Source organism: Chinchilla lanigera, unplaced genomic scaffold, assembly GCF_000276665.1.
Source record: "Chinchilla lanigera isolate Chin_1 unplaced genomic scaffold, ChiLan1.0 scaffold00028, whole genome shotgun sequence".
NCBI lineage: Eukaryota > Metazoa > Chordata > Mammalia > Rodentia > Chinchillidae > Chinchilla > Chinchilla lanigera.
The window spans coordinates 22519998-22590955 of NW_004955429.1; the positions used below are offsets into that span (position 1 = coordinate 22519998).

Below are 70958 nucleotides of genomic sequence, written 5' to 3' on the forward strand. Positions count from 1 at the left end.
TCTTGAGTCCACATCAAGACCTGAAACCCTCTGCATCCTGGAGACGCTGCTTCCAATAGGTCCCACCCCAGCCCCGTCAGAGGGGCGCGTCGGTGTTCCACCTGGGGCCCCTCCCTGCGTGCTGCTCCCACCGCACAGACTCCCGAGGGAGGGAGCTCTGGTGTGGTGGCCTTCACTCTGGGGCTTCCAACGGCTGCTGCAAAGGGCAGTGCGTGCTGCCCTGAGGACACGGAAGCAGGCTCCTAGAACTTACAACACGCTGCCCTGAATGTGTGAGTGTAATGACCTAGCAAGCAAGCAAGAAAAAGACTTGTTTACCCTGAGTTTTTCTGTTAGGATAAAGGAAGAAATGTGTGCTCTTTTCTGAAACTGTTGTCTGTCCTCTCAGCTGCGCTCCACCTGCTGGTTTCCCTGAGAAAGGAATGGAGCCCATTCTGAGCGAGATCGAGGGTGCTCGTGCAGAGCGGGTCTGGAAAGGAGGGCTGCAGCGGATCTGCAGCATGTCCGTGTGCAACGTGGATATTTCACAGGTTGCGGTGACCCCTCAGAACCTGACTCAGAGTGTAGCTCCTTCTACAAGCTCTGGATCCTTCCCGGTGTCCATGTCTTATTCACTGTTTTCACAATTATATGGGAAATGGATGATTATTTTTATTTTGGTTTTTTTTTTGTTTTTTTGGTTGTTCTCCGGTACCAGGAACCGAACTCACGACCTTGCGCTTGCCAGGCAGGCGCTTTTGCTGCTGAGCTAAATCTCCAGCCCTGGATGATTATTTTTAAATGTCTGGAAAATAGATTCATCCATAAGGAAAAAGCAAAGCAGCCAGGACTAAGCAGTGCTAGCAGTGTAGTGCCTCTCCTCTGGGTTTTCTAGCTGTATTTGTGTAGAAGAACATCGTGCCGTGCATTTAATTTGGCCAACTCTTTTCCCATCTAAGGTTGTACTGTGAGCATTTCGCCATATGGAGTGGTAGGACTGGTCACAGGCCGTCTTGCGGTGCTCCTTCCTCAGTCCTGGAGCCTCTTGTGAGCCAGGCGCTGGCGCAGGGTTTGGGGCTGAGGTAGCAGCAAGAGAGCCAGCCCCAGCCCCCTGGGACTGATGGTTGGAGCAGGTGGGCCGAGGTCAGACCAAAGCTGAGGTGTGTGGCAGCGCGTCTCCAGCGGCCCCACACGGTAGGTGGTGGCGGCAGCGAGGGGTGGCAAGTCTTCCCCGGGAAGTCGGGGCACAGCAGAACCCCGTGCGATGGGTGCGGAAGGAGGAAACGGGAGTTACAGCGCGGTGACTGGGTGTCAGGAGTTTATTCCGTGAGCAGCCAGGCCGGCGTCCAGCGACAACCAAGATCTGGACCCGGAAGTTCTGGTTGTTTCCTTCTTTTCTTTTCTCTTCTTGCTGTTGCTAGTGATGCAGTGAGCATCCTTCAGCACACCCCTGTGGGGGCCCTGGTGACCTTGGCAGAAAGGGGGGACGGGGTCACGTGGCGTGAACACTTGCAGGGATCTTAATAGACGTGTATTACTGAGTTACCTCTCCAGAGGTGTCCCCAAGAATAACGTAGGACCTGACCCATTCTGTCCACCTGCACGATAGCGATGGCCATAACGGTAACACCGCTCTCCACATTTTACAGGTTTTTTATTCACTAAGTTCTCACAGCCACCCCAGGGAGGTGGGCACCATGAGCCCTTCACAGATGGCTGGAGGAGCCGCCACGAGCGTAACAGACAAGGTCACCGACACCCAGCAGCAGGAAGGGGCGGGGCTTAGCGGCAGCCTGAGGCCGCATCCCTTCCACCCCCAGACTGCGGTCAATTATATATTTTGTTTTCAATTTGAACAGTAAGTCTCCATACTTTTAATCTTTCTTCTTTCTTGCCGTTTTGGAATTGCGTATTTGTGCTTTGTGATGAAGTACGTGGAGCCCTTGGTGTAACGTGTGATGTGTGTGTGTGTGCAGTTGTGCATGTGGGTGCAAGAAACCTGAGTGTGTATGTGTTTGCAGGCGTGTACACGCCTGTGAGTATCTCTGTGTGCCGTGGGGACTGTAAACTGCGGGTGCGAACCTGTGGGGAGCGGATATGTGTATCTGTGTAATGTGTTTGCGTGTGTGTGTGCGTGCATTGCCCATTTATGGGCGAGTGAACTCCTTTCTGTCTTGGTGGTTTCTTCCCCTGTAGAATGCAAACACTGGGCTCTGCCTAGTTTGGGGTTTGGTGGTGGCCCACAGGACAGGCACTGAGAGAGGACTCCCAGAGCTCCCCGGGAGCCCGGCTGTGGCCAAGCGCGTGGTGGCCTGCGGGGCTGCAGGGTGTGTCCATGCCCCCATCTGCATGGGTGCCCAGCGTCTGCTGTGTGGTCTCCTCCTGGCGCAGTGAGAGTCGAGGTACATCCGAGGCTGGGGGCTCACTTACCTCTGCCAGCCTCTGTAGGGCTCAGGAGGAGGGGTGAGCTCGTTCTGTGCAGGGCAGAGCTGCAGCCCCTCGGCCTGCGGCAGGAGCCTCGGTCCAGCTCACTGCTTGCTTCTCTGCCAGCAGTGGCTGCTCTCGTCCTCGTGGGCCAGATGCTTCCCTGCTGAAGACTTAGCGTCCACTTGGATGTCAGCAAACGCAGCCAAGGACAGAACAGGACGTAGAAGCCACAGAGTGGACCCGCACATCCACTCTCGGGAAGGGCTCCGTCCCGTCCATGACCCCTCAGCACCGAGCGCTGCCTGGCTCCTCGGCCGGGCTGGGAGGGGTGTGGCGCCTGCTGGCCTCCTGAAGCGCCCCTCCTGGGGGGCGATGCCCAGACAGCTTGCTGGCCAGGCCATCGAGGGCCACTCGGATGGCGCGTGTAGACGCCGTGGGGACTGGCCTGCTGGGGGAGGCCACAGGAAGAGGCTCAGCAGCTCCATGTCAGCTGGGGAGGGGCCGCGGGAAACAGCTCTGAACAAGAAGTACAGTAGTAAATGGAGTGAATCTTTTTATTTTACCAGAACCAGATGTATAAAAGTACCAGGAAAGAAGGAGCCAAAGGTTAGAAAAACAGACTACTGCCATCAGGAACAATGAAGTTTTATTGTCGTGCTCGTCAATGGCATGGAGTTTCCCAGTTATAGTGCTGTGGGAGGCACACGTGGGGTGCTGGAGGGCGGATGCGCCTCCTGCTGGGGATGGAGAACCACCGAGAAAGCCCGCGGACCCCAGGACGAGTGCAGCAGGGGCAGAGGCCACAGCTTCCCTGAGCGTCCGTCTGGGCACCTGCGCCCCTCCGCGTGGGCCATCTCCGGCCCGGGCTCTCCACCCTCAGCCCCGTCTCATCCGTGCCCAGCAAGCACCCCAGCATCCTCTGGAGCCTGGAGGGGGACCGCCAGGGGCGCACGCCCAGCCTCTGTGCTCACTTCCTGCCTCTGCTTACAGCACTGGGGCAGAAAATCAGACGCAGCGCGCCGGGCCGGGCGTGCACATGCTATGTGCACAATGCACACGACCCAGGTGTGACCAGAGATCATCTCAGCCTCCGTGCAAAGCCCTCCGGGGCTCACTTGCCTCCCTCACCGCGGGAAAAGCAGAGGAGCACCTGTGGCTCTCGGTGCCACATGGTGCGGCACTGTCCCGCTCCACACCGGACACTCCTCCACCAGGCAGCCGCGCGCCCACCCACAGCCCCGCGTGTGCCGCTCCCCGTGCCCCAAAGGCCATCTCCAGGCTGTGGTGTTTCTCTCCTTTGTCAAGTGTTGCCTCCCCAGGGACCCTCGCTGAGAGCCCAGTTTTGAGTAAGGGCAACCTCTCCCCAGCGCACTCCCTGCATTCTTACTGCTTCAATATTTCTTCTTTCTCGCGTTGCTGTACGATAGTTAGTGTATTTTTTATTGTCTCCACTGCCCACACTGTCCGAGAAGACGTTGTTCTGATCACTGCGTAACTCTGATGCTGAGAACAATGCTTACTTGTGGAACATTCGCATGACAGGTGGATTTTCTGTGCAGGGCATTTCCAACAGTAGCTTGGTATTTCCTTCCACCCCCATCCTGCTGTCTGGCCATGCTTAGGTAATGTAATCTTCTTTAATATTCATGAGTCAAACTGAATTTAATAGGCAGAGGCTATAGAAATGTTAATTATCCCTCCAGATCACACACACTGTTTGTAATAGTCTGTTTCTCCACTACCCGCCATTCATCTCAGACATCTTTGTGTGTCACTTCCCACCGGCTGCTCCAGCCCCTGGCAGTGGCCAGACCCCACTAGTTTCAACAGGTGCAACCTGACACCATCACCACGGCCCCAGACCCTACCTCTGGCTTCCTGATCTGTGATTCACAGTTATGTCTGTGCTCACAGCAGGAAACGCTTACCGGTTACACTTGACAACTTGGGAGTGCGGGCTCTTCGTGCTGGTGGGTCTATCCTCAACAACAGGAAGGGCTGGTGGGTAAAATCCTCTTCCTTTCTCCCACAGCAGACAGTCCTGAGGTACCACTCGTAAACTCCTTAGAAAGGAGCGTGGGTGGCCTGTAGTGGTCCAGTAGCAAGTGGCCGGTGCTGGGCGGCGGTGCTGGAGTTCTCAGGCTGTCACCCGTGGTGGCCTGCGGGGAGGTGCAGCGGGAAGCTGAAGCACTGGGTTGTGTGGTGGCCGGGGCATCTGATGAGCGCAGAGACAACAGCAGTGAAGCAGGCGTGGAGTCGGCTGCAGGTTTTTATCAGACAGGCCCAGGACAGCCAGCTGTCCACTCAGGGCATACTGTGGAAGCCAGTGGGCCTCTATGGAAGGATTTAAATGAACCCTACCACCTGCAGTCCTTAGGGAAGTGTGCTGAAAGTCAGACCCATGATCTATTTGGGAGATTAGCCAACTGTCTTGGCTACTTTTTTCTCGTTGCTGAGACAAAATACCTGATGCCCAAAATGAAGGAAGAAAAGGTTTGTTTAGCTCACAGTTTGTGGAGGTTTCAGCCCATAAACAGCTGTATCCAAGGCAGGGAGGCACAGGGCCCACTGTTTAAGGTGGCAGAAGACAGAAAAAGCAACAAGAGCAAAAGGGGGGCAAACCTCTTTTCCTCCCTTACATCTTATGCAGGCTGCCCGCCCTCACCATCTCGGTGCTCTCCTCTTCCACAAGCTCAGGATGTTTGCAAAGTGAGGACCCTGGCTCTCTGCTGAGTCACTTAGTTAAACTCCTAAACTTCTCAAGTTGACACAGTGAACAACATTCTAGAGTGGTAAGGGCGTGTCCTCTACACCCCGGGATGTAGAACTGCTGAGTTACTGGGTTTTCTAGACTTCAAGTTGATACAATGTGTCAACCATAACACCAACCCACAAACAATACTAAATACACAGCTCTAACCTGTACCCTGCATCACATTCAGAGCGCTGATAGGGAAAGAGTAGGACCACGAGGACTGGGATGAGGACGTTTGGGAAAATAAGCCCTAAATCCTTGAACCCTGTGTCCCAAGCTCCTATTTGCTGAAAGAGAACAACTGCAAGGACCTTGTCTGAGGCAACTCACTTGAAAGGCAACATTTATATTTCCTTTTCAAGTTTCACCTCACTCTTCTCCTCTAGGATGATAATTATGGATAGGTCTCAGCTTCACCCAGGTGTGGAAGTACTCCTCTTTCCAGGAAAAGAAATGGAAAAAGCGTCCCAGAAGATGCTTCCTTCACAAAAGCAGTGTGGAATGCGTTGGTGGTGGGGTGGAGATAGCAAGGTAGAGATGTTGACATTTTTGAGGGGCTTTGTGGTGGGCTTTTGAGGGACAGATGCTCTGCTGGGGTTCCTGCTGTTGTAGGCATGCTATGACTCTGGAGTGACAAGGGGAAGGGAATACAAATACACTTATGGTCAGCGAGGCCAGAGTGGCTAGCAGGGGTACTGAAATTCCAGCCACATGGACAGCCGGCCAGGCAGTTGTGTGGGATGTGGCGATCAGATACCGCAAGCCTTCGCAAAGTCTGTAGGTCCGAACTTGTTCACAGATGCAGAGCCCAAGGATGGAACACGAGGATAGACAGGTACTTCTGAGACAGGTGATTGTACCATGTGCTGATAAATACTCCACTAACTCCTTGCCCTTCAGTGTGTACAATGGAAACTTCCCTACTCTCTCCCATGAGGACCTTTAGCCAGAGTAACTACCACTGGGGAAAGGGATACTCAACCTCTTCCGTGACTACTAGGCATGGGAGTTGGGTGATTCTGACACCAGGGAAGCAGAAAGGCCACTGTGATTCTCCAGGTAGAGGAGATTATGGAGACACTAGATGGAGTCCTGGCCTCAGGCTGACTTCACACCCAGTGCATTTGGGTGCTCGCCCTGTGTAACTTCCCCAGCCCTGACGGTACACGGTGGTGCCTCAGTTCATGAACTTGTTCTATAATTTTGGAAAAGATGGTCAGGTTTGTATTCATGTGGGAAAGACGACCACAGTCACATTTTCATCCAGTGCAGAGTTTGAACACACAAACAAAACTTTGCCAAAGACTTCTGTTTGCAAACCAAATTGATTTCAAACAAAAGCGTTCGTCACCGGAGGTACCACTGAGATTGAGATAGCTGCTCTCAATATGCAGCAGCCCCTCACCTTGGTAGAGGGGCCGTGTGGAAGCCTTTGCCCTTGTGTAAATTAGAAACATCTCAAGAGGAATTTCAAAAGTTCACGCCAACATTAAAGTCATAAAAGAGGGCTGGGGACGTGGCTCAATAGTAGAGTCTTGCCTAGCATACACAGCCCTGAGTTCAGTCCAGCACTACAAAAACAAAATATGTACATAGAAATAAAGACTTCAAATGCGTGGGGATTAGTCCCCCTTATTGCTCACCGAGAGACGTAAGAACTAGGTGGCTCGTGGCAGACGGCAATGAGCCAGTGCAAGTGCTGACTGTGTGGCACCCCAGCCAGGCTGTGCTTGGTGGGTGCGTGAACACGGCCTCTGGCACTTGACAAGTCAGTCTTTTATCTGCTGTGCAGGTCTTTTGTTCAGTGTCACCAGTGAGGATGATCAAAATCAGAGCTCAAAGGTGTTGACTCCACCTTTCTGACACAGTCTAGGCCTAAGAGACCTTGAGCATCTGGGCATTCCACAGACAGCTCTTGCTGCTCTACTGCACTGGTGACATCCTGCTAATGGGACCTGCTGAGCAGGAAGTGACAGGCACTCTACATGCCCTAGCAAGACACACATGTGCTAAACGGTGCCAGGTAAACAAATATTCAGGACACTGTCGGATGTTACGGGCTGTGGGCTGGGCTACGCTGAAACATTTACTGTACAATGGCGGACATGTTGAAATGTAACCAGAGAAGAAGGGGGGACTGGGCTGGTGGGCAAGTTGCTGAACTGCTTTGGACTTGAAGGCAGCTACATTACACTTGAAATTTCACTCTACTCCATTTACTGGGTATCCTCGAAGGCCGCCAAGAAGGACTGAGCACTCGAGAAAGCTCAGCTTCACTATGTGTGTCCCCGTCTTTTGGAGAATCGGACCCAGAAGATCTGACGCTGTTGGAAATAGCTGGGTGAGTAAGGGTGCTGCTCAGAGCTCCAGCAGGAAAGACAGCACATCTCAAGCAGAGACAGGTTCTCCTTTCTCACCTATTGTTATTTCTTTTCCCACGGAGCCCACCAGGCCAGCCCTCTCCTGACCTGCTGAGTTGTCTTGTGGGTAAAGTCACTGACAGGCCATAAACTTGGTTCCTGGCCCATAGGGCAAGCCCAAGTCCCTGTGGAGACCCAGGGTGCCTGGCATTTCAGACACAGCCCTGCAGGCCAGAGGGACCGTCTGGTGGCTACTGTTGACCAAGTAACCTCTGACAGTGGAGACTACAGTACCAAGAGCTTCCCATACCTCACCCAGAGATACCCGTAATGCCCTTGCTGATGTGGGGCTCTCATGCCCTTGGGTCCTGGGACAGGAGAGTAGCAGAGCTCAGTCCTCCCCCGAAGTACAAGGACAGCTTCCTGAACCACCGATCAAGTGTGATCTCTTAGACCTGAGCCCTCCAGGTCATGGCTGGCTCTTCTAGTATGACAGCTGATGCCTGAGTATATGCTTCTGGGAAAGCGCTCGCCACGCTGGCCAGTGCGAGGTAAACAATGTCACAAGACCCACTAGTGCTAGAAGGTGGGGAGCTCAGTCTCAGCCTGCTTAGAGAGACGGGGTGGGAGCAGGTAAGTGATCCACCCAGAGACAAAGCAACAGCCACAGCCGTCCTCTCACGCTCACGTAAGCCCGACTTAAGTTGCAATTGTTGTGTTATTATTATTATTATTTAGCTCTGCACATGCTACAGGTTCCCGACTGACTACAGAGCGCCTGCCAGCTAACCTCAGCTGTCAGCTGGAGCGGGTGAAGTCACTCCTGGAGGGGTGATGGGATCGTGGCACACGGTGCTCCTCACCGGATTAACCCGCCAGTGTCCACAGCCGCGCGGGCTGTTAGGAGGCGTGCCTGTCAGAGCAGGCGGGGCTCCTGCGGGTGGCTCTGGGTGGTTATTTGCACTCTGCAGTCCCCTGCTCTGCTTCCCGGCGTCCTGCAAGCAGCTTTGCTCTCAGTGCCCTTCCGTCAGTGCTTCTCTCTTGGAGCTGGAAGGCCACGGCGAAACCTCTTAAACTGTGAGCCGAAAGCAAACCTCTCCTTTAAATTGTGGGCATCCGGGAAATTGCCCCAGGAAGGGGAACCATGACCAATACAAGGGTCTTACATTTAGGCCAAACAGGACTGTGATGTATCAAGTTTCTTGTTTAAGAACTGTAACCCAAGCTGGGCTGCCTCTCAGCTACTTAGGAAGCTGAAGCAGGAGGACTGCAAGTTCAAGGCCAGCCTGAGCAATTTGATGAGACCTTGTCTCAAAAATGGGGCCGGGAGCTACAGGGATGTGGCTCAGTGGCGGAGCACTTGCTCAGTGTGCACGAGGCCCTGGGTTCCGAGTCCAGTGTCACAAAAAAAATACAAATAAAAAGAGTTTGCAGCCTGCCTGTCTTGACACTTTGCCCACCTTGCTTGCCCCCAGAAGTAGAAGCTGGGCCAGCAGTGGTGGATAGTGTTTCTGGAGGGCTCCAGTGCAGTCTGTGGACCCCGGGAAGGAGTGCCTGGGAGAGGGAGGTGGACGAGTCAGGCCTGCTATGAGCCAAGCCTGACGGAGGAGATGCTGGCCCAGGGTTCACGGCAGTGCTGACCCCACCTTCCCCACCCGCTCCCAGCCGGCAAGGGCAGCCAACCCCAGCTCTGCTCTCCAGAATCCGCCCCATGCCACTTGGCCTGAACAAATGCAGCCCACCCGCACCCAAGCCGGGCGGGGAAAGCGCTGCTCCTTTAGTGTCTCGCTGGAGACCGAGACCGGATGTGCTGACCGAAAGTATTGTAATAACTCGGAGGGAAGATCCATACTGCAAACCACCTTCCTTAGTGTGGCTTTACAAGAACCACTTATTCCCCGAGAGCCGCAGCCTCTTCATCAGGTTCATTGTCTCCGGAGCAGCCTGAGCCCACCCACGGAGGAACTGGGAATTTTTCACTCTCCTCTCGCAGCACGGCAGGAAGGAATGGGTCAGTGCCGCCTGGTCATGACTGATTGGGGCAGTGGCTTGGGGATGTCTGAATACTCCCTATACCTGGTGACAGGAAGCAGCACAGAGAGGCGTGTACTCTCTCGGGGCTGGCAAAAGTCACCCCATGTCCTCAGGCGCTTGAGCCTAGGCTGGGGTTGGACTCCTGGGAAGGCAGAGCAGGAAGGGTTTCCGCCTGCAGGGGCCACAGTCAGTAACGTAGGAGAGTGGAACTGCCACGGCCCTAGAAAAACAGGTAACAGGTAGTATAGACCTGTCCCTGAGAACAAAGGACACGCAGAGCTCACGGCCTTCACGCCAGGCACCGCCCCGTTCCCAGGGTTCTGCAGACTCCTGAGATCAGCAGCGCTGTTTCCGTACTGCAGGTGAGGAGCCAAGCCCAGATGGATTCAGTCACTTGCTCCGGATCCCACAGCTGAAAACTGGCAGCTGCAGATCCAGCCCTGACCCGGGTCTTCTTCCTGCCCTGGCCGGGGCACTGTGGAGGGAGGAAGGAGGAAGGTTACTTCACCCCTGACTTGCAGGGAGGCGGATGAGATGGCTCTGGGCAGAGTTCCCCGAGAGACGCAGTGCAGAGCCCTCCTCTGACAGGGCTGCGGCTGCGGAAAGAAGCCAGCACCCAGCCGCTCACTGGCCCGTCACTGTGACTGCACCTCAGCCGCTTGGAGAAGGGAGGGAGGCAGGTGGGGCCCCTGAGGCCGGTGTTGCCGGGGCTGAGGGCGAGGTGACTGGGACGCAGCTGCCGTCTGCAACGTGTGTTTTTTTCCTGGATCTGGGGATATTCTAGAGTGTTCATCAGAGACCAAGGCAGATTTGACTGCCCTTATGAATTAAAATTCATAATTCACAAGCCAGTCATTTCAATCACACATCCAAAATTGAACATTTCCTTTACAGCCCAAACACAAAAGAATAGTCTTCATTAAATTTTCCATTATGCCTGAAAACAGCACTTCAGGGAAGGTTGTGCACTGTCACAAGTACAGAACACCTGACTTTCGGCTCCACAGTAGGTGTTCTGGCTGTGCCTAGATGTCCCCGAAGCCTCATGCGGTCCTGGGTGGGGCTCTTCAGAGGAGGCTGGATCCAGAGTGTGTGACGCTGGGATTAAGGGCGTGTGATTCCTAAGTCAGTCCTCTGATTGGTTTGGCATAGTTCTGGGTGTGGATAATGGGAAGGCAGCACCCTAGATGTGAGTGGCACCCCCTCTGAGGCGACGCAGCCTGGACAGAATATAAGGGACAGAAACAGGGCTGCTGTTGTCGCTGGCTGCCTCACCCATCATGAGCTCTTTCTCCTCTGCAATGCCCTCCTGCCTCGGAGACAGCTGACTATGGACTGAACCTCTACAAACTGTGAGCTGCAAAAAATGTTTTCTGCTTTAACTTTGGGTGTCAGGATTTTGTCTCAGTGATGAGAAAAGCAACCAAGATAGTAGGTTGAATCATTTTTCCAGACATCCAGGAAGAGCTAAATATGTCTATTCTCTTAATACCGCTTGCGGCTCTTTTATATCAGATGGCAACCAGCCCTCTTTGCATGCGTCTCTTTTTCTCGAATGAGGAGGCAACTTGGAAAAAACACACAGCATAACTTTCAACAAGTCTTGCTTCGATGTTTCCCCTACAGACATTTCAGTTGTCTCAGGGAGAAAAGCTTCCGATCTTTTAGAGGGATAGGCTTGTCCTCTTATGCTCTGCAAAGGATCCCCACAATGCCAGGCAAAGCAACCCAGAGGCGTGGAGGAGTGAGACCCGCTGTTTCCTGGGCTAAGCCTCCGTCCAGCAGGGTCTCAGAAGCAGCCAGGGGGTGAGAAGCCGCTTAGGTACTGCTGAGGCTTGTGGGGGATGGGCACCAAGTATCACGGGACAGAGAGGGGCCAAGCACGGACAGGCACATCACAGAGAATCACATTCAGCAGATAAATGTTTTTAAAAGTTCTCAGCAGAAGATGTGTTTTGAATTTTCATACTCATAGTAGCCCCAAAATAGAGACACCTGAATGCCCATCAACTGCTGTACACCCAAATGAGGCATATCTATGCAGTGGAATATTATTCAGCCTTAAGCAGGAATCAAGTGTTGATACATGCTACCATGTGGCTGAATCTCAAAAATATTACAGAAAGGAAAGGAGCCAGGCACCAAAGAGCTTCTGCTTGTGACTCCATCTGTAGGAAACGTCCCAGAGGTAAATCCAGAGAGATCGAAGCGGAGGGTGAGTGGTGCTCGCCTTGGACAGGGTGGTATGGGGTAGGGGGTGGCGGCTGAGCAGCATGAGATGCTTCTTGGGGGTGCTGAACACGTTCTAATTAGACTGTGATGGTGGTTGTACAACTCTGTGAACACACTAAACACCCCTGACTGGCATACGTCAGCCAGGTACACGGTGAGTATGCGATTTTTACCGCAATGAAACGACTTGTTAAGTAAGAAAAAAGAAAAGGAACCGGTGTTTGAGATGGGCTTTGGAGGCCGGGCTGCACATCCACAGCGGCCTGGTGCCTTTGCCGTGAAACCTGCGCTTCGGTGAGAACTGGGTGGTGGTGACCCGGAGGCCAGGCCGCCTCCCGCCCAGGTAGCGGGAATCGAGGTGCTGCGGTTGCGGTGCGGCGACAGTGCTGAAGCTTGGGATGCCACAGAGCTTTTGAAGAAGTGACCAGCCTTTCCCTTCTCCCTCCTCCTCCACAAGCTGCCAGCACCATCCTCCTCAGGCGCAGGTCACAGCAGGGTGCCCTTCCCAGCGCCTGGCCTCCCCACAGCCTGCAGGCTCCTGTAGCTGGGGTGGCGGCGAACGACCAACTCTCTTTCTCAAATGCAGCAGGCGTTTTCTCCATGTGCTATATCCGTGCTCATCCCTGGGCCTAGAAAGTCTTCTCTGGCTAAACAATAATCAGGTCTGGGATCTTAAACAAAATTAGCTTCCCATGACGGTGACCCTAGTTCTCCGGTGGGGACTTGGTCACGCTTTTTTTGTCCAGCCCACAGCACTTGTCTGGTGCCTCTGCTATGGGGTTTGCTTCTTTTTGTTTCTTAGTGTTTGCTCCTGTTCCTTGGACTAAAATGTAGGCCTCCTAATGGCGGGAGTAGTTGTTCACACCCTTTGATATTTATCGGGTGGGGCTGTGCACAAGCTGCAGACTCATTGTGGGGACACACATTTAAGGGACCTTCCTTTAGAAGTTTACAGTCCGTGCTATCAACACGGACGGTAGGAGATTTTATCCTAAACATAACAAAAGCTCGTACAAACCGGTAAGAGAAGAGAAGATACCCCTCCAGAAAATAAAGGAAATTTCAGGCGCAACTGGTGAGAGTATCTGTTTTCACCACTTTTCTGGGGGACCGTTTGACAAAGCACATTAAAAATACAACATACACTTGTATTCAGTGATCACACGCAGGAGCCTCGCTCAAGGAAGCAGTCGGAGAGGTGCACAAGGCCAAGTTCAGTGCCGCTAGCGCCAGAGGGATTCCTAATATTAAAAAGTGGAAATGGCGCATCCATAGGATGGAATATTTAACAAAAATTAAGATCATGTTTTCAAAAAGTACTAGTGGCACAGAAAAAAATCGAGGATAAAGTACAGAAAGAGCAGAATACACACGAACAACTCCCACTCAATTCCAATGTATCTGAGGTGGTATTTTAGGTTACTTTTATTTCATTTCTTAAAATTTTCAGTTACGGTTATGTATTTATTTTAAAATTAGGGGAAATGCTGGGGATATAACACATTGGTAGTGTTAGCATGCACAAAGTCCTGGGTTTGGTGGCTAGCACTGAAAAAAAATAAGTAAAATTAGAAAGATCTAAGTTTGTTAAAGAATAATTCTAAGCCTAAAAGAAAGCTAAGGCGGATATGAAAAGGGGTAGGGCTGGGCAGCAGTAAGTGGGCACCTGTATTCTGTTCTCTGTCTCAGTGGTGGCCATGGCCAGTTGATAGGCTGGAGGACTGACACAATGGTCAGTAACAACACTTAATATCACCCATCCAAATAGCTATGGTCAAAGACAGAGACTGACAAGTTTCTTAAAGCCTGGGCAAAGTGTTTTTAAAAATGACATCCAATGAACAGAACTGCTTGGAAACTATTCACAGAGGAAATGAAATAGACCAACCTACTCTGAAGGCTTTTAAAATTATTGTGCTTAAGAGCTAAAAAGAATCTGAAAGATCAGAAATATCACCAGTGGAGAAAATAAGGCTCAGAAGTATTTATCCACTTACCGAAAGTCCAGTGATATCACGGGTTGAACTGCACCCAAATTCATACGTCCAAGTCCTAACTTCCAGTGCCCCAGAGCACGACCTTATTTGGAGATTGTCACTGCCGATGTAATCAGTGAAGATGAGGTCACTCAGATGGCCCCAGTCCAAGGGGCTGGCTGAGCAGGGCTGGTGTCCGCCTAAGCAAGGGAAGTTGGACGCAGAGGGGCACAGGGGAGAGTGCCGCGGGAACACGCAGCTGGGAAGGCTCACAAGCCAAGCAGCACATCAGGGAGCCACGGCACTGGGAGAGCCTCAGAAGGGCCACCGCCGTGACACCTTGTTTGGGACTTGTGGGATCCACACCTGTGAGACAGCACATTTCTGTTGCTTGAGCTTCCTGGCCTGCGGCTTCGCCTGGCTGCCCTGGCCCATGGGTGCAGGCGGGAAGCAGAACCAGAACCTAGGGGTGCTAACTCTGCCCAGCACCCAGGCACGGGAGCACCCTGCAGGTGGCTCAGAGGGCTTTCTGGGTACATGGACTTTGCACTCTGTCTGCTGGAGGTATTTGCGATTCTCAGGACCAGGACAGAACCTACTCTGCGTTCCCCCAAGGTCAACCTGGAACTTGGTTGGAACTGGAGGCAATTTGACCCCTGGATTACACGCGTGGGTAGAAATGGGTCCTAAGTCCTCTTGCCTGAGCATGAGGCCTGCAGGGTGGCAGAACCTGGGGCTACAGGCTGCAGGTTTACAGGACCCATGCTGCCTGTGAGTGTACAATTTGCTATAGCAACTGACACGGCAATTCCGTGACCAGCCCCTCGTCCCAGGCACTTGGCTTCCTTCTCACATTCCCCCTCTGGGCCCAGCTGTCTGAGGCAGGAATGCTGGGTCCTGGACTTTTAATTCCCTCCAGATGGTGTGTTGAGTCCTGTTACAGCTTAGGCAAACCAAAGAGATGTGAGGGATGGTGCAGCTTGATAAAGCGGGTGTGAGCCAAGACCAAGCCTGGGAGGACAGGCAGTGACCATCCAGCCATCCACGGGCAACTCGCCTCCTGCGAAACAGGGAGACGAGGACAAAGTCAGAAGCCAAGGCACCGGCCCCGTGCACAGAGACTGGAGGTTTCTTGCCCTGTCCATCCATCGAATCCTGCTCTGTGTCATAACCATCTTTTAAGCAACTAGCTGGGAGGTCAGAGCAGTTTATGAGGTTTGTGCCTAAAAGTTACGTTGGGATGTTAACTTTTTAGGATGAAACTAAACCAAACCACACTGCAGGGCTCATTCGTTTTCTTTTGTTGTGCTTGGCTTTGTTTTGTGTACTGGGGACGGGAACTCAGGGCCTCATGCCTGGCACACAAGTGTCCTACTATCGAGCTACAACCCCAGCCCCATTTCTTTACCTTGAAGATAGGGAGGGAGATGAAGGCTGTGTGTAGAGCTAGAACTCTCAGATTTCCAGGTTCTGGGTTGTCCCCGACATGACCCTGTCCCCACCCAGGCTGCCTCCTCTGCAGGGAGGATTCCTCCTTGGAAGGCTTTGGAACATGTAGCCCAGTCCTTAACCCAAGGCTGAGTCACTCTAAGAACCACCTCCGGGACCCAGCCAGGACTCAGATCAACTGTCTTCAGACCCAGAGGGCCTTTGAAATGCAGTGTTTCTGCAGAGCAGCTTTGAAAGCAAAATGACTCCTCTGGAAGCCGCTGCCCTCAGATGTATGAGGCAAAAAAACCAAACCAAAAAAACAACGGCTTTCAAACTCCACTGTTTTGTACATCGTTTGTGGTTTTATAGTCCTTTAATCCTTCTTCCCCCGTGCACTCCTACAACTATTCAAAGATCTGGGCATCAGCCGTGCCAGCACACAGTTGCACTTCTAAGCAGCAAACTTGTAAAACCAGGCCCTGGACCAGAGCCATGAGCTCTTTGTAACATCTCCCAGAGCAGAGGGTGACATGATAGACTGAACCAGGTCCAAGTAACCATTACTGTGTTTTGTGTCAAAGAGCTGCTTTGTTAAAGCCCTACGACTCTAAATCAGGCCAGCGGAAGGTTGTTTTCCTTGCGGTCTCCATACCCACGTCGACATAACCCAGCCCCGTGCTGCACCCCGGCTGCCCAGCATCTTGTGGGCGGTCAAGCCAGCAGCTGGGCTCTCACAGGCCGGGGGACAGCGCCACACAGGGAGGGGCTGTGACTGTACAGAGACTGAAGCGAGTGTCCTCCAGCACCCTGCAGCTTGGGCACCGAGACTGGGCCCAGGGCGTTCACTAGGTTCACCCAGCCCTCCCCCAGACCCTCAGTACCCAGCACCGCTGGCAAGAGGTTTTTGAAGTTTGGTTTTTGTTTATCAAAATCTCCATTTCAAAGGAAGATGCTGGCTTGCCGGGCTGTCTTCTGAGAGGCGGCGGCAGGAGGCCCAGCTTCTCCGCCCCTCACGCTGGTGGTGGGAACTAGGTGGAAGAGGGGACTTTGCGAAATGGTCCAGCGAACGTCCAGCCACACGGAGTCCTTGGCCCGCGCCCTTAACATCTGAATTTGTACTAGTGATAGGGACTCAGTAGCTGCTTCTTGATTATGGGATAATGTTGATGTGAAGTAACATAAGCACTCATCCTGGTCCCCGGGGTGTCTGCCAGGACGGCTACCTTCTCCTGGGAACTTCAGCCCCGGGCACATCCTACTTTGGGGAATTCCTCGGGGGCTCAGGCTGGTGAAATGAGCAGAAGCCGGGAGACGCAAATTGCTGTCATTAGGGCGCGTGTGACACACAACCAGCCCCACACTCCTCCCTCGTGAGCAGAGCCAAGTGTGGGAGATAATGATCTAATCAAAGGAAACTCGTAGACAGTAACACTGTGCAGACACAAACAGACAGAAAGGCTGTGCTGTCGTCTTCTTTCTCCGTCCCCTAAAGAAAATAAAACCCACGTGGGAAATCTAAGCTAGACTTCCAAGTAGTTTGCATTCAAATTAAGGCTGAAAATCTAATGCTTTTGGGGTCTGGTATTGAAAAATGTATAATGTTCTGAAGTCAGGATGTTTATCATTCATTTTATCCCTCATTTCCCCCAGGAGAATCGGATCATTCTCTGTTGCAAAGCGTCCTGGTGACTCCGCCAGAGAAGAAAAGTGGTTAAAACAACAGGTGGCCTGCGGGATTTGCCTGTAACTAAATACTCCGGGAGGCAGGAGCTAGCTTGCAATTTGACCAGAATGGAAGCTCCAGTTTGACTGCACCCATCTTCCACCTTTCTTCATTTCTTAGAACCTTCCTTTGGGTTCTGCTTTCTTCTCTTCTTGCTTTCCTTTTAGCCTTCACTTGAAAGCAGTTTCTTTCAGAACCCTTAAAAAAAGGAAAACATGCAAATATGTGGTTGCTTCTGGAGTATTCTCCAAGCCTGGCTCCAGGGAGTCCCAGCCAGTCCCTGGTCCCCAGGAATATAAGTACTGAGACCAGGCAGGACCAGGTCTGCCATCTTGAAGTATCAGGACCTGCCCTAGGGTACCACACAGGTCAAAGAGTCAACCTGAATGCTTCAAGTGGGTGTGGCTTACTCTGTGTTAATAATGTAAGTGTCCTTTAATGACACCAAGGAGGAGGAAGTGGGGGACAAGGAAAGAGGGTGAAGGAGCCCCTGTTCCATTACAGTTGGTTGAGCAGACTGGAGGGACATGGACAGTCTCACACTTGGCCCTCTGTCTTGGAGGAGCTGCAGCAAGCAGTCTCTTTCCCTCCCCTACACTGTATGCAAACTATTCGCCCCAGGGGCAGGTGTAGCACTCACACCCATCATCCCAGCAATGGACTATGGATCAGTCAAAAATCTAGAAGCCCGCCCCATGACTGCATGAGGATTTGGAGGGACATTCAGACACAAACCTCTGGACATCCAGACACCCCCTCAATATGACTTTCTGTTGATGCCACGCTATTAGAGGGACAAATTTCATAGCCGAGAGGAGCTGATGGGATAAAGAACATGGACTTTGTAGCCAGGCCGGATTTGATTTCCAGCTCAGTCACTTACTGGTAGACAAATTCTCTCTCTGTCTATGTCTGACTGTCTCTCTCTCTCCACTGACAAGCCATGGAGTGCAGGGGTCCAGGTGGCAGCTTGGTCCTTCTGGCTGTGCAGAAGAAAGGATGGACAGGCCTCTGGACTGGATGCCCAGGGCTCCCAGAACTCTCAGGAATCAGGGGTCTGTAAGTGCAGAGGAAGCATCAGCATTTCATGTGGATAGTTACAGAAAAACCAGCTTCATTTGGGGCTGGGACCCAGAGAGCCTCCCCCTTCCCACCCTTCTGGCCCCAGGTAATTATCACCCTCAGTTCCCAGCTGAGGCAGCGGGGGCATAGGGAGACCAGGGAATTTCACTAGGTTGAATTTCACTAGGTTGGCTGGTGAGGATGGAATTCAGACTTGCTGGTGAAAGGGGCAAAGAGGGAGTCCCAAGCACAGAAAGTGGCCCTGGCATTGCCCTGCAGATACTGCTCCAAGAATTTCGGTGTGCAAGCCCCATAGACAAGGGGGAAGCACACACTCAGGCAGCCCCACATTCAAAGGGTCCATGGTGGAACCTTATGGCTGCTCATTAACCTGCTTGCTTTCCTCACCTGTAAAGCAGGAGAACAGTTGCTGCCTTCCTTCAGGGATACTGCAAACACAGAAAGAGCTCATCACCAGCACAGTGCCTGTCTCTGAGAGATACATCAGATGAACGTCCTGGAGTCTGCTCACACAAACCTAGACGGTATGGCGTGCACAAGTGGTGTACTCGTCACGGGGACACATACCCACAACTTGAAGGAGGAGAGGTGTTTTTGCCTCGAGGTTGCAGAGGGTTCAGTCCATGGTTGGCCGGCTCCAAGGCACAGACGGCACGGTAGATGGCACAGCGGATGAAAGCTGCGCAACCCAGGCAGCCAAGAATCAAAGAAAGAGTACGAGCAAGAACAAGAGCAAGGGACACACCCCCAAAGGCACAGGGCCGGTGAGCACCCTCCAAGGCACTCTCGCCTCCTGGGCCCTGGGAGGGGACCCTCAGCTCTCAGTCCTTCCATTCCTGCCCTCCTGGCTCACCGGGCCAGAGTCTGGGATGAGAGAAACAATCTCACTGGGTGTAGAGCAAGGCTTGTATCCTTACTCCTGTCTCTAATGTCACTAACTCACTGAAATTTGTTCCACTGGCCCAGTGTGCAAATGTGTGCCCCCACCCACGAGAGGCTCACGACTGGCTACTGAAGCCCTGAAACACTCCTCCAAGCCGCCCGAGAGTGGAAGACCCACCGCTGTCCCAGTGGCCTTGTTTTCACAGGGCAAATACTCCATCCTCTGTGAACAGCCTGTTGGCCTGGAGATCAGGCGAGCAGAAGTCCAGTGCCATTTAGGGGCCGGGCGAGGGGTGACTTCCTGTTCACACACCTCACGCTTAGTGTTCTGCAGAGAACTCGGCACTAAATTGCGGAAGGGGCCGGCCTACCGCAGCTCCTACATCAGGATGAAAAACCTCGCAGATTCAAAGAGTACCAGTGGGCTCCCCATTCTCGCAAGCCTGCCCCTGTGTCCCTGCAGCGGCACAAAAGCGGACAGTAGAGCCTGCTCAACTGCTCGTCACCTTGACCTCCTTCCACCTGCCCTGCTCCACCCTGATGAGTACTTCTGCCTGCGCAGTCAAGGCCCTGCCGTGGCTAGAGGTCACTGAATTCATCGTGCTACACGAGGGCTTCGCTGATGTTTTAGAATTTCTAGGGTGACCTTACTCCCTGTATTTGTTTTTCACAACTCTTCTACTTCTCCCCCTGTTGTTTAGAGGAGCAAGAGCTAGGCTGAAATCAAGAGCTCACAGTGCCAAGACACAGAGGGGCTGCGAGGCACAGATGCACAGAGGAAAGCTTCCAGGTGCCAGCGCCTCCCGCCCAGGGGCTGGCACTGGAGCAGGTGCCTGGGATCCTGGGGTTAGCCCAGGTGGCCCTGTGCATGCACCAGGCCTGCCGGACTCATGGCTCAGGGCTGGCCTGGTGGCCTCCTCGGCTTCTGCTCTACTGGAGAGGTGGGTGCTCACTTTCACCTGGGGGAAGGAGAATAGTGGGAGTGCGGGTGACCTCACCTGGGTGCTGTGGAATAAAGGACACGTGTCCACGGTGAGGCTGGCCCAGTAAGATTCCCCAGCTGCACCGTGCCCCACAGAGCTCGTTCTGACCGTGAGCTCCGCTTCTTCCCCTCCAGCCCTGGAGGGCAGGAGGACCCCATGTGCTCTCTTCCTCCAGTTCTGCAGATGATGAGTCCAGGCCTGAAGGCCAGGGGAGGGGCTGCCTCCCTCCAGCTGCCCGTGACTCAGGTCCAGAGCGACTCCCCACATCCACCCTCACCCCACCTCGCAGGACCCCTGGGAGCTAGAGGGGCTGGTCAGGGCGAGATTACTACCCTGCCCTGCAAGGAGAAATTGAAGTAAATGTTGTGAGGATTGCCCAACATCAGAGCACTAGAAGGAGAGGCCCGAACAGAAACAGACGTTTCTGATTCTAACTCTAAAAGGTTTACATGCAAATCGGAGAGTTTAAGTTGTACCTGTTTTTTCAGTCTTGCTGTAAATGATAGGCCTATTTGGAAGATGTTCATGGTGACTCCTAAGTCCCTTCTACTCTGTCTGCTTGATAGACTTTCCTTTGTCCATCCCTGAGGGGAGAGCCTCTGGGTGGAGCTAGTGCTGCTGACTCTGGAAGGCAAGCCCTTCCCAGGACCTGGGCCGTTCTCAGGGCCTTCTGCCCATCTGTCCGTACCGCGGCACTCCTACCGCCACCGGCACCAGCATCTCCTTCCCTCTGCACACGCGTGGGACAAACAAGGCAGACTTCAATTAGCCACCAAGGTCACCCGGGGGGAGCCAGAGATGTTTCGGTCAAACCCAGGGGTTCTGCTCCACGGTCTCAGCACTGACCCCCTGGCTTGCCCGCCTGCTTCTGAGCACTGCCTGCCCCTCCTTCCGCTAAGTCTGTGAGGGGAGAGGGAAGGATCGGAGTTTGCAGACACGAAGCCCTGAGCCCGTGACACCACCATTAGATTATCCTCCTTGGAGCTGCAGCTGCTTTGGGAGGCTCAAATTTCCAGACTAATTTTCAGGAAGCTGCACCTAGATGTTTAGCGTAAGCCAAGACAGGAAGAAATATTCAGGAGTAAACCCCCTAGACCGATCTCTTAAATTTTAATGTGCACACAAATTCCCTGGAGACAGCGTAGAGATCCAGGGTGAGACTCCACAGGTCCGGGTGGGGCCTGGATTCCGCATTTCCAGCCAGCTCCAGGGTAAGGCAGACCTGTCTGGTCTGTGGCCCTACCATCAGTAGTAAAGCTCTAGGTTTCCAGCTACGCTCCTGGGGGCTCCTGAAGGTGTCCCAGGGGCAGGACTGCAGGGCCCTGGGAAGGGTTCTGAGTGAGATTACCGTTGACAAAAAGGCTTTTTCCTGCTTTGGAAAAGAAAGTTTGACAACCACAGCCCTAAATAAAATGTCCAGTACATTTGGAGATACTTACTCGTGTGTGTGGTAAGACATTTCTGTCCCCAGAGAGAAAAAACATTTTCTATATACTTTGCTGACTCAGGGGAATCAAAAGCTATATTTGGACAGCTGGCCTCACATTGACCTCCTGCTACCTAATAGAAGATGCTGGTGGTGCTCTGCTTCTCTGCTCAGAAATAATTATATTTACATTCCCTCTCTCTCTCCCTCGCGCTCCCTCTCCCTTTCTCTCTCTCCCTCGTGCTCCCTCTCTCTCTCTCTCTCTCTCTCTCTCTCCCTCTCCCTTTCTCTCTCTCTCTCCCCCTCCCCCTCTTTCCCTCTCTCCCTGTCTCTCTCTCATAGGAGAAAAGGATACCTGCTTCTGGAATTCATCAGCTCCAGCTGTTTACTTCTATTTGAGGCCAGAAATGTATTTTTCCTCCTGTGTCTAATTTTCTTACGGGAGGAAGGGGGAAAGAAGGCTTCCAAGATTGCAATCGTGAAATTGTTACCTTCACAGGAAAAATCGGTCTATTTGTCCAGAATGTTAAGTGAAAGCTCACCACCAGACCAGAGGAAACAAGATACTGGGGTACTGGACTGGAAGGAGCTGGATATAAATCCAGTGTTCTGGAAGAAAAGAGCTCTGTGATGAAATATGTTAGGGAAATGCCGTGTTAAGCAAGCCTCTCTCCTGAGGGATTTCTTAGTCTGTTAGGAGGAATTACAGCTCTGACTCCCCAAGGGCAATTACACTCAGCAGTGCTTCTCAGACTTCCCTGATAGCACACAGAGTGTCCTTCTCACGGATGTTTTGAGGGACACTTGGATTCTGTGGACCCCAGCCCCTAGGAGGAATTGATCAAGCCTCAGCTCTAGGCTGCCTCGTGCAAGCCCTAAATCTGGGAAAGCACTATCCCTTCCTGGGCTAGCTCAAACAGCAAGATCTTCCATCTCTGGAATTACAATTCCAGAACATTCCAGAAAGACGAACTCTGGACCGGCTCTGGGAGTCTGGGGCTAAGGCTGAGTGAGAGGGCGGCTCCACCCGTGCGGTGCTGAGCGACCCTCCCCACAGTCCCCTCACGCATGCTGGGACTCGGTCTCACTCTCCTTGTGACTCCAGGGAGGCTCACAAGCGCCACCCACAAATCTGTGCCCCACTGACCGTGGGAGCATTTTCGGGGAGGAGGCACCCCGTTAGAGGACGTGCAGAGCTTCCAGAGATCAGGGAGAGGTGCGGCGAGCCTCTGCTTGCGGGGAGAAAGCAAGGAAGAAGAGGGCTTGCCGGGAAGGGAAGTCTGCGGCGTCCCACTCAGACAGGCAAGGGCTTGCTGCCTCTGCTCCGCTGCAGCTCCCTTGAGCCTCAGTTCGCTCCTTTCCCAAAGGAAGTTGATGTTCTCAGGCCCCTCCGGGTCGGGCAGTCAAGGCTTCCAGCATGGTTGCCCCCAGCGTGGCGCTGGCCGCTAGCTTTTAAAACTGTGATCATTATGTGTTTGCTTGACCATTTATTAGAAAAACATGTGAACTAGCACCTGAAGGTCCCGCTTTCCCAGATGCCCTCGCTGTGACGGAGGCTCAGGCAGAAGACCCAGGCGCCCCAGCTGCAAACAGGGGAGCAGAAGTGGCAGGTGAAGGAAGCCTGAAGTGCAGGCTCTCAGGACAGTTCCAACTTCTCGGACGCAAGCCTCCCGCCGCGGGGTGGCGCTAGTACGGGCTGGAGGGTGTAGCTGGGTGTCCTGGAGTGATGGACCGAGGACAGACATGAGTCTGCAGATGAAAAGAACATGACAGGAGTGTGCAGTGCCTTGCTCTCCCAGTTTGGCTTCCGCCTCTTTGGATTTCAAGAATTGCATTTAATTTACTGGATGGGATTATCTTAATTCATACTGCTTTCAAGAACACTTCTGGAAAAAGCTGTATTTAAACTGAAATGTAGGAGAGAACACCTTCTCTTACCTCAAAATAGGTCTCCCTTTGACCCCTCGGTGCTGCAGATTAATGTGACATGAGACTCCGTGTCTCCAGCACCTACGCTTAAATAATGTAAAGCTTTCTATCTTCTGACTCTGGCTCCAGCCTGGTTTAGGCAAGAGGGCTGTGCTCATTTATCTCTCTGCTACAGGGAATAAGAATAGTTCCCAGGGTTTAGTGAGGATTCGTCACATGTCACAATTTGACATTTACTAATTCACTTAACCCTACGATCCAAGGATTGCTGTTCTGTCTATTTTGCTGATGAGGAGAACAAGGCCCAGAGAAGTTAAATTATGCTCCAGGTTGCAAAGCCATTAAATTGCAGAGCTAGGATTTCAACTCTTAACCACTACTCTGCCTCCCTAGGGGTAAGGTTCAGGGCCTTTATATAAACTTTCTGGTCATACATCCAAAAAGGAAAAGGGGAAATGCTAGACATTCAGATTTCCGCAGTCAGTAATTTGCAGTATGAACAGGGGTGACCACAAAGTTTCCTCTAAAATATCATGGGAATCTGGTGGACTTCCAGGGGCACAGGCTGGGCATGTAACTGCTGGCCCAGGAAAACGAGGCCTGGGCACCTGCAGGGAGAGGGCAAGAGAGGTGGGCAATGAGAAGCCCGCTCAAGCTTTTCCCCAGCTTAGACCCAGGAAAGAGGGAGCCAGTCGAGCCCTGAGGGGCATCCAGGGAACCCACGAGTGGGTACTGGGGGCATGGTGGGAAGCTGGTGTGACTAGCTGCTTATCTACCTCAGGGCAGACGAGCGACCCATTTTGCGCAAAATTGTAAATGCCCTGCAGGGCCCTTGGACCCCAATCCAGGCAGGTGGAAATGCTGGTGTCTGGGTGGCAGTGCATTTGGGTGGGTTGGTGTGGCCACCTGTCCCCTGGGGCCCACGTAGCACTGGGTCAGAGGGTCATGAGGGGGCTAGGGACTGTCCTCTGCGACCACGGGAGCTGTCAGGGCCAAGCAAGGAGCAGCTCACTCATGGGGCCTGGTCTCCGCCCTGCCCTCTGCCCTGGCTCTGCGAGAACTACCGGTGAGGCCCACAGCCTCTGCCTGGCAGCCCCTGCCCTCTGAATCCGGGCCCACCAGGCGGCGGCTGGCGACATCTCCAGCCTTCACCCCTAAACCTGTTGACTGCTGCCCCACTCCCGCCTCAGTGATGCCGACACCCTTCAGGTTAGCCTTGATCTCTCCCTTTCACACCCCACACCTGGTCTGTTGGCGCATTCTTGAAGTTTCCGTGGGAAACCTGCTCCTTGATCTAAGGCTCGTGTTTAGTGCAGGCCCCAGCTCGGTCTGTGGGGTGCTGGGGCCTTCTGACATCTCCCTGCACCTGAGCTTGCTGCCACCCACCATCTGGCCACCCTGCTATCTGGCAGCAGAGGGGGCCTGTGACCGTGCCCACCCTCCTCCTCCTCCGCCCAGGCTGTCTCTCCAAGGCCTGCTTACTCCGTGATGTCAGCTCTCACTGGCCTCTCGCTTCCCACCAGCCCGACCTGGCACGGTCCTGTCCGGGAGACCTTGCGCCTCCCCTAGGAGCCTGGTCCTCCTGAATGTCTGAATGGCTTCCTTCCTCTCCTCCCAGTTCCTGTTCAAACTGCCACCTTCGAGCTGAGGTCTGCTTGGCCCCACATCCTCACAGGTTCTCTTTCTCTTCGTTAATTCCCTTCCCCCCAACAATCCCTAAGCCGGAGTTCCTCCCGTGTCTGACCCCCGGGTGCATGTGCACACACACACGCACACACACACATCAGTAGTAGCAGCAGCAGCAGGCGTTCATGGCTACCCTGAGCCACAGCTTTGCAGCGCTCAGAGCAGAGGGGTGAAGAACATGAGAAACACTAGTCTCCTGTCACAGAGACCTTCAGAAACCCAGGGAAGCCAGGAGCTACCCCAGAAAGGGGCGCTGTTCTCCCAGTAGGCAGGGAAGGAGGGCAGTTGGGACTCTGCCAACCCCAGAATGGTAGGCAGTTGACAGTTGGAAAAACCAAGGCAAGAAGGGCAGAGAAGCACCTTTGCCCTTATCAGAGAAGAGCAGATAGATACCCCGGTGTCCCTGGGGCCCCACTAGACCATGAGGCCCTGGAGGGCAGGGCTGGGCCTGGCCCCCACCTTCCCCGCCAGGGCCCAGCTCAGAAGCCTGCAGGCAGATGCATTACTAGAAGCTTGTTAGGCTGCGTAGACAGCCTCAGGACACCCTTCCAGCATTTAAGCTAAACCCCGCAAGGGTGCCTGAGTGGCAGCGGTGGACCCCCTAAACCTGCTCTATCGCTGAGGTTTCTTGGGATCTGACAGTCCACCTGAGGGAAGGCAGCAGCTGCAAGGATATTTGCCTGGCTGCTCCACCCATTCTGGGTAACCTGCAGGACACACTCTGGAAATCAGAAGAACGGTGGTGCCCTCCTACCCCTGAGAGAAAGAACTAAGCTGCTGCAAGCCAAGTGGAAGGAAGGGAGCTTGGAAATTCAGAGTGAGCAGAATCATTTCCTTCCGTCCTCCTGCTCTCTCAGGGAATGGATTTGCTTCATTCTTCCACATCCCCTTTCAGGGATCCCTGAATTCTCTCCCCCACCAAAGAAACCCCCTCCCCTTCACCAGGGCTTCTCTCCTGCTGGTTTGCAGCTTTGAGGATAGGACTCATATTCTGCGCTTTGAGGTCCTTTCCACTGGGGTGCTTGGCTTGATGCCTTTGTGAGGTAACAAAACCATATCCTGCCAGGGTCTGTCAGGTGTCCTTTCCTTCTGCCCCCAGGCTTCCCCTCAGGGGAGACCAAGCTACCAAGGAAGCCTCGCCAAGCTTGGAATCCCAGAGACCTCCCCACAGGGGCGAAGGTGCCATCACGCTAGACACCTGCTCAACTTGCTGGTCCCCGGAAATCTCAGCTGCACTGCTACAAACAAGGTGGGAAAGACTGTCCATCTTCACTGCGATTTAAGATGATAGGTTTCTGGCTTTGTGCACTTGGATAAGGTTAACTTCATTCCTACAAGGAAGAAGAAATATCCCCACTCTGGGAAACAGAAGTTTGGTGGGAAAGCATGCAGCTTTGGAAGTGCTGCAAGCAGTTCGATTTGCACAGCCCCTCTCTCCCAGGCTGTGTATTTCTGTGCCTGATAATATGTTTGTTACACCTCGTCTCTGCCAGGGACACATACAGTAAATTGTCGGCTCCAACCACGTAATCTCCTAACCATAAGGTTCTAACATCTGTTGGCCAGTTGTTGCGTGGTTGGATCATTAACAAGGCTTCTAATTTTACTCTTTGAGTTTAACATAAAAAGTTTTAATGAGTATATGTAATTCATACTTTCCAACTTCAGAGAGTCCTGAAAGAGAAACCTATGTTTTTATAACCCAGGTCTCTGAAGTCAACAGTTTTATTTTTAAATCCCGTTTCCTCCCTCACGCCCCTGACACAAATGCATTATAAAGCTGACCAATGGGACATGCCTGCTGCCTCCCGTGCCGGGAAGCGCATCGCTGTGTTGGTCTCGGTTTTAGTGAGGAGTCCTCTAAGGCCTGCGCTCAGAGGATATGTCCTATGTGATCATTCTTCCCTCTGAGGTTAGGCTGATGTTGGGAACCCGTCTGCCCATTTATAAAAACAAATCGAAAACCAGCACAAGGAAGGCAAGTGCTGAGTCATGCTGGGAGAATTTGGTTTGAAAACTTGCTTCCATTCCCTTGCCTGTTTTTACTGAAATGATTTAGTAATGCTTTGCTCCTGCCAACTCCGTTCACCTTTGTAGCCTCCTTCCTTGGATGTACCCTCTACCTCTGCCTAGGAAGAGACAGCATTTGACTAAGTGCAAGTTCAGGCTGACCTCTTTCCTCAGAGACATGCCTCGAGACATATATTCTGGAGTGTTCTGTAGGAATCAATCCAACAGGCCTAGAACATTCGTGACTGAGAAAGCACCTCCTTCACAATTCTTTGCTGTAGCTGTGTTTACCATTAACCAAATCATGGAGAATTTCAAAGGGATTCCTGGTATCATCTCCACCTCCGCTTGATGATGCCTTTAAAGGACTCATGGACTCCAGCTGCAGTTCTGTCCAGGTTTTGCAGACACTCGTCCCTTCCTGCCCTTCCTGCTGAGTGCGTTCCACCTGTCTTCACCCGGAATGCTGAGCCCACAGTGCCCACAGTGAATGACCAGACTCAACCAGCCGCCCCTGTTGCCTGTGACAGGAGAATCGGGGGGACAGGCTCCTTCCAATTCTCTCAAGTTCAGAACCAAGAAGACAATGCAGTGTTTTCTGAGAAATGCCCTGTCTGCAATGTGGGGGGAAGAGATGGGGGAAGACAGGAGCAGGAGGCCAAAGTTAAGGTGAGGTGGATAAGGTTAACTTCATTCCTACAAGACAGATAAGGTTTCTTATCTTTCAGATAAGATAAGGTTCTCTGTGTGTTAGTCAGTTTTATGTTACTGTAACAAAGTATCTGAGATGAAAACCAACTTTTAAGAAGGAGAGGCTTATTCCGGTTCCCAGCTTCAGTCCATGGTCAGGCAGACCCATTGCTTTCCAGCCTGTGGCCAGGCAGCACATCACAGTGGGGAGGACATGCAGAACAAAAGCCATTTACCTCATGACCAGGAGGAAACAGAAGGAGGAAGACGCAGAGCGTCGGGTCTTTGGGGGCACAGCACCAGTGACCTAGACCGTCCACTGGGCCTCATCTCTTAAAGTTTCCACTTCCCATTGGCCTTGCGACCAAAGAAAGGAAACAGGACTGTTTTTGGTCAGAGCTGGGATGGAACCCAGGGCTTTGAGTGTGTAGCAAGAGCTGTACCACTGAGCTATCTCCCAAGAAACAAGCCTGCAGTAACCATGCAAGGCACCGTCCTGACAGAAAGAGAAGACACCGGGTCAACACTGGAGAAGGAGGAAGGGGACAGAAAGGCAAGGAAAGGGGAGGAATAGATGGGGGAGACAGGAGCAGGAGGCACGGAGAGGCCACACTGAGGGTCCTGGCCCTTCTGGACAACCGGAAAGGAAGGCGCTGCTCCTGTCTCTGCAGACGTCAGGTGATGCAGCAAACTCTAGGTGACTTGGATCATTTCAGTTCTTTCCCTTCCCAAGCGTGTCTCATGTTCCTGCCCCTGACAGGGCCATTTCCTCAGGAAGCATCCTGTCTCCACCTAAGGAAACACCTGCGACACATGGTTCCTCGGGAGGCAGCGAGGCTGGCCACGCCTACTACACAAGGGTGCAAAGCCATGTCCTTGGAACAGCTCGCTTCTGTGTTGCTACTGCTGGGGGCGGAAGCCAGGGTCTTGGGCATACGAGGCATGTGCTCTACCACCGAGCCGCACCCCAGCTCCACAGTTCACACTGCCAGCTGCGCACGTATTTGACACCAGCACGGTCCCTGCTGCAGCTCCTCTGGCACACTGCCTGCCTCCCTGGGGAGAAGTGGAGCCAAGCTGAGGCCGTATGGGTACTGTGTGTGTGCTGCACCAGGCACTCGCCCAGGCTACCTCTGGGTGGAGGCGGCTGACCCCTTCCTGCTCAGCTTGGGTAGCAGGGCTTCCCAGAGGCAGGCAGTGCCGGTCACTCAGGTTGGGCCTCCCTACCAAGCTAGAGAAGAGCACCCCTCACTCTGAATGCCCACACTGGCTTTCTGAATTCCTCCAAGGGTGGTGTGGACAGGCAAGTGATGGAATAAGAAGGAAAGACACAGCAAGGGGGAGAGTTCTCTGCAGCTAGATAAGGCGCCAGCACCTCAGCCTCTGTCAAGGTCAGCCTCAGCAAGTCAAGGTCAACCCTGCCAACTTCCCCCGGCCTCAGCCTCTAGGACTGCTTAGCTCTCATGGTATCACCAGCCACATAGCTCCCCCACAGCACGGGGAGGTTGGCCTTTTTTCCTCTCCTTCATTCCCCAGATTTGATCTGTCACTGCGCACTGCTGAATTTACCTTTAACATTTTCGTCCAGGATAGCAGCCAACAGCCATGTGTGGCCTGCACTTAGGAGATACTGAGAGACAGAGAGAGACAGAGAGACAGAGACAGACAGAGAGACAGAGACAGAGAGAGAGGTGTTGCTAATTCCCTCCCATTGCCACTCTCAGTTCACGCCACAGTTTTTCTGTTTTTCTGGCCTGCGCTGATGTAGCTGCTTCCTAAATCTTTCCCTGCCCTTGACTCTTCATCTCCAACATTGCCAGGGATCCAAAAAACAAAACCAAAAAACACCAAACAGATTCTGACACTTTAGTATTCAAGCAAAGTCCGCACGCTGGCCTTGAGTCCAGGGCTTGCCCTTCCCGTCTCCCAGGCAGAGTTAATCCCTCCTGTGCCACAACGTTCAAATGGCCCCACACCCTGTCTTACTGTCCTGAAGCTTCCAGACTCTGAGCTCCTTGCTGGGCACATGGGAAGGTTCAAGAACTGCCACTCAAGGGCTGCACACCCTGGAGGGTCAGCCTTGGAGGACAGAAAAGGAAGGCTACATCCTCTGAACTTGAGAACTCATTTCTACAGGCCAGTCAGGTCTGCCCAGGGCAGGGGCAAGCAACCCTGGCTATGTCTGAGTTGCCTAGTGGCATGGTTTGAATCAAACCTGTCCTCCAAAGGCTCATGTGTTCAGAAGTGGGGCTTTGGTGAGGTGATTAAGTGTCTGGCTGCTAACCTCACCAACGGACCATCTCCCTGAGTTCACAGCTGAACAGCCGCTGGAGGTAGGGCCTGGCTGGAGGAACTAGGTTAGTGGGAGAGAACCTCTAAGGGTGCATCCTGTCCCCAGCCCCTCCCCGTCCTCTGGCGCCTCCTTACCCGCTCTTGCTTAGTTGGCTACCATGAGGTCAGCGGCTGTCTTCCATCACGCTCTGCCACCTCCGTGCTTCTGCCTTGAAACATAGGCCATGGACTGAACCTTCGGGAACTGTGCGCCAAAACAAACTTTTTTCTTTAAATTACGTATTTTGGCTCAGCAACAAAAGTGACTAATACTGCAGCCTACAGGCCAATTAAGTCTGAGTCTCTGGGGTGTGGGACTGAGTGCTGGGAGAAGCCATGAACAGCCGGGTGGGGCTTCCAGCCTGGGGCAGTGTGCAGAGCCTGCTTGCTTGCCAAAGCCTCACATCTTACGCATTTGGGGGCTGCCATAGATCTCCGACGACTGTGCACGGTATGTCTGTGTAAAATTAATGTCCTGCTGGATCAAAGGTGGCAGGGACAGAGAGACCAGTTGTGCAGGCGGCAGCTAGGAAACCCGGACTCCAAACCTGTCTGTATGAACAAGGTTGGGAAACACCTAATCCTCCTTTACATTTTTTCAGCAGCCTGAGCAGCAAGGGAAAGCCCAGGGCCAGGCTGTGGGAACGGACCCGACTGTGTCGTCTGGCAGCATATTTTCACGGAGGGCGCCACATCAGGTCTCAGTGTCCCGGCTGGATCGGGTGGGGCGCTCTTTCTTCACCTCACCCCAGCCCAGACCCAGGATGTGCACATAACCTGGACTTGGGCCACGACACACACCCATGACCAGCATCCCCAGGTCTTCCCAGGACTTTCTGGGTAACTGGAGAAGCCCTCTCCCCTCTGCGAAGTGGTGTGATGGAAGGCTAGGCTGGCTTTGGGCAGTCAGCGTCGACCTCATCTCCACATGCGGAGTTTGCTGGATGAATAACTGAGCAAAGTCCTCATGCTTGGCATGGGGTAGGTGCTGTCACTGGAAATCTATGCTGAGCAGTATACTGTCCTTCTTAGGAAGTGTGCAGCAAAGAGATACCTCTACATCTGGCCATAGAAAAGTGACGCCACTGCCTTAAAAGATGCCCAAACCTGCAACTAGGAAGAGTCCAGATAAACAAGTGTAACGGCATTGGCCGGGGCAGGAGGAGAGTGATGCTGAGGTCAGGACAAAGGACCAGAAGGCAAAGCTCAACAGCAGGAGCAGTGTCTCACGGGAGTAAGAAGGAAGCCTTGGTCAGGAAAAGGGGACACTGAGCCAGGGGCAGCAAAGACATACTTTTCTTTGACTTTTTAAATTGTGCATTGCATGTGGCTTCTGGGGTTGGTGGCTTAGGTCTGGGGCTAACTCTGAAAGTTCCTCTTCAAAATCTCTGTTGTTAGCTGTGTGTGGTGGTTCACACTTGTAACCCAGCACTCTAGGAGGCTGAGGCAGGAGGATTGCAAATTTGAACCCAGTCTGGACAATTTAGCAACTTAGTGAGACCCTGTCTCAAAATTTTAAAGAACATTAAAAAGGGCCAGGAATGTAGCTCAGTGCAAAGGACCTGGATTCAATCCCCAATACTGAAAAACAAAAAATTCACTCTGCTATGCCAAAATTAACATTCCTTTTCTCTCCTCTCCCCATCTGTAGAATTAATGTGGGACTTCACATAAATCCAATTATCTGGTTACCAGTACTTTTTGCTATTAGCATGAGCCAAGTCAACATTGGGCCACAAAGATGCAAACGTTGTCTCCTCAAAGAGCTCTTTGTCTTATAGATGGATATTTAAATGGCAACTATAACAAATGACCCCAGCAATGTGCTATTTAACGTTTAAATAGATACATAGAGAAAACACAGAAATTTCAGAGTCATCACAAACATGGGAAATGCTGTAGAAAATTACTTAGGAAAGCTCAGCACTGTACACAAAAACCCTGAAGGTCTACTTTCCAGAACCCACAGGAAGAGAACATTATAAAGTTCCCAGATCCAAAATGTGAAGCACTCCCATTGTGTGGTGCATCATCTTACAGGTATTAAGGGAGGTCGTGATGGAAGGTCAGAGTGCGGTTCACACCCTCTTCCCTGCCCTCTCTGGGCCGTGCAGGGTTCGAGCGCCTGGATGGGGCCCTCCAGCAGGAAGGTGATGGACCAAAGACTTCCTCAGACAGCGAGGCTAGGGACAGCAGGAGACAGGGTGAGGAGGGGGCGCCTCCAGGGGCTCAGGGAGACGGAAGCCTCTCTGGCCCAGCCCGGCCTTCATCCCCATGATCTCCTCCCCGAGACACTGCCTACTTGGAGAGCAGGACTTCCGAAGCCTGTGCAGACCAGTCTGTGGCTACCGGAGAGGGTGCCCCTGTTGCAGAGGCTGGAGGGTACCGGGTACATCTATTCAATAGACTCTTGGGTTTGAATCCATGACCAAGGACTCAGCAGCAAGTTATTTAACCTCACAGTGCCTCAGTTTCTTCTTCTGTAGAGTGGGCATAATAAAGCACCTACCTCCAGGGATGCCCTGAGTTAAGGGAGTGGCTGCCTGAAAAGAGCTTAGCCTGGTCGTCCATACACATTAGGTGCTACCCAAGTTCAGTGCAGTAACTTTCACACCTCTGCTGGACAGGGACCACCTTCTTCTCGTGTGATGGGCGCAAGGCAGCCACCCGTTGAAAGCCAGAGTGAACACACGCCTGGCTGTGACAACCGCTCTGGACCCTGGCCAACGTGGGTGATTCCCTTCGTGTTTATGAAGAAGCACTGGATACCAACACGAAGTGGTTAAGCAAACCCAGATTGCTGTCGCGGACTTTGATGGAGAAAGGATTAACTCACTTCCAAGTGCCTTGGCTTCGGACCAACAGTATTTGCTTAGCGGAGAACTGCCTTTCAACACAGCTCAGTGAGAAAGACCAGGCTGAGCACTGGGGAGGCGCGGGGGATCAGCAGGGACACAGCACATAGACTGGCTCAGTTCTAGGGGTTTCTTGCTTGGTTGGCCCCATAGTGGAGTCAGAGAGAGACTGGGGGTTCCCTTTGTGCTGAAGAGAGCACCACCTATGTAATCAGGCGCATGATCAGCAAGTGAGGGTGCCCCTAGGCTGCAGTCACCCTCACCTGCTTCCTTCTCCCAGTTAGCAGTGATTATTGTGACTGAAATACTTCTCCAGGTCCCCAACAATTTAAGTGCACATGTGTTCAGAAACATTCTGGTGCCGGAGCCCAAGCTTATGAAGAAGCTTATGTGCTTCTTTGCACATGTAAAGCCAGAGTATGTGGACTGGACGATACTTGCAGCAGGATCTGATGATGTAACTGCCTGCCCCGTCTGGCCGGACTTGCCTGTGAGATGTCTGTTGAGAGCCCGGTCCCAGGCGCTTACAACGGGACAGACTGCTTCGCGGGTCCACCAGAACCCTGGCAGACAGCGGACACTGCAGGCTGCAGGGACCTTGATGGTGCAGCCTCCACCGCCCCGCAGAGCCAAGAGTGAGGGGCAAGACTGCATATCCAGTTCCGTTCCTGTCGTATCTCTCCTCAGCTTTAAGAGGACAGTAGAACAGGAGGCTTTCATTTTTAGGAGAGATATAGGAGCCACTGTTAAGAAAATGAAACAGCCTGGATTTACTACCAGTATTCACGGAGGGCTTTCTGTGGGTCTGAATAACGTTAAGAGTGGGAAACCCAAAGATGAAGCAGCCTTAGCGACCTCTGGGCACTGGTAAATAACCCCAGGCATTATGAGGGGGCGGCCGGGAGCTGAAGCGCCATCACGCTTGTGGAGTGGCTGCCAAGGGGCCCGGCTTCCCCCCAGAGACGTCGGATGAGAGTGGAATTGTCCCCCACCCGCAGTAGGAGAACAAGGACCCAGAAAGGGGAGTCAGCTCCCAGGTAACATAGATAAGGACTGGCAGAGCTGGAATTCAGAACCAGGTCTGCCTGGGTGTCTCCTGCGCCACGACTCTTCCCCAGGGCCATTCAGGCTTTAGAGGGTAATGCGCTCCAGGACCAGGCGAGAAGCTCTCTGTCTGAGGAAGCCTTGCAAAGCCCCAGAGAAAGGCGAGCTGTGAAACGAACGAAGACTTCTTGTTTCTGATTTCTTTCCCTTCATGCCCCATCTCCTAGGCCAACGATGGCGAACCTTTCCGCGCTTTCCGTGATACAAACAGCGTGCTGCGGCATGCGTGCCACAGGTTCACCACCACTGGCCTAGGCCATGGGTGGCCCTCGGAGAAGGCACAGATTCGAAGAGGGTCTTGCTCCTGCCCACACCACAGCTGATGGTCTGCCCTGGGCGTGAAGGGAGGATGCTGGGCAGGTGAGGGGCCAGAGAAGCTGCGTAAACAGACCTTCCTCCAGCCCAGAAAGAAAGCCCTACAGGAAGCAGACGGTGGCCTGCCTGCTGAACAGGCAGCGTGGAGATTTCTAGGCCCTGGGCATACACCAGTTCAGGTGAGTCTTTGTGATCAAGAAAATGAGCAAAGTGACAAGGGCTTCTTTGCAGCTTTGACAAATGACCCTTGAGGAATAGGGATCTGACCATAACGAATTCCACTCTTACTGCTCTGCTCCATACGGCAGAGCTGCCATCATCCTGGCCAGAGACATCTCTAGCTTGGGTGCTAAAATGTGTCAAGGGCTTTTAATGGGCTCTTGACTGTGTTTTCCAGGCGCGGGCCATGGAGGAGCACTTAGCTAATTGGTTGCCTGGGCCCCTCAATTAGAAAAGTGCATTTCCTGTCGAAGAGCTATGTGCATCCAGGGAAAAGGGATGATGCAGGCTGCTCTCACGGTAGGCAAACGCGACCTACGATGCAGGGCAGTGGTACAGGTTGGGTGGCTCCACGGGAAAACCAGTCAAAAAAAAAAGCCCCAAGAAGGTGGCACCGACATTCACTGTCCTGAGCTTGGTTTGGCTTCTCCCAAGTAGCAACTGAAAAAAAAAAAAAAAAAAAACAATAAACAAGCAAACAGCTACCAGCACATACAGCTACTAAGTACGACACATCTTTAGAATGCAACTCAGAAAACACTGGCTCTTATCCCGTGAAAGACTCCAGTGAGATCTGTGACACTGACGAAACATCTGCTCTGACATACAAAGGTGAGGGGCCAGAAGGAAGAGAAAAAGTGGCACGTGAGATCTGTGCTTACAATGTCATAGGGCAGACCCCCCAGAAGGGTCTTCTTTGGTACTATCTGTGAAATGAATCAGCGGTGTGTTTCCACCAGCTTTCCCCTCCAGTATTAATAACAGCACCATTCCTACCTGAAATGGCTTTTATAATTGTGTAATTACACACCTCATTTATCCAATTGTTAAGCCAAGAGACTGATTAAATATTAACAACTGCTTGCTTCTCCCGGTGTCATTAGTTGGAACACAACCCTGTAATCTCAGGTAACACATGATGGTAATTATCCTTCACATTCACACGTAGCTGCAAGCCCCAAGCAGTCAATCCAGATAAGACCGCCTGTAGGAAATCATTGCCCTTAAACCCTGGTTTATCTCCTCTGTCCGGAGCAAGGTGCATTTCAGACCAGCTCAGGGTTTTTAAGAGTGAACCTGCTGTCGCTGGGTAACGGCTGGGCATTGAGGTGGGGCCAGCATAATAAACAGCTCAATCCCCGCGTACAGCCCTCTCCACTCATAAATCCGACTGGCTGCAGAAGTTATGACGGGACTTTTCCTCAAAGCACCAAGATGGAGCATCTGGCTTAGGTGAAGCATCCCTCATTTTAGAAAACAGTGCTGAGCCTAGCAGTTTCCATTCTTATTCCTGCTGAGCTGGGTGCTGGCAGGAAGTGGGTGTTCACAGGCCAGGTAGCCTCTGGCTCTGGGGCTTGGGCCTGGGCCAACCCCTAGGGGGACCGGGCAGTGACAGGCCCATCCTCCTGAACTGGCTTTCCCACTTCAGGCCGTCTCAACTTCTTCCCAGCCCGAGACCCTCATCTCTACCCGCGTTCTCTCTCTCACATCCTCTGACTCACTGCATCCACTCTTACCTGCCCCGGACGCCTTGCACACTCTCCTTCCGCTGACGTCCAGCTCGGGTCTCCAGGCCCTTGCCCAGTGGCTCCTCTCTGGGGAGTAATGACCTGTGCTGGGGAATTTGGAACAGAACGGATCAGGTTCAGGAAGAGGCTCAGGCCAAAAGGGGCTGAAAGAGGAGGGAGCCACTCTGTTTGGAGATGATGAATCTGGAAACATGAACCCAAGACCAGGCCAGGAGCCTCCCCGTCCCCGATCCCCAGAGCAGGCGTCCTCCTGACTGAGTGGGTGATCAGTGAGTCCTGGGCAGAGAGCTCGCCGCGGGGCCACCGTGGACGTGGACTGGCATCTGTGGACACTGGAAAGTTCCCACAACACAGCTCCAACGTGGTGGGATGATGGCTGGGCCTGTTCAGACCCAGGCGGCCCACATCTGGAGGCATCCTGTGCCCCCACAGGCGGTACCTCACTGGTGCAAGCGAGGCGCTAAAGCACAGCTGGAAGACGGCTGCCATCAGAAGGATAGGGCATCAAAAACATGTTTTTATGGGTACAAAAGTATGCTGCCATGCTTTGCTTGGCTACTGATGAGACAGCATTAATGAGGAAGAATTAGTTCATTATTATCATATTGCATGGGGAAAAAGCCCTCCACTACTTGCTGAACTTTGGAGAAATGTCCAGAAGGGTTTGGGCTCACCTTAAAGATTTACTAATACGTTGGCAAATGTTGATGTGAGGACCAAAAGGAGCAAAGGAGAGGAGCAGATTGTGCAGAGCTGATTCTCTTTAAAAAGCCTGGGGGTGGGGGCTGGATGCCAGAGAACGAGCAGGGGAGCCGCAGGATCCTTAGGGCTTCATTTCAAGGACTTCTGGTACACCTACGTCTGCTCCCTTTGGAAACTAAGGATGACAAAAGATGTTGGCCTCTGTATCACATATCAAAGACCTATTTTAGGTAGAAGAGGGAAATGAGAGAAAGAACAAAAAGAACAAAACCAAACCAGTCTCCTTAGGAAAAACCACATCTGTGCAGCAAATTTGAGGTTTACATTTATTGCTCAGCAGGGAAGAGCTGTTTAAATCCTCCAAAGCAAACAGACTGGCACCAAGCCTTCTGGGAAGACCAGGCAGTTTTCTTTTGACAACTCATTTGCTGGATCCTAATTATACTGTAGGTTTGGGTTGTTGTCATTGTTTGTTTATTTAATATCAAAGTCAGGGGGCAAGTCGGTTGGAACAGGATTATACAACATTCAATCCACCCAGGTCAGAAACTCAGGACATTCAAGTTTGTGTGCACCATCTGGAGAATCCTTAGAGCTACCTTTAAAAATAAGGTGCCTCCATCAAGGGCCCTTGCTGGCTGAATTCTGCTGACAGTGGTATTTAAGATCTGCTCTTACATTTCATCAGCCCAGTGGCTCCTCCTCTGATGTTCAAGAATCCAGAGATTTCACTTTGCTGTTCCACAGCTTCTTAGCTCTCTACCTTTTTTGACCACCACGGCATCAAACTTGTGCCAATCAGCAAGGTCTCCAGACCAGTCTGGGCTTCTGATGCTGAGTAGGCTTGGTACCGGGGCCCTGCCTCTGTGGATTTATCATCTCCCTGCCTATCATACCACTGCACCTAGAGCATGCTTCCTGAAGCTGGCAGTAGGCATGCAATGCCCAGAGGCACCAAGCCCCCAGAGACCTGACAAGCTTGCCTGAGCCCTGCCTGAAAAATGTGGCTCATCTTCGCACTGTGGTGAGGGAAACAGCGACCTTAATTGGTTCTGACTTCAGCATTCAGATCATCGTTTTCCCTGGAGGTGTGCATCATAGGGAACAATATTACTGAAGCCAAGTCCTTTCCAAATGACAGAAATTAATCAAATTCCATGATCATTCGTAATGGGAAAAGAGAAGGGAGCATTTGAACATTTAATTACAATATTTTGTAATTGTTAAATCACCAGTGACATTACAAAATGCTCTCGGTGAGCAGATGCACAATGTATTTCTACATGAGAAGGCGGCCATGCTCAGCAAAAAAGGAAGCAATCATAGGCGCCTCTACTCCTCCTTCATCTTCCCCCAAAGGGACCAATTCAGATAGATAATTTGACTAGGTTGTTTTTAATTACATTGTAAACATTTAAAAAAATCTGGGATAAAGGTGAACATAAGTCAGTTGGTAATAAAAATGCAGGCTCCAATTCTTCTTGGATGACAGATGAAATGAGTTTAATATATTCTTGCTCTGCAGAAAGCAGAAACATTGAAAATGGCAAACAACTGAATTCAATTAGCAGACCTTGTTTAAAATGACTTGGAGACGTGCAGGGCGAGGAACTCGTGTTACCCACCCACTGCGGCACTGGGGAGGCACCGAGGCTCCTGGCTGGTAGCACTTGGTTGGAGGAGCGGTGTGGCTCAGTCTCTCTGCTTTCCATGCAGTGTATCTGGCAGGCAGATCCCTGAAGAGAGTTGACTGCTAATGTTTTCAATCCCTCACCTTACACAAGCGCTTAATTCATCAGAAAGATATAAAAGCAGAGAAAACACATTCAGTGTTGAAAGATGTACTACTAACTGCATCGCTTTCAAATGCAAGTAAATCCCAACAGTAGAACACAATTCCAAAATTTCTCCCACTAATAAATCAATCAGCAATTGTCGGTGGGTCCTGTGCAGGGCTTCCCCCACCTGAAGAGTTGGCCCCTGTGTGACACCCGGCCTGGGCTAACCTGGAGTTTGGAAAATGGAGTATCTGTTTGTTTTGCAGGTGAGGCTTTTGCTGTGGCATTCAAGGGATGTGTTTTCCATCCCTTTGCATGGCCATGATTTTTATAGCCCTGGAAATACATAAATAGCGAGGTTCACACGTCATTGATTTGACCAGCTAGTAGGAAGAGCAGAAAACTGACCTGAGCAGGAACCACATTGTTATCTGCATACCTGGTCCTCCCTTTGCTTAAGTCATTGGTAACTGTGTTTCCTGAAGGAAACGTCCAAGTTGGCCCTGGAGGCTCAAAAGTATGATTTACTTAGGTGATCAGAACACTTAGGAGTTTCCTTGACCTTAACAGTGGGAAGATTCCAGCAAAGACCTTCAGTATTTGTGTGGAACCTGCACTTAATTTATGAGAACTGAACTCAGGTGCTCAAAGGGTGAGGGAGTAGCCAAGCCAGGCCACCACACTTCAGTGACACAGGCCACACTCTATTCAGTGGGAGGGACTGGACAGGGGGTCTGCCCAGCTCCCTGCGGGGGAGTTTCTCCCGCTGTCACATCCAGCAGGAGGCGTTCAGAGATCCTCACCTCTCTTCAGGTCTGTGCCCTCAGCTCAGCGGAGGATGAGAAGTGGGGCTCTTAGCGAGAAATGGGGGAGTCAGTGCTGGTACAGTGGGAGGCAGAGTAACTGTTTCACTGACTGGGGGCCTATGCCAGTCAGTGTCATGGCCTTTGTTTCTGGGAAGGGGTCAGGTCAGCATAAGTAAATGTGAGTAACACCTTCATAAGGACACAGCAGGGTACATTTTCTCAAGCGTATGGTGCATGATACGTGAGGATCTTGCAGTCATCAGCCACAGATAAACAAGATTACTCGTCTATGTTTTCCCCTCGGTTTTTGGTTATGTCCCTCTGCCCCTACATTCCATTCTGGGAATGTCCAGATTCTGTGTTCTCCTTTTTAAATTCTGTTCTTCAGCTATCCCTTCCCCACCTTTTGTTGTTGAGATGGGCTCTTGCTGTGTTGTCCAGGCTGGTCTTGAATTTCTGGACTCAGGGATCCTCCTGCCTCAGCCTCCCGAGTAGCTAGGACTAAAGGTGCATACCACTGCTTCCAACTTGAACCCCTCTCTCTTAATTCAAAACACTGTCTACTGTCAACTTTCATTCTGAATGTAGGGATCTTTCTGTGCACTTAGTGGATATCACCGTAGCAGAAGATAGTACTGGAGCTACCCTGGGAAACCAGAACAAGCCTGGGGGGAGAAGTGCACCTCCTGGAGGTCGCAGTGCAGGACGGGGCCCCAGACACAGAAAGCTCACCCAGAAGTGGTCCATGCTGGGCAGCGGGGCTGGCAGCTGCAGGGAGGGGTGAACCCCGCGGGCACCGCAGGTGGGGCTCCCAGTGCTTCCCCACTAAGCTCCCACGGGGCTCGGGCTGCGTGTGTGCAGAGCGGGCTCCTGAGGGGCACAGGGCCACTGTGAGAAAGTGAGGGCTCCCTCTACGCTTGGGGGTGTTAACAAGCTGTCCCACGTGGCTGCCTCGGGCCCCTAGAGAAGGACTTCATTAGTGACACTGCCTCAGGGAGCACGCGGAGTACAGCAGGGTCAGCCCCTCTCTCCAGAGGAGAGCGCTAACTGAGCTGGCAGTCAGGAGAGCAGGGTCGGCTCCGCGGTGGGCTCTCAGACGCCTTCCGCTCCCGTCCCCGGTCCCCGTAGGTACGGGGCGAGGTGGGGAAGACTGTGTGTGCTTCAGGCTCAACGGCCTTTTCAGTGGATGTGTTATCGTTTATTTTAATTGCCTTCTACAAGATACGTCCACGGAGGACATGTCCCCAAAGATGCTGCGGAAGCTGACGGAGAACGCTGAGACGGTTTAAGAGCTCGCTGCCGACTGTGCTGGCACCGGTGTCGGCCGGCCTGAGCAGAGAGCCGGCAGGCGTCAGTGAACAGCCGGGTGTGACTTCGACTTCACAGCTCCAGAGGCAAAAGGTTGGCTGCGACCTTCACGGCCTGGCAGCTGAGCTCCCCTCGCTGCGAGGCACACTGGCCTTCCAGACCACACCTCCCGCCGCACGTGATGGCGGAAGGGCCTAGGGCTTTCCGGGGAGACGGTCAAGCATTCTCACACTGGGCCTCTTTCATCGATCAGTTTTCCATCAAATAAGACTCAGGGATTTCTTTACCAAATTAAAAGACTATTCACGCTGGAGTATGTTGAGGGCCTTTCTGAACACACCTTGAATTTCTTGTAATTCCAGAAGGCCTTCTGCTGTTTCCGAATGAATCCTCACGACCCTAACAGCCTGCACACGACCCGACATACTCTCTTTATCCCCAGAAGAGAGCAGATTTGGGTGCAACTGCCCGGTTTCTTACCACTGTCTTGACTGCAGCAAATCGCTGTTCCCCGGCCCTGGGCTTTCTCTTCTGGTCCTGTCAACAAGGAGGCCAATTAGTGTCCATTATAGCAATGGACTGGTGATGTGGAAAATTTCCCAACTGCAACTGGACTGAAAGCCCCCATTAATCCCACAGGACCTAGAAAAGCATTTGACTCCTTTGTGATAATTGCATAAGCTTGCCCTCTTCCACAACAAAGGCCCTCATACTTACAATTATTAAAACCATCATTATTATTTCCATGTAAGACAATGACCGCGTGTGCGGCAGTATTTCAGCACACTGATGGAAGTCAGCCAGCCAACTTACTTCTCCCCCAGTGCTTTTCACGATCCTTGCCGGCGCCCCGTCTCTTCTTGTATCCATGTACAAATGCAAAGTGCGTCCCAGCGGCAGTGGCTCCAGGTGAAGCCATCGGACTACAAGTCCAGAGGATTCCTGACCGACCAGGGCCGCCCTGAGCCAGGCCGGCTCTCAGGCTGGTGCCCCGCGGCACAGCCTGGGTGTGTAGTTCTCCCTGTGGCGAGCACTCGGGAACGGTGTGTTGACTCGGGAAGGCCCTGGCAACCTGGGAGTTGTCCCATAAATACTGTTTTTTGCAACCTGGGTAGACTTAAGCTGCTATAAAAAGGGAAACCAGACCTCTTTTCTTTAAGCCAACATACCGAAACTGAACCAGAGGGCCCCTGAGGAATACGCACAGGAGCATGTGAATTAACTAGGTGTTACCTGGGAATGGTGGGACCAAGTGACCGTTACGTGAAGAGCAGAATTTTCTACTTGCAGCGGTGCTGCGCATCTCACAGGAGAGGAGGCTGCTGCATTTGGTTGCCTCAAAGACAGAGCTTACTTCAGAGTCGCTTCCTGGAGAGACAATGGGAAGGCAGAAATCACTCTGAAGTGCAAGAGGCCTCTCTCTGACCATGTTCTATCCTTGTGACCTTGTCGGGCTGGCACATAGCAGAGCTTCTGGCAAGGCAATGAGGCTGGGGGAGGGTAAGGAAGGAGCCACGTCCATCCCTTAGCAAAACTCATGGAGTAGGAGAAGAGGGTGGGTGGAAGGTTGCAAGGGAATGGGCTCAAATACTGCCAGCATTCACATCTTCTCTAGATGACTTGATTTCCACTGCAGCAACAAAGGCCTGCATGTTGGCCCAAAGAGCTCGGAAATTCTCAGCATTAGTTGTCCGTTGGCTTGAGGCTGGCCTGTAAAAGGCCTACAAAGCACAAATACGTGGAGAGAGGCAAGAGTCACTCATCAGTCCCCACAGCAAGGACCTGGGAGAGAAGGTAAGAGCCCAGGAAGGCCGTAATGGCACCGGCAGGGGCCAGAAGGTCAGACGCCTACAGCTGCCTTGTATTTTGAACTGTATTTATTCATTAGTAGGACATGAACTGATTCAGTGCAAGGTAGCTAGCCTTTAACACAGGAACTTGAGCCAGGGATGGCAGTGCACATCACGAATCCCAGCACCCTGGAAGGCTGAGGTAGGAGGACTGCAAGTGCAAGCCCAGCCTGGGCAACTTGGTGAATTAGAAAGGCCCTATTTAAAAAAAAAAAAGTAATGACAAAAAAGGACTGGATATATAGTTCAGTGCAAAAAGTCCTTGGTACAATCCCCAGTACTACCAAAAAAAAAATTTTTTTTAACAGAGCCTACCGAGCATATTTTTATGCAGCTATCTGTGTGCATACATGGGTGGGTGGATACACTGGGTTGAAAGTATTGTGGGCAGCTGTGTTTGTGGAGCTGTCAGGCAGCAGGAGCACAGGTACAAAGATGCACAAGAGCACCAAAGCTGAAGGGACAGGAAGCACTTTTGCCCCTTCACAATTTTGCTAAGGCCTGGCCTAATGATAACAGCACAGTACCTCTTAGCTGATAAAGCTGTTTTTCAATTGAAAAAATAAAATTTAGCAAAACACTCCTATAGGGCAAAGGAACACATTCCCTCCTTTCCATTCCCCAGCACATTATCTATCCCTTCTCTCCCGCCCCTCCTTCTTTGTAAAAAAGCAAACCGGAGGACACTAACTTTGTTCTGCACCTTGCTTCCTTCACACATTTTTTCAGAGTGTAAAGTGCTACTTCACTCTTTTATTCTGCAGCATAATATTTCATTATATGGGACACGGTAATATTTCTGATAACAGTCTAGTCTTTTGCTTGTTATAAACAATGTTTCAGTGAACATTCTCATTCATCTTACTTTCTCGTTGCTGAGACAAAATACCTGCCCACAAATGAACAGAGGAAAGATTTATTTTACCTCACAGTTTGCAAAGGTTTCAGTCCATAGTCAGCTGGCTCCCAGGCAAGGTGGCACAGCAGAGGAGAAATGGTTCATGGCAGGGCAGCAGCAGCCGTGGCAAGTCTTCCTTCTTCCCCTTTTATCCTGTCCAGGTTACAAGTCTATCGGTTGGTGCCACGCACACCCCGGTGGGGATTCCCTACATCCACACTCAGCACTGTGCTAAACCAGTCAATGGGCTGATTATCACACACCCTTAATCCACAGGCACACATTTTACATCCAGCCACTGCTGCAAAGCCCCACCTGTGAGCACATGAGGCTTTGGGGGGATGCTGAGACACAAGTCACAACACTTGTACCTTAGCATCTACGGGCAAATTCCTGGAAGTGGAGCCCCCATGTCACAAGGTCTACGCACTCTGGATTTTGACAGACAGTGTCCTATTTCCCTCTGTTGAGGGTGGACCACAGTAATCATGACATTTTGCTGCCTGAACACTGCAGCCGATCTCCTCACCCATCCAGTGCCTCCCTGGAACTTCCACTGCCAAAAACTACCTCGTCCGTGTCTTGTCGCAGCATTCCTGCTCTCTCACTTCTGGTGCTCCGCCCATACTTTAAGAAGAAATAAAAACCTTTTGAAAGACAGTCTTTGAGGACAGTTATAGAGTAACTTCTTGGTTATAGTCATGTCAAAAGGGCTGTTCAATGAACATCTTATAAAAATTTAATTGTGCTTTAATGTGGATTAAAGTGGGAGAAGATAGAGTGCTAGTTTTCTGCAAACATACCTTTAACACTACCAGATAACCAGCTCTGGGAAGGCTAAGCAGCACGTATTTGCCCTGGATTTTGCCCATGGCCAGATTTCTGTATTGATAGACATTACCCTGCAGGCAGTAATCAGACCATGTTCACTGCTTTGTTCTCTGTACATGTTGGTGGAACACCTAGTGGTTCTCCTTGCAACTTCTAGGTGTTGATTACATCCATATTTAGTAAAGAAAGGGAAAATCTTTTTGAGTAGTACTTAGTGGGTATTTGGCTTATTAAACATATGACCTATTATAATCCTAATAACTTGAAATTTTGTATTTGGAACATACTAAAAAAAGCAAGTATTGCCATCCTATTATTAAAGAGTTCTTCACTGTTAAGCTAATGGTAAGGTCATTTTTTTTTTTTACTAAGGTTATTTTGAAGATGGAGAAAATTTAATTAAAAAAATCTGTTTGTCTTCACATCAAAATTAGAAAAGTAACCTTTCCATCACTTTCAGTTAAGTCACATTTGGCTTCCTTCAGTGAATAACAGTTTTCCGAAGATTAAGCAACACATTGAAATATTCTCACACTTCAGAGGATGGAAAATGTGATGTGCTCCTAAGCCAACATCTGCATACTAGACACAAATTTAAAATATGCTGGAGACACAGTGATTATAGTTTTAGTACAGGGATCGCCGTGACCATGGCCACATACCAGATACGATGAACATTTCTCTTCCAAAAGCAACATTCCTAAAGAGGCAGATACAGTTAAAGTATGTTTAGGATTGCCCCACAAGCCTAGATAAGCTGTTGACTGTCCAGTGTTAGCTCCTCCTTACTAGGGCGCTTTTTCTCAGCAGCTCAGTGAAAGGGGAGACTCTATAAATATGTACCTAACAAGGCATGTCAGCAGCCTCAATGGAGCAAACCAGTCCCAATCCGAGAAGCCTAATAAATACATGAAGTTGAGCACTTACTGCCAACAATCATGTCACCGGGGCCACGGAGAGCAGAGCTGTGCAGCTGGGAAGGGGAGGAGCCTGCAGCGAGAGAAGGGATGGAACGCGCCCAGGTTTGGTTATTTATGGTGTGCTGAAGAAGAGACAACTTTCCATATGAGGAACAGCCTAACAGAGGAACAGTCCGGCCAATCTAGGAAGAAGTCCACGAGAGAACATGCAACAAAAGGGGACATGAATAAAAATGACAGATAATAAAACAACACGAATCTAAAATGCTGTAACTTTTCAAAATAATTTAGGGCTAAAAGAAAAAACAATCTAGTCTTGTTGGCTCTGGGACAGTTTCCCAAGAAGCAAAAGACATGAAACAAAATCAAAGTGCTGAACTGACCCCAAATTTGCCTTGGTGCCTTCCTAGCCAGCTGTAAGTTTGGTTGCTTCTAATGCTGATTTATTCATGAAAAGCAAAGCAGCGATTCTGTATTTAGCTGATGCATCCATTTTCCCCCAACAAATACCTGCTGTGCATTATTTCATACGAGGTAGTGCACTTAAGGGCTTTGTGCTCAACAAGGCAGCCCCTGCCTTCAAGAGGCTTCCGTCTAGAGTGGGAAGCAGAGTTCACTGCGGGCTTCTGGATGGGGGTGGTAGGTGTACTGACAACAGCTAGACTGGCGGCCAGAGAAGACCAGGGGGTGGCTTCAGGGAGGGGCTGGCTGGCTGCTGAGACCCGAGGACTGTGGGACCTGAGACCTGAGGATGTGAAGCCTGGACAAGATCATCTGTGCTGCTGACTAGGAAGAGACACTTAGCAAACCTCCAAGGGACCCCAACGTGTTTTAATAGTTATTTAAAAATTCAAATGTATTTTTTATGCAAAGATGCAAATTTCTGTTGTTCTTAGTTTTTACCTTTAAAAACCTACCTGAGCTGTTTCACATTATCTTTATATGGTATAAGATATCTCTTTTTCCAAATCTGACCAAAATCTAACAAATACCAGTCACCTATTAGTATGTGGCCCAAGTGTCTGGGCATTTTATTTGCATCTCACAGCCCCTTTTACAACCTTGAGGTGGGGCCACGGCTTTCACTTTAGGGGAGGGCACGGAGCCTCAGAATGTCAGTCTCGCAAGATCACAGGAAATAAGGACTGGAGCACTTTATTTTCCCCTTCATGGCCTTTGGGTTAAGTACAGTTTGAGACTGTGCCACTAACACTTCTACACCCAATGAAGGCAACGAGCAGCCCCAAGTTACACCATTCTCACCGAGGAAGCACTGCTCTAACTTTAAGGGCCAGAAACCCCTTGTCTTGGGAGGCACTGGGGCTGTACCCACTGTCAGGCAGGGAGATCTCAGAGAATCTGAGAGTACAAGTCTTGCATTTTCAATGACCCCTACTTCCACCTCCAGGCATCCAGTGAGGACTTCTGGACTCCAAATTTCCTTCTCTCTTAAAAACAGTTATCTCAGGGGGTGTGGTGTTGGTACACACCTTTAATCCCAGCACTTGGGAAAGCTGAGAAGGGTTGCAATTCCAAGCCCAGCCTGAGTGACTTAGCAAACTATGTCTCAAAACAGAAAAGAAAAAGGGATGGGATGTAGCTCAGAGTGAAGGCCCTGGGTTCAATTCCCAGTACAACAAACCGGGGATGTTGACCCTTCCACTCTTGTCTTGCCTGCCCCCACCTCAAGGATCCATGCCCTGATGAGTTGCATAAATTTAGCTAGGATTACTCTCTTACTAAGCCCAAACAAATTCTAGGAGGGGATCCAGCCAGAGCACTTAATCATGAGCTAATCATATCTCCTGCCTTCCTGTTTCTGTAACTCTGCTTCTTGCCTGAGACTGTCCAGACTCTTGCTGTACAACACGGTTAAATGCTGGTCATAGTTGGGTTTCTCCCCAACCAAGGGGAGGTCAGACTCTCCATGCCATGCTGGATGGGTGCTTTCTGCCTCATACTTACACCTCCACACACACCTAGATTCACTATTCTGCCCTTGGCCAGTTGGAGAGTATTTCTGAAATACTAAGTATCTGAGGACTGAGCAGTCTATAAATTTCAAATCAAGGTTTGAATTTAAGCTTCATGGTTTGAATTCAGGTAGTATTCTTGGTAGTTCTCATTCGGTAATGTCTCCAGGACCAAGAAACAAACACATAACTGCCCTGAATGGTACAGCTATTTTATTACAAACCTGCGATTCAAGAAATACAAACAGTGGTGGTCGGACGTTATCACTATACATTAAGGGAAAGTGTGATCCATCAATATACCATGAAAATTCAGAGGATTCTGAACTTTTTCTCAAGTTTATAAAATTTTGCAAAATACAGAAGATTGAGTTTTACCTTTTCTATTACTTCAACCACACTGTATCTGTGAACATTTGCTCTTAAAACCAGGCATTAAGCAGGGTGACTTAAGACCCACTGGCTTATCACATCGAATTTAGCTTTTCTTCTGCTGGCTAACTTCTTTTAGCACAGAAAAATGTTTGGCTCACGCCTGGGCCAAGGTTCAGCCCGAGGGACGGCCATGTGCATGGCGCTTTCACCCACAGGCAGGGGTTTTAGTGGGCCGGGTGAGCAGACTCCCGGCTCTCAGAAAATGACCCTGCAGACAGGCCAGCCACGCACTTCAAACGGCAACTTTTCCGATTCAAGGTAATTTTCCGGGAATTTAAAAGGCAATCGTTTACTCCCAACTTTCAAAGAGAACATGGCTTGAAAGCATAGTGGTATCTAAAATTGATCAGCCAGCAACAATCCTCTGAAGTGACTGCAGTGAAAGAATAGTCGAGACACCTACACATCTGGACTGAGCAATCTGGCTCACTTTCCAGGTCGTAAATTTTCTAACCCCAGAGACTATTTGAAAATAAGTTTCTACCAAGAAAGTGGATTTTTTTTTTCATGCTGAAGTATTAACATTTTTTTGTTATTTTGATATGGAACACTATAGCTATATGACTTGCCAAGAACTAATCTTCACTTAAGAAAAGAGAATTTAAGAGAAAAATTATAAAAAAAAATCTGTTTTAAAAACATAGATTTTAAATTATACTAAATGACAACCTTATTAAAGATTGTTTTGCAGCATATTCAAATAAACCAGAAAATGTAATAAATACCAACATTTACCATATAATTTGATGCTATGGCTATACTGAAATGGAATTGCCAGCTGGATGTAAGCAGAGGACATCTGAGGGAAAGGGCGCGCGCACACACACACATGCACACACACACGCACACACACTTTACTGAAAACTGTATTTGCAGAACAACCTATACTCTTCTACATTTCAATCTTCAATTCTGATCTTTTCATTTATTCTGAAATAAAATCTAAGATATTAAGAGTCAGTACACAGAACTTTAAGCTAAGACTGCATATGGTTAGAAAAATATGCACCCATGGCATATACTTTATTTTATAAGAAAATAAACCTATATACAAAAAGCACTTCTGTTCATTAATGTTCATCCTAACTTTTTCTGATTCATATAATTAAGCACCACCATAAACAAAGCTTTGAAAGAAAGGTGCTAGCAAAATTCTCTTCAGCCCCAGTTTGCCTGAGTTTCATTTGCCAGTTTCCCTGGAAATGTCTATCACTCCTTGGTTCGAGAACGTACTCAGAATATCCCAAAGCCTGGAGGGGTCCTCACAGTTGTGGTGGCTCTCCCAGTGAAGGAAGAGCTCCTCCTTCCTCCCCAGGGTCTGGGCACACAGCAGGCAGCTGAAGCCAGAATGAGACCAGAGGAAGACAGAGTGGGGGCTGCCACACTCTGGGCCCTGGCGGTCTTCCCTCAGCTCCTTTGTTTCCAGTTGGCCTCCTTCATTTTCCTTGAGTATTTCCACATCCTCCTCACGGTGAAAGGAAAGTTGTCTTTTCATCTTAGGAAGCACAAGAGAGTCTTCCTTAGAGGCACAAAGCTTCACCTGCTTTCTTCTCTCTGGATGCTGTTTCCAGTCGGGAATAGTGTGTTTGGCCAGTGCTTCCTGAGCCCCTCTGTGGCTGGGTGAGATTCCTTCTTGCAGCCTGCCCTGAATTTCCTCTCCATGAACATAAAGTAAATGAAACTTGATTTCAGCAAAAGACTGAGCAGTGATCTGACAACGGCCACATTTGATTTGTAACTTGACTTCATCTGCCTGGTTTAGAAGGAAATCTTCCTCGAAGGTTGACTTGCTTTCCCTGAAAAGGAAAAAAGAGTCTACATAAGATTTCATGGAAAAACACAACTGGGACTTGTGCCTTCAGGGATCTAAGCCATACCCCTCCGCAAAGTGGGAAGCATGGGTACACAGAGCCTGGGAAGGACTTCAGCAGCAGCCATGGTGGACACCTGCGGTCACTCCTGCTGGGGGCCATATACTTCTCAAGCAACCAGGGTCCCGCTGGAAAGTCTGTCCCTCCCTAGGAGAGCCACTTCTCTCTAGCCACCACAGGACAGGTCAGGCTATGTACTACACCAGCTGCTGTAGGATCATCTGGAAAGGTCTGAGGGGACTGTCCCCACCACCCACTGTTCCCTCCCTAATCTTGAGCACCTCCAAAGGCAAGTCTGGACATTTTACTTAAACATCAAAATCTAACTGTAGGAAAACAAGCAGGGAGAGGGATTTCCTTGTACACTGGTGAAAAGCACAGAAATGGGAAAGGGAACAGAAGTGCCTAAGAAAAAGAGAGAACCCTAGGAAGGTAAGAACAAAGATGTCAGGCACCTCTTATTTTTACTGAATAGGATAGAGCAAGTCAAAATTGAATAGAAAGTATTTCGAGCAACTGGGAAAATAAGAAACAAGAGGCAGAGAATCTGAAGTGTGAGAAAAGTTTTCTTCTCAGGTGCTGAGAGAATCCCCCTTGGTGTGGGGAAGGGGTACACACAGCCCACACTGAGGGTTCTGCTGGTCAAATGCCTAATTACTGCCAGCCTTCCAAATGATGAAGCTTAGTTGTTTATAATGCTAGAAAGCAGGCTCTGACTTAGGAAAAAATCAATCTGGCCCGATGGGAAAAATAGGGCCCATGCAGAGAGGGTTAGCTCTGGGCACCTGAGGTATGTATGTTCAGTGCAGTACGCGGCAGATGAGGCTGTTTAGATATAAATTCTATGCACAGGAATCTGGGGGAAATTACTTGTTTTTTTTTTTTTTTTTTTTTTTTGGTACCAGGAACTGAACTCACGACCTTGCGCTTGCCAGGCAGGCGCTTTTGCCGCTGAGCTAAATCCCCAGCCCCAAGGGGGGGGGGGAATTACTTGTACAGATTACCATGAAATATATACAATAATTCACTATTTTATTTTCAGATATAAAAATAATCTCTCACTGAATTGTCCCCAGAATACCTCCAACTGGCATTTATACCAATATATACAGGTTACAGTAATTAAAATAATGACTGACCAGAAACCAGAGAGAAATGAGATCACTCTTCACAGAACTGCAGGGAGTAAAACCTTCTTCCTGAATGTGAAATTTACCCCCTTCCCCAATGAAAACGGACCCTTGGCCAGGCTCCCTGCCTATCTGTACTCACTGCTGCAGAGCTGCCTCTCTCCCTGGGTCGCCGGTGCCCCTGTCTCTGCTCTTCAGCATGTCTTCCGGCTGCGGCTCACTAGGGGTGGGCTCTGTGCTGATCACAACCCTGTGCACTTCTTTCAGGTGGCCAAAATAGACCCGCACGTGGCCGAACACTTTTGCGCAGAACTCACAGCACACACGTTTCTTCAGACGGTTCTCACCATGATGGAGCCTCATGTGTGTGCTCAAGCTGCCGGAGCGTACGTAGGCCTTGCGGCAAAGACGACAACTGTAAGGCCGTCTGTCGGTGTGTGTGTTCATGTGGTCTCGAAGGTGCTGTTTGAACTGGAAGTGGTGGTTACAGACCTGACATCTGTGCCAAGGTTTCTTGACACCAGAAAATCCATTTCTGAACACAGAGTTGGGCTTGGGGGAAGGGCTGTCACTCTGCTTACAGCTGAGACACTTGGACGTGATGGACTTACTTAACAAGACGTCCTGCGCCAGGCTGCTGGTTGTCTGGGACGGCAGAGTGGCTGCAGGCGAGGCCAGGGAAGGCAAAGCAGACAGGACGATTATAGGTTTGGGCATAATGCTACGATATTTTTTCAAAGCCCCGGGTTTTTGGTCTTTGGATTCTTGGAGAGAGTTTTTTGCTTTCTCTTTGGCATCTCTGCATTTATTACTAATGCTTTTCTTCCTTTTTCCCTGAAATGCCAAAATGTCGTCTGGAACCTTTCGCTTTCTGCCTCTTCTCTTTGCTGCTCCAACATTCAGTTTTGTTTTGTGGGTGAGCTCTGTTTTGGTGACTGGACAAAAGGCACTTCCACAAAGAATCTGCTTTGGTACTGGTGGTACAGGTGCCTTGCTGGCCATTTTGGGGGCTGCACTGAAGCCTTCTATGACGGAGGCTCTCCTGTCACAGCCTGTCCTGTGCTCAGGTGAAGAAACGTCTGCAGTGTTCGTGTCTGACCCAGGCTTGCAGACGTCGGCTGCCTGCACTCTCGTGTAGGGTAAGATCGGCACTCTACCTTTGAGAACTGACGGGATCAGCTGAACCACACTGCCCAGAACGGCTGGCGATGAACTGCTCATGGCTTTTCCTTGATCTGCTTGTTCTTTAAGTTTTCCTCCAGCAACAGCAGAAGGTTCCCTATGCTCTTTCTTGCTTGTATGGTTTGCTCTCCCTGAACTGTCTGAGCGACTCCGCTTGGCAGAGGGCTGTGCTGGTGTGGACGGGGCTGCTGCGGCAAGAGGGTTCAGATCTCTGCAGCTGTTGGTCGCTGGAGGTGTCATGCTTCCACAGCCACCGTCCTCAGCCAGTGGGGCTGCGCTGGCCCTCACGGGGGCTTGGTCTGGTGCTGGCATCTGCCTGCACGGACTAGGTTTCTGTGGGAGTTCAGGATGGGCCGGCAGGGAAGGCGACATCTCACGGCACGTCTGGGTGTGGGCAAGAGACTTGCTGCAGCCACTTTCAGGAGAGCTCAGGCCAGGCTTCTTTCCTGGCCCTTTGGTACTTCGGAGGGGCTGGTATCGAGGAATAGGCAGTTTGAGGTTTTCAGGCATTCGGGGTTTCTGGACTGGCTGAGCTGAGGCAACAGGCGGCAAAGCAACAAGAGAAAACGTGCCCTCCTGGCCAGCCACCTGCATTAGCGCATAGTTCTGGGTGGGCACCCCCACTGGCTTGGGGCTCATGGAGGGCCCCAAAGTCCCCTGCTCAGAAAGCGATGGTGAGTGACATGGAAGCACTCTGGAGGTCAGGACTTTAGGTGCAAGTTTTGGTGCAATGGTCCTAAACTGACTCTTACTCTGCAAACTCTTCCCACTCTGTCCCGTTCCAGAGGAGATGTTTATGTCACCTGCAAGGACAACACAATATAAAAAGTGACTGGACAGTAGCTGTCCTGGTATGGACGGTTAAGTAAGTGTCTCATTTATTCTGCCTAGACCAGATCCTTGCTTACCTCCCGCCTTTCTGAGCAAATGCCTATGTCTTCAAGACCCAGATGGAAGGTCAGTTCCTACCCAGCTCCCCCGAAGATGGCTCTCCTGCTCTGCAGTTCCTAGCCCCTAGCATACCGCTGACCACTTTTCGTCATACTTTATGTGCTTGTGCCTGTATCGTCTGCTACACACACAGCTCCAGAGGGCTGGGACTCTGTCTTTCTCATCCCTGCGACCTGCATGTCTACCCTCTCCATTTACCCAGTTCTTCCCTAGCTACACAAGCCAGGGCAACTCTGCCTCCTTTTCTGATCTCATGAGCTGGGCCGTCTCTCCTCTGGTATATTCTGCTGTATATTCAATTTATGTTATACACATGCCCTGTTACATAAGCTTGATGAGAATGAAACCTGTATTTATTTATCTTGATATTATCCACTGTGTCTCTGGTATGGAACAAACATTTTTTGTATCCAATTCATTTTTTACTCCATTTCAGGATACATCATTTGACCCACTAGGAGTGCAATTTGTTTTACACTGTGGATGAATTCCAGACTGAACGCTAGCTTTGTTGCTGTTTCCCCATGTGACCTGTGAATTTCTTCTCACACCTGTCAAACTGTTTATGTGTGCTTTTGCAATTAAGTCACCAGTATTAAAAAAGCTGATGTGACGCCTTTAAAAATGTTGGACAAAACCAAAAAGATACAAAGTGATAGGTGAAGATGTAGAGGCTAAATAAAAAGTACATGAACTCTTCAAAAAGTACCTTCTAGGATACTAATAGGAACAATTTAAACTGATAGAATAACGTTCTATTCTCCCCAGATTTATTAGCTTGATCAAGGACCAATTACTACAACCAGAAGAGAACAATTAAGGAAACATTTCAGTGCCCTGCTCCTAAGGACTGAATCGTCTGTTTTATTCCCTGAGGTCTCCAGGTCACAAGGCCTGGCTGCAGAAAAGTTTCTCATTTCTAAGTACCTCATATTAATCAACCTTCACTCCAACTGACATTTACTAGGCTCCTATGTTACTCTAGAAATTGTCTCTTATAAGCCTAAAAGTCCTTTTCTGAAACTGCCGGGGCCACGCGTTTCAGAATTCCCACATTAAGATTTTAGCGAAGTAACAAGACGTACACAGCAAATGTTATGTAACACCCAGCAGAACTCGCAGGGCACCCACAATTAAACCTGCTGCCACTTCTACAGCAAAATGTGTGCCTTTTCACAACAAAGGAGTCAAATGAAGAGCTTCAAACTGTCTTATTTTGTTTTAGGTTTTGCCTTTGAAAGAGGTTGGTACCCAACTTCTAATGAAATTTTGTTTTCACAGTTTGCTAGGTCCTGGGGTTGTGCAAAAAGGATTGAAGAACTATTTTTCGGGGGGTTACTAAGAATATAAAAGCAGGAGGCTGACAATCTAGTGAAATAGTTAATTAAATTTCAAAATCAACCTTGACTTGATTGCCTAAGTTAATAAACTAATAATTTTACCTGCAAGTTATTTGTTTTAACAAAACTTCAATGCTCCAAATAAATCAGCAGCATTGTGGGAGTAAGTTCAAAAGTACTTTGAGCAACTTCTTTTGAGCAAGTGACCAGTGTCTGGTGAAGGCAAAGGGTGTTATTTCACATGACAACTTGCATTAAAGTAAGTAAAAGGACGAGTGCCACGGCCTGGGAAAATCAGACAAGGATAATTATGTCAATCAGTTGTTTTCTTTCTTAGTTTTGTCACTGTGAAGATCCCAGGTAAACTGATTGGTCAATCACTTCGTAACAATCACCTCAATGGTTGATCCCTTTGTGTTTTCTTCATTTATAATTTTAATTTTAAAGTTCTATTTTTACAACCTTTCATATTACTCTAACCTTCTCATCTTTTTGGAAGAAGTACTGAAATATATTGTAATTACGTATGTTAAAACAGGATGAAGAGAATTTTTCAGAAAGCCTAAAATTACTGATAGCTTCTGGTTACCTAGAGAAAGGCTTATTAAATAATCACAATAACAATCACAGTTGTCTTACAACATACAACAGATCCAGGGTGAAGAAGGGACAGAAAACATGTGCCATTTATATCCAGTTCTTAGCTGGGTAGGCAGCAAATGCTTATAGCCAGAAGATTTAGAAGGAAGGCTACTTTGTCTTCCGTCAGTCATAGACCCTCTTGGAACATGTGACAATATCTCATCACAAAACACATCACCCCGCCTGTCTGCTCACAAATGAGTCCAGTACACCTCTTCACCTCGCCTTAAAGGCCAAAGTCCTTGCAACAGCCCAAGGGCTCACACCGCGGGGCTCCCGGGCCTGAGCCGTTCATTTTGTCTGTTCCCCTGCAGCCAGAGGCCTTTCTGTTCTTCCTTAAATGTGCCGGCCAGGCACCCACCTCTCCAGTGCCTTTGTGCTTGCTGCTGCCGTTACCCAGAGCACTCCTCCCAGGGTAAACCCCAGTGTATGCTGCATCTTTCCTTCAAGCTTTTACTCAAATGGCCCCCTCCGAGATAGCTCTGCTCGGACCATTTTATTTAAAACTGTCCCATCCTTCTGAGCTCCTGCTCTGGCCCGATGTGGTCTGTCACCCGTGGTTTCGTATGTCAGAGTCTGCTTCCTATGGGAGGTGGTGGGTGGAAGGCTGTGGAGTCTTTAAGAGGCTGGGCCGCGTGGGAGGTCCTGGGGTCAGGAGTGCCCAGCCTCAGAAGGGACTGAGACAGTTTTGCTGGGAACCTGGAAGGCATATGAATCTTCAGGGTCTACAGAGTCCAGAATATGGCAGGGATGAGTAAGCATCTATGGAGTTTCTTAAGTGACAACGAAGTGACCAATGGTAGAAATAAAGAATTTACAAACTGAACCAAGCTGAATTTATACATTTCCAGAAAACAGAAAAAAAGGAAACAATTTAAAAATGACAACATTTCAAAATTTTGAAAATTGAAAAAGAAACAGATGTCTCTGGATCACTCCACCACCACTCCAATTTAACTCCATTCACTGCCAGAACAAGGACACAGGACAGCACCATGACAAAATCCCTTCACACGAAGGGGCCAGGTGAAGCCACTGGACTATCAGTTAGAGGACATAATAAAAGAGAACAGTAAATTCGTATAAACTGCAAGAGTCAACCAATCAAGCAGGCTCTGGAGAAGAAACTGCTTTAAGATAAAAACAGGCACATACCGAGGGCAGGTGGCAGATCAGCGTGAAGACAGGAGGGCATCTAGCTGTGCAAACACTGACATGAAGGATGGCAGAAGGAACAGGGAGCGGGAAATGCAGCTGCAACAAGCAGGCTCAAAGTTACCTCAAGGTCTCTAAGGACTGACGTCGGAAGGAACTTCCTTTCTCTCATTCCTTATGACCGAGTGTAAGAGCGGCACCTTAGGACAGTTTCGGTTTTTGAAATGAAACTCGATGTACTTTAAACGGACATACCAGCGGGGAGTGGGCCGATTATGAGATGTTATGAGCTAATCATGAGACAAGGTCAAGGGGCCTCACCTGAACCCCAAGAGGCACTCACAGGACAAGGAAGCCAGCTGTGGCTGGGAGCAAGGGAACTCCTGAAGGTGACTCTGCCCCGGCAGAGAGGACGCTGACCACGTGAGCAGTGCGGACAGCCTGAAACCCCAGAGGCCTACCCGACAGGGCGGCGCCCGCCACATGTACTCGGTTCTCCTCAGCTCCCTGAGAGGTGGAAGAACTGGACGCTGGGGCAGCAAAGCTTGTCAGCTGGCTCCTGGTCAAGGACTGCAGACTAGGGATAGTGTGTGGGATGAAAAGTAAGGCCTTACTGGGTAAATCTGGCGGGATCTGAGTTTGCTTGGCTGTGTCAGGACGTACACAAAGGTGAGCATCCTAGCAAGGTGGTGGAGTTGGATCCCATTTCCTGCATCCTTCAGGGAATGAAACTGGTGCACTCAGGGAAATGTAAGACAGCAAGAAGAGAGGAAGGCACAGGAATGTAAGGGGGGATCCCTAGGAATAACTTACCTGTCCATCAACAGGGAGCTAATGAAATAATCATACTACCATACAAGGTAATACTTTGCAGCAGTAAAAAGGAAGAATAAATTAGATATTCTCCAGGGTATGAGATTTGCAGTATGCTACCACTATGGACTAAAAAGCTGGAGGGACACCCACACAAACATATTCCTGCGTGTGTACAGAATAGTTCTGAAAGGAAACAAAGGAGCGAGTATCAGCAGTAGCCGCTGTGGGCTGGGGTGAGTGGGGGAACTGAGAAGTCGGATGGGACCAGCGCTTCTCTTCCCACTGAACACCCTCCAGAGGTGCCTGGGACAGGAGGTGCTCAGAAGTATCTGCTGAGTGATGAAAGGAAAATAAGCTCACTTATCATCTTTCGGGCTATTCATGATATGCATAAAGACTTTGTCGAGAGATACACACACAGAATGGCTCATGTCTTTTATTTTCCTTGACTACCTAAGGACAAGCACGCTAATGACCGGGGAGGTGATCTAGTCACTCACAGGCAGTGCATAACCCCCTCCTGAAGTTAAGCACTGAGAAGGACCAGAGCTCATTACCTCCCAAGGACAGCTGGAGTCCCGAGAGCTGTTCCTCCGAATATTTGGCTCTTTAGGGTGAGAAGGCAATCTGCAATAAAGGTCAGTTATGCTAGAATAACTACAGCTTTTTTTTAAAGTAGTTTGAACAATAGGGGGCCTCAGAGAAGATGAGAATGCAGTTAACTTTTTAAAACATCTAAAGTACTAAGAAAGTATGACTGTAGGAAATCTTTCTTGGCAATGCAGCTACAACAGGGTTTATTCCACTGCACATTCACCAGGCCATCACAGATGGTGTGAGCTAAAACCTCTCACCTGCACCTACTAAATTACAGATCTTACAGAACTGTGCACTAAATAATAAGAAGTAGAAATTTCCACTGACATTCATAATTTCTGGAAATCCTGTGAAATTACCCATAACAGAGTTAAAGAGACTCGCAGGACTCCCAGGTACTAAACATGGACTTTTATTAACTGAACATAAAAGACCCACTCAGTAAAATTAACTTTGCACAGTTTTCAATGAGCATATTTAATATTGGGATTTTAATTATGGGCTGTTTTAAATACGTGAAGCATAGTAAAGTAACTATTTTGAAAAGTTACATTTCCAGTTGGTGAGGAATTGATCCAACTGTGGATGAAAGGGAAACCGGGAGGTTCTGGGTCCTTATTAGGGTCTGGAGCAGCGATGGTGAACCTTTAGAAACTGAGCGCCAAACTGCAACCCGAAACCCACGGGGGGTTTATCGCAAAGTGCCAACGCTGCAATTAGACCTGAACACTGAGGTTTTAGTTTAGAAGAAACAACCCTATATTAACATCTTCCTTTGTCTTAAACGAAATCACAGTTACAGCTTTCAATGATACAAATAGCCCACTGCGGCACACGGGCCGTAAGTTCACCACCACTGGTCCAGAGGATGTGCTAGGCTCCTGACCGGCTCCTCACTCAGACTCTGCAAGAAAGTGTTATTGTTCCTCCCTTTTAAAGATTAAGAAGAGTGAGGCGTGAGGAAGTACAGTTCAGCATGTGAGGTCTATAAACCAGATGGGTCCCACTGCAATCTGAAGCAATGACCTTCCTCTCCTTCATTCTCCTCTCAAAGGGGGCAAGTTATACACGAGGTCATCTTAATCCCAAAGTACACTATTTCTGAATTCTAAAGAGAAACAAATCAAAATAGAAATGTCTTCATATTCAAAAATTTATATTGTCATTCAGTGACACTTTCACCCAGAAAGCCCAACTATTAGAGGGCTACTGGAAAACTAAGTCATTTGAAAGTAAAAGCCCGTTTCCAGGGACTCTGACAAATCCAGAAAGGCTGCTGGACACCAGAGAGTGTGCAGTACACGCCCTCTTCCGTCTCCAGAGACTGGCTCTAACGGACACTCTCTGCATGTCTGAGGAGCAGAGTGAAGATGGACGGCTGCAGAGCCAGCTGCCCAGTCTACCCCAGCTTATCAAACTCTTCCACAACACATCTGCACGATGAATAGACGAGCATGACTGCTACAACCCACGCCCTTTCTGATTTTCACTGGCAGAATCAAGTCCTGCTATGTTGCCTCAAACAGAATTTTCCCGCTCACCTCGCCCTTGGTTTGGGCAAAGTTCCACTGCATCTGCTGGGGCCCACGCGCCTACTGCTGAGCCTGTTCGGAGGGAGCAGCAAAGAGCAGGGCACGTCCCTGGTCTGAAATGAGGGCCCTGGATACGGGCGTAGAGCGAAAGTGCTGTCAAAGCTACCGGTAGAGAGCCAACAATTTTAGGTACTGTTTAGGTTTTAAGTTTATTAAACTGAAAAACCTTGTTTTCAATTTTATTTGTTGGCATGTCTATTCTTCCCACTTGGTTTTCAAATAATAAATTTCAACAGGGGCTCAAATTATTTGCCAAGATGGTCTCTGGTTAAAACAAATATGGTAAAGCCTTGGAGAGGGCTGGGATAACAGAGGTGTCTCATAACACAAGGAGCTCAACTTCACTTCGCTGGTAAAACTCACCCATCATTTAGCCATTGCCTCCTGTCCTCCTCGCAGTCCAGGGGCTGCAACAATAGGTAGGGCCAGTAAGAGTTACTGCAGGCTGACCTAGCAGCATGCACTGCAAAACACGCCAGACTAGGCACAAGTGTACTTCTGTTCAAGGACGTAAGATGCCAAATATCCTATCTGGTCTTCACTCGGGGCTCCTGGAGTCATCGCATCTCAGCCACTACATTTCAGGAAACTTGAGGCAATACCAAGGAAATAAGCACATTTCCAGATGGAAATCTTGCATCCTGAGTCTAGTTTTCTTCATTCTCCTTGGCACACCTGTCCTGCTCTGCTGAATTATGTTCCCAGCAACTCCTTCCCTCCCCTTAATGGCACCAGTAGCCAGCAGGCGCCCTGCACAGAGCACAGGCCTCGGAGAACTGTCTGGCAACAGCAGCTCAGTCATCGCTCTTAAAGAAAATGGCTTCTTTTCTGACCAGCTGAATTTCTTCACCTACAGTTCCTTCAACATTATCCCAATGATAAGTTGTATTTTATGTGCAGGGACTGTACTTTACAGACACCATCTCTTTTGATCCCCACAACACCCTGAGTGGGGAATTATTGTCATGTCCATTTTATAGATAAAGATTTTCAAGCTGGTCAGCAGCAGTGCTAGACTCAGACCCTTGCCCACTTGACAGAACGGGCTCTTTCCCCGCTCACAGACTGCAAGCCTCCACGCACAGCTGTGGCCACCATCACGGCCTCCCACGGAACCACGGTGGGGTCTGGGGCTCAGAGTTGGTTTCAGTGCTAGCTCTGCAGGTACTTCTCAAGTCACTCTCTGTGCCTACATGTCTCCCACGAAGTAGGGACAGTACTGGTGTACCGGAGATCACGTCTGGATTAAAGGAGGACAGTACGCACAAAGGCGGCAGAGTAGTTCCCACCATGTCAGATGCTCAGTAGACATCAGCTTTCCATTTTCTCTTAAGCATGAAATTTCTGACATTTTTGCGGGAATAAAAGGCAGAGAATTTGCGTGCTCATCATATGGAAATAGTTTCAAATCTTTAAACCAATGCCTCTTTCCTGAAAGGTAAACGAAGAAAAGGGAGAAGTGGCTATTCTTTGTTAATAATGATCTCAGTAAAACTATTTTTTCCTCTTTCGCTGATGACACCCACTTTGGTCGCTCAAGGATCTCTGACATCTGATCCATCCCACCAGGATCTCTTACTCTCTGTCATCTCCCACCCTCTGGAAGTCATTTGAGTGTTACTGGATTAACAGTTCAGTGTGAATGAGTTAACATGTGTGCATCTGAAAGAGACGTTTTGTGGGGGCTCTCCCAGGTTTTGCTTACACTGGGTAGTGGTGAAGCCAACTCTTGGTCTTAAAGCTAGCAGGTAAGAAAGCAGCTACAGTCCTCTAGTCTGCACTCAGAGCTCAGGGCGGCTCAGAGCTCAGGGCGGCTCAGAGCTCAGGGCGGCTCAGAGCTCAGAGCTCTGGGAAGGACAGCACCTGGAGTGGGGACTGGGACACCAGCCACATCTCTGGAGGACAGTGGCTGCAATGGCCATAGGGTTCCTCAATTTAGGAGTACAAATACATGTGCCCTCACAGGTGGGAGGGGACAGGGCAACCTCAGTTTTGAAGGCACTTGTCGGGTTAGCATTTGCTGACTATATCATTAAGAAATAAATTTAACATCACTAGAGTACAGAAAGAAAAGTTAGGGCACCAAAGAGGAATCATTATAGTCCATAAAGCTGAATACATCAGGTATGTAAATATATCATGAAGCAAGAAGAAACTGATCTTCTTTATGAAGAATTTAAAAGCAATTACCTATAACATTAATGACAAGAAGAGAAAAAATTGTACCATGTAGTTAAATTCAAGTAACAATTCTTTTAAGGCTACATAATGTTCTAAACGAAAAGTAATTTTAAAAGTTACATCATTTAAAATACATTTTAATAATTTTCAGTTTCAGCTAGCTTCATTTTTACCTTGATTAAGCCCTATTTATCAGTTCTTATTTTTCAAAGGAACTGTTCTTGATTTCAAGTGCTTTTGATGAAAACAGTTGAAAACTATATGAAACGTTTTTTTGCTTTTAACACATTTAGGATGATAAAGTTTTTCATCTTTTTGAAAAATAATCTGTAGCACACTCGAAGTTTCATTCATTATTATGTAACCGTCAAGTTGGCACCCTTCCCATCTAAGTGACTGAATAACATGAGAAGCCAAGGAGAAGCCAGTGGTCTCCCAAGGACAACAAGCAAGACAAATGGAAACTTCTGCAACGTTAAACCCCATTCTCATTATTCTTTTTGTTACGTTACTGGATTGCTAGCCTTCAGTTGAGTCAGAGTTGAAGTCTAGACCTCGATAACTGAACTTCAACAAGGTAAAGGCAGCAGATCACTTGTCTACCACCTGCTCCCCATAACGAGTACCTGTGCACACCGTCTTCCCAGGAGAGTCCAGCGCTTGCTGAGGCCGCTGCTTCTCACCAGGACTGGTGGGCGTGGAGACACTGCCTGCAACAGAGCTTCCATGAGTGGCAAGCAATCTTCCACCAACCACGGAAAAGTGGGCCCCTTCTTTTCAGATCTAACATCATAATAACATCTCCACAGCAGCTGCAGTTGTTAAGTTTCCAGCAGTTTCTTGTGACAAGATGACAATTAGTGAAGAAAATATTTTTGTTGTTGGGATAAACAGAAAGGTAAAGTTTCAACATTCAAATGTACAGCCAGTTAAAACTACTAAACTTGGACACAAGCAGAAGGCTGGGAGTTTTTCGACTTTGATCAAAACCTGATTATGAAGCTGAAGTGGTTAAGCTCGCAACTTTGCAACAGTATTTTTAAAAGCAAGGGACTGGAGCCATGAAGATATTTTTACATTGTAATTTCAAAAGTAGGTTTACTTCATATAAAGTAGTGCATTCTTCTGAAGAATTTAAAAGCGAATTACCACTCCTATCCATAGGGGTGATGTAACGGAACTAGGGGTGTAATCCAGGGGTCTAGAGCTTGCCCAGCACATGCCAGGTGAGAATTCAATCTCTAGAAATACAAAAACAAGAAAAGAGAAAATCCTGCTTTATAGTATAGTTTTACAGACGCTTTATTTTTCTTGTGATTTATCTTCAACTCACATTGATTCACAATGTTTCTTTGCAGCAGGTTTTCTATATTTCAGCTTTTCTATCAATAATTCACGATTTATAAGTACAAATGTACTTCATTCACTGCCAGGCCTCGGTCCCTAGGCCAGCATCTGGTAGTTGCATGATACAGAATTTATTCACTAAACGAGTCAACTATTCACCCCTCCACACTATTGTTTGCTTTCTCCTATGGTGGTGAACCTATGGTATGTGTCCCGCAGCGGGCACGCAGGACCTTCTCTGTTGGCATGTGGGCCAAACTGCCCCAGCAGCAGAGCAGCAGGTAACAGTCGTTTTATCTAAACTAAAACCTCAGTGTTCAGCTTTAATTGCAGTACTGGCATTTTAAGTAGATTTTGGGTTGCAGTTTGGGCACTCAGTCTCCAAAAGAGTTCGTCATCACTGTCCTACGGTTTTGCTGAACACACATACACACAAAGCAAAGCAAAGCAAAGCAAAGCAAAGCAGTAGCGTCCTTGCACTCTATCTCCTATTCTAGCTACAACCCTGTCTCCTTTCCCCTGAGAAAATGTGTTCTTAGTTGTGTACACAGGTGTATGTATTCCCTGTCTCCACTTACTGATGTCTATTCTTCCCTCAAGCCTCTAGAGCCCTTAACTTCCATTATGAAGTACTAAGATGCTACTCAGTCAGGAGTCAGATGGGTGCTTAGCCTATTATCTCACTGGACTCTTCACTAATATTTTGATATTAACATTTCCAGCGTATGGATCTGGAAAAATGAACATTTCTTGCAAGTTCACAAAGCTCATCAGAGCTAAATTTGAACTCAGATCTTTGGCACGAAAGCTGCTCTCCCTTTCTTCTAAACACACTGACTTAGTAAGGTGTTTTGCGATTTATCTCCTTATATGCCAGTCTCCTTCAGTGGCTGGTAAATGCCACAGAATCCGACTCAATGTTAAGAAAATGAAGATGCAATTGGGAGTGCAACGTTTGGGGAACGACAGCTTTTGTGTCCTAAGAGGAATCCGCAGCGTGGCTGTGGAGAGGTGCTAACCACACCAGCACTGAGCCATCGGTAAGGCCCTGACCCTGGAAGGCCAGCCTGGGAGACAGGTGGTTTTCTTGCCCAGCTTCCGGGAAGCCGATCAGGCTGACACCAGAATGCTACTTTTAAAAGCAAAAATAAATAAGCTCCCTGACATTTTAAAGCACTGACAAAGTCGTGGTTTATTTTTCTGACGGGCAGAAATAAAAAAAAATCACTGAGGTCTTTTATAATTTAAAAAATAATATACATTTCTTAAATATTTCCTAACCCAATATCACCTGCTTTAAATACAGAGAACACTGAAAAACATCAAGACTGGAAGAAAAATGCTAAAAGGATTTCAAAATTCCTCATGTGGCAAGTCCTGTACTTTATATGTATCTTTTGATGGGGGGAATTTTCTTTCTGGGGTGGAGAGAGGGCTCCTTCCAAAACAAAAAGACAAATGACGTTATACGTAAGATAGGGGCCATGGTGTGTCTTCGATTCTCCCATTTACTACCAGAGTGAGTCCTCACAAGGTAATAACCTTTAATCCATTCTGCAGTTATGGTACATGCACGACTGTCCCACTGTGCGGCCCGGTACTGTTGGTGGTACAAATGGATCTAATCACTTTTACTGGTCTTTTCACGAATAAAACTAAATCAGAGCCACCCAGCAGCAAGGAATACAAGTTACGGCCCCACCATGGACATATTAATTCTTATGACTTGGCTTCCTCCTTTCAGCAAGAGGTGATTAGACTAGATCAGTGTTTCTAAAAGTACATTCTGCAGAATTTGGGGAGGGGCCCAATATACTTTTTATATTAATATTGAGATTCCATTTGCCTTTTTAGCTGTGTTGACATCTGTGTGCGTTGTAGTGACGGGGCAGAGGAGATGCAGGTTAAACAGATTAAACAATACAATACTTGAAAAATATTTTAAAAATATATAATGCTTCAGCAATTTATTTTACTTAATTTGAATAGATATTCATGGAACATCTCATAAATTATGCTCAAATTGATGACACATACTTCTTTCCAATTTTAGGAAATGTTATCACAAGATTTTCTTTGTGGTATAACTTGCAAATAACAGAGAACCTTCTTAAAAGCATTTAGAAAAACATTCAAAATCATTATAAATTATTTTATCAAAACCAAAATAATTCTAAGTTGCTCACTTTCATGTAAGTTGAACACTGAGTTTCTCTAAACATTTTTAGGATTTCAATGCTAATTAAAGACAAGAAAAATATGTTGACCATTAAAAGCATTATTAAATTTATGGATTTCTACTCCTATTAATATTGCACCTTTAAAACAAAACTGCCAACCCTACATTTTTTGCTTGCATAACATCCTAAACATTCCTGTCAAACAACTTGGTTTTTTATTCCCACTCAATTCATCACACCAACCATCTGCATAAATAAAGATGTAAGCATCTGCTGTATGGCAAATGGTCTCAGGGGCAGATGTTTCCATCCTAGTCTCCTGTCACTGGGGCTGGATACATTATTTGAACAGATGTACACAATCTGAAAGTGTTGTGTCCCACAGTGAAATGTCTCCAACTGCTTTCTATCAAAGTACATAAATGCTATTTGCACCTGCATTTATGTTAACAATATAAAGGCAGCAGGGGTTCCGACAAAGTGAAATGTGATGCTATGAAATATATTTACATGGGTAATTGGAATTTCTGAGAAACTATGCTGCCAAATAGTCACAGTGACACCGATACATGCCCCTGTAAACTGTCTGACCAGCAACCACTTTTTAAGTACTAGCGGTCATTTCACACAAAAAATTACAATCTGAATTAACTAATAAGAATATTTTAAATCTAATATTTCATCCCAAAATAAAATAACTTAGGACAGTCCACTTGATAAGTTTTAGTTTCCATTCTGCTTTACAAGGCTATTCCTATAGGTAGGTGTGTTTCCCATTTATTCTTCTGTCAACAGCATACAGTACTAATAACACACAGTGGTATTTTGCAGAAGTTATTACATCGGAAAGTTCCAATTTCCAACATTAAGGAGTTAACCAAAACCATCTTGAAAATGTCAATTTGTACTTGGTCTGCAGCATGAAATGGTACCAAAAGTCCAAGCACAGCAGTTACACCACTTGTTAAGATCAAAATGTTTCCATATGAATTTCACATATTCGGAAACACAGTATCTTGGTAATACATGAAGAACAATTTTCCCCTCAGTAATAAGGTCACAAAGCAATGCTAGCCATTGAAGCAAAGCATCAGATTACAGTGGTTCTCCTTGCTACTGTGCATTACATGTGAAGGCTGAAGAGCCAAAGAACTTAACAACTGGTTTTCTTTGTAGCTTTTACTAAGCCAAGAAGCCATGGTCATTTTCAATAACACATGTACTATTTTGTTAATCTGAAATGTATAATAACAACTAATACTCAAAATCATTATATCTGAGTTAATGTTACCCAACATAATTTATATTCTGCAAATCATCCTGAAAGTTTTGTTTTCAAGAAGGGTGCATATATACTCATATAGCCTTGATTTTCTTAACTCAAATATGCTCTATTTGCAAATTTGGCTATTGCTAAAACTTACTATAACTCCAAATCCAATACTCAGGGTGTTTTCATGGTCATTCATGGACTGTACAGAGCAGAGACAAATCTGAGCAGCCGGCACACACCAGTTCCAGCTGAGGTCAAATGAGGTGGAACTCTGGTTTCTTGCTGGCTTTAACTCTCACACTGTCAATAAAACAGTCCTTTGCATGTTCACTTAGTGCCATGTTTTTTGATTTTTGTGCTTTCTCTTGTGATCTCACCTCTCAGAATGGCCTTCAAGAACAGTGCTGAAGTGTTATCTGTTGTTCCAAGGCACAAAATGTCTATGATGTGCATATGCAGAAGATATGTGCGTGAGATGACCTCTGCTCAGGCACACGCTATGTGTTGAGTTCAATGTTAACGAATCAGCAGTGCACATCCAATTACATGTCTTTTAGCAGAAATGATGCATGAAACAAGACTATGTATCGACTCTTGCCAAGAATACTGCCAAGAGTGCCAAGGGGCCTACTTGCGGCTTGTGTCTAGATGCACCCCCAAAGCCTCATGTGGTCACACGTTTAAGATGTGTGTGGGTGTGAAACTGACAAAGCATGGACTTTGTTTGTTTTAAAATTTATTTATTTTCTTTTATTTTAAAGAGTAAAAGAAGGATAACATAGTAATGGGGGGGTTACCAAATTACAGACAAAGTGGTAGGAAATTATCAATGGTTATTGTTTTACATATTGTTATCTACAAGGTAGTTTCTCAGGAAAACAAATAGACAAATAATAGTGAGTTACAGACAAAAGAGGTAGGAGATTGTCAATAGTTGTTGTACTATACTTTGGTATCTTCAAAGTGGCTTCTAAAGAAAATAAATAGAGCTATACATGAGTGACCAATTGAAAAATCATTAACTACTCTCAATGGTTGTTGTAGGAAACACATAGTAATAAACATGCATCCATTTGCAAAATAGCATGGGAACAACACAAACATTACAGAGTTATGGAGAGATTAGTAGGAAAATATCAGTGGCTGATATATGGTGGTATCTTCAAAGAGGTTTCTTAGGAAGACAGAGATACGCAAGAAGGATCTAACAAGTAGTTACAGCCTAAGGGTTGTGAAAAATAGCGGATTACCTCCTCACCAGTGATTCCTTTCACTGAGGTGTGACGGCTGGAAGGAAGGCCAGGATTGAAAAGAAGGACTGAGAGAATTGCACCTGTGTTTAGCAATAGGCTGTTTTCTTTTTCCTCCATAGTTATGATTACCCAGGGCTCCTCCATGGAGATGACAGTCTGGCCAGAGGAAGAAGGCAGACCATGCCCCAAGCCCCCTCATTCCTGTTGGACTAACTGGTAGCATGGGTCTGAGCTCTGGGGCCTCCGCTTCAGAGGGCAGACCGATCTCCAGTGGTCACCTCTGCATTCAGGGCATGGCCCAGGGGGCCTCTTAGGGCAGTTCCTCTTGTGGCACAAAGCATGGACTTGTGATGGCTAATTTTGACTGTCAGTCTGGTTGTCTTGAGAGACACCTAGGGGATAAGTAAAGCACACTTCTGGATACGTCAGGGTAGCCTGCAGTGGTGTGATCTTGGGGATTATGCCTGGTCCCAAAGCCCTTCTCTAGCTCTTACCCTATTTTCTGGCTGTCATGAAGTGAGCAACTTTACCATGTCCTTCTGCCATGATGTTTCTTCATTGCCACCAGCTGACCATGAACTGAAACCTATGAAACTGTGAGCCAAAATAAGCCTGTCCTTATTTCAGGAAAGGAACATCAGGCATTTTGTCCCAGTAACTGAAAACCACTAATACAATCCCTTTGGAACAATGTTGCAGCATCTACCAATTCAGAATGTTCCAGAAACTTTACTCAGTATAGCTACTGCAAGTAACAGGAACTGACTGTACCTACTCTCACTCAACTCCCACAGGTCTGAACTGAACAGATGAAAGAACTGAGGCCCACTGACTTAGCCAGGATCAGAGCCTCAGAGCACAGTGACTGGAACTGAGCTGCGCAGCTTAGCTTTGTTTTACCAGACTGAGAGAAGAGGGGTGAGATGCAGGAGGAAGGACAGAAACCTAGGAAGGTGTCTTAAAAGAATAGCTTTCATAACATCTGAACAGAAGTGAAACTATGGTTAGATAACAACATAATAAACTAATTTTAGGTTAAGTCCTCATAAAAGTAAATGCCTGCTCGGAAAGGCAGGCCGGGGTCCCTAACTGGAGCAGCTGTACGAGGGCAGAGCTTAGTTAGGTTTCACTTTTCATCCTTTGTGCTTTGCTTATTGGCTCTTCAAAGGTTATAAATATTTATTAAGAGGCCCTCTGCTTCCACTGACCTCGGGACTCCAGTTTGGTGTTTCATTTAAAAACAAAAAAGATTAAAACACTTTCACAGCATCTGACATGACATAAAAAATGTGGCTTTTCATATGAGAAACTAAAAAAAGTATGTAAATAAATAAAGTGCAAAACAGAAGATAGAGAAATAGGAAGTAGGGAGATCTTTTTCAAATGGATGAGGGAGTAAGAGATGGAGGGAGGGGGCAAGAGGAGAGGAGGGGAGGGAAGGGGATGGAAAGAAAAAGAATTAAGATGTATAATGTGCACGTTCCAACTCCCCATGATGAATGTAATCACTGTGGATGGCAAACATGTAGTAATAAAAAATTTAAAAGTGAGAGTTTAAAGCATGCATATCATAATTTAATATGTATTTGAAACTCATTGCACGTCAGTGATTTAAGCCCTGATAAATATAGAGAACTCATCAGGAACTTTAAAAAAGACCTAACTGATACTAAGAGTCCAAAATAAAATATTTTTCCCCAAATGTTTTAAGATGTAAATACCAACTAGTACCCCAAATGTTCCTTGCTTGAGTTCTAAAATGTTATATTTGCTAACACCAAAGTGCTTATGTTTGGTAAGATATAGCAATATACTTTTATAAGATATAAAATATATTTATTGGCTGTGTCATAACTATTTTTAAATTATTTTACTGAATCAGAAAATCCAGGCTTTTTAAAAAATAAGATCCAAATATGAATTCACAAGACAGATAGTATGACTGTGGCTTTGCATTAAATAATTCACAGGTTTTGAAGACTATTAAGTAGTTGTATAGCATATTAACTAAACACAGTGTCTCTGGAGGGGTCCCCTGCCTCAGAGCAGCTATTCTTATCACACCCCCACTTGATATTATTCTCATTAAGTAGAAACAACTCTCAAAATATGGAAACTACATTTCAGCAATACAAATGTTGCTGCAGTGCTGACACAACTTTGGAGGACCTACATAAGAGGATCTTTCTATCTGTAGATTTGCCTAAAGAATTACAAAACTAAACCACAAAACTGCAAACAACTAAGAATTCCCATAATAGATCCTGAATGAGACTTCAGTGAAGTATCTTTCCTGACCAATGAACAGTCCGACTTGTTTTAAGCAACTATGTAGGGACTTGATATGTATCCTGCTCTATCCAAAGTGCAATTTTCAATCTTCAGTTAGCATACAGTCACTGTGATCTGCTTAGTACATAAAAACATAAGTTGTCCCTGTCACAGAATCATTTGGTGATGTTGCTCACCAGTACAGAAGGGTGAGCATTTCTTACAATTTGATTTCTTGATGATGGCCATCCTTTCTGGGGCAAGATGTAATCTCAGTGTTGTTTTAATTGGCATTTCTCTAATGACCGGTGATGTGAGCATTTCTTCATGTATTTACTGGCCATTTATATTTCTGTGAAGTGTCTATTCATTTCACTTGCCCATTTCCTCCATTTTTTTTTTTTTTTCATTTTTTTTCCAGTACCAGGAAATGAACTCACGACCTTGCACTTGCCAGGCAGGCGCTGTGCCGCTGAGCTAAATCCCCAGCCCCAAACTTGCCCGTTTCTTGATTGGATCCTTCATTGGGGGGGGGTGCTCTAATATTTTAAAAATATCTGATTTTTGGGGGGGTTCTAATAGTTCTTTATATATTCTACGTATTAGTCCCCTGTTGGAGGAATAGTTGGCAAAGTTTTTTTTCTCATTTTGTAGGTTTTCTTTTCACTCTGCTGGTGGTTTCTTTTGCTGTGCAGATGACTTTTAACTTGATATGATCCCATTTGTTGATTTGTTTGGGACTGTGATACCTCTCGTATTGCTCGTATTACCCAGAACTGCTTTTGCTATTCTGGGGCTCTTCTGGGTCCCTATAATTTTAGGACTGTTTCTCAAGTTCTGTGAAGAATATTGTTGGTATATGGATTGGTAGACATTAAATGTGTATATGAATTTTAGAAGTATGGCCATTTTGACTGCATTGGTTCGGCCTATCCAGGAACAGGGGCTATCTTTCCATTTTCTGATGTCCAATTTGATGTTCTTTTACAGAGTACTGTTGTTTTCATTGTAGAGGTCTTTTACTTTTTAGCTTAACTCCTAAGTATTTGATTTTTCATGATGATATTGTGAATAGTATTTCTTCCATGTGTACAGAAACACTGTTGGTTTATGTGGATTGATACTATATCCTGCTATACATTACTAAGTTTGGAGTTAATTCCAAAAGTTTTAATGGATTTTTTTAGTCTGCTATGTAGAAATCATGTCATCTGCAAATAATGATAATTTGACTTTTTTCTTTTCTAGACATATCCCTTTAATTTATTTTTCTTGCTTAACTGCTGTTGTTAATGCTTTAAATGCTATGTTGAATAGCAGTAGTGACAGTGGACACCTTTATTTTGTTCCTGATTTTAGAGGGGAAGAGTTTAGTTTTTCTCCTTTTAATATGGTGACGGCAATAGGTTTGTCATAAATGCTTTTATCAGATTGAATTAAGGTCTTTCTACACCTATTTTATTTGGGAGTTTTTATCATGAATGGATGTTCAATCTTGTCAGTGGCCTTTTCTGCATGTATACAGATGATCACGTGATTTTAATTCTTGGTTCTGTTACTATGACATATTACATTTACTGACTGACATATGTTGAACTATCCTTGAATCTCTGGGATGATAACCTTTCTGATGACTTGCTTCATTCTGTTTGCCAGTATCTTCCTGAGGATATCTATATCACAGACATGAAAGAGATTAAACTATACTTTTCCTTTT

General features: G+C 48.5%; 1 protein-coding gene and 3 long non-coding RNA genes across 15 annotated transcripts in view; 1 reads left to right on the forward strand and 3 right to left on the reverse strand.

The window, feature by feature from the left end:
* Positions 1 to 15555: 15555 nt before the first annotated feature.
* Positions 15556 to 19013, reverse strand: LOC106148831. 2 transcript variants are annotated; one of them, XR_001234542.1, is made up of 4 exons: positions 18568 to 19013; positions 18388 to 18471; positions 17801 to 17974; positions 15556 to 17115 (listed from the first exon to the last, which is right to left on the reverse strand). It is a non-coding gene; the product is annotated as an uncharacterized LOC106148831 (long non-coding RNA). The 2 variants fall into 2 exon arrangements; XR_001234541.1 differs by having other exon boundaries at positions 18388 to 19013.
* A 5714-nt stretch (positions 19014 to 24727) lies between these two features.
* Positions 24728 to 30622, forward strand: LOC106148832. The gene is made up of 3 exons (XR_001234543.1): positions 24728 to 26155; positions 27004 to 27585; positions 30540 to 30622. It is a non-coding gene; the product is annotated as an uncharacterized LOC106148832 (long non-coding RNA).
* Positions 30623 to 31479: 857 nt separating this feature from the next.
* LOC102024710 lies at positions 31480 to 43364 on the reverse strand. Its single transcript, XR_261393.2, has 6 exons — positions 43329 to 43364; positions 41787 to 41921; positions 38287 to 41090; positions 36634 to 36836; positions 35948 to 36045; positions 31480 to 34871 (listed from the first exon to the last, which is right to left on the reverse strand). It is a non-coding gene; the product is annotated as an uncharacterized LOC102024710 (long non-coding RNA).
* Positions 43365 to 47216: 3852 nt separating this feature from the next.
* Positions 47217 to 70958, reverse strand: part of Znf438 (zinc finger protein 438) — a 195023-nt gene continuing 171281 nt past the window's right edge. For 8 of the 11 annotated variants that reach the window (XM_013515467.1, XM_005387202.2, XM_005387205.2 and 5 more), the window contains 4 exons: positions 61544 to 61627; positions 60003 to 60167; positions 50604 to 52446; positions 47217 to 49256 (listed from right to left, as the gene is read on the reverse strand). In XM_013515467.1, coding sequence (XP_013370921.1) covers positions 48641 to 49256; positions 50604 to 52446; positions 60003 to 60167; positions 61544 to 61627 — 2708 coding nt within the window. In that variant the 3' untranslated portion in view covers positions 47217 to 48640. Of the gene's footprint in view, positions 49257 to 50603; positions 52447 to 59099; positions 59143 to 60002; positions 60168 to 61543; positions 61628 to 70958 lie in introns of those variants that run through there. The other 3 variants (XM_013515470.1, XM_005387209.2, XM_013515471.1) reach the window with 3 other exon arrangements.